The sequence below is a fragment of the Uloborus diversus genome, unplaced genomic scaffold (genome assembly GCF_026930045.1).
Source record: "Uloborus diversus isolate 005 unplaced genomic scaffold, Udiv.v.3.1 scaffold_15, whole genome shotgun sequence".
NCBI lineage: Eukaryota > Metazoa > Arthropoda > Arachnida > Araneae > Uloboridae > Uloborus > Uloborus diversus.
Window position 1 is genome coordinate 1,211,949 of NW_026558209.1, and position 72,089 is coordinate 1,284,037.

Sequence of the window (72,089 nt, forward strand, 5' to 3'; positions counted from 1 at the left end):
GTCTTGCAGACTAAAATGTTTGAGTGCTTTTTTTTTTTTTGTATTTGATGTAAAACTGAAACTCATATTTTTAACTGATATGTTCATCATTAAATTTGCTGTAAACGAATTTGATTTTTTTTTTCATTCAAAAAATTTTCGTTGTTCACTTTTAATTAACAGACATTTTTCAGCACCATTTTCATTTTTTGAAAATAAAATTATCAACAAACTAGTTTAATAACTTTTATTCTATTGTAAGTAGTTATTTTTCACCTGGCATTAATTCATATGAATGCTTATTGTAAACAGTAAATGAATAGAAAGAAAATAATTCTATTAATCCTTTTTTTTTTTTTCATTTCTAAAATACTCTTTAGAGAAGTTGACTGAATACTTTCATCAGTTGAGGTTACATGAACTTTTTTGTTCATAGGATTGATTTTACATCCTCCAAATGTAACAAATACCAATTCCCAAGAACGTTCAACGTTTGCAATTTTTTCGTCCAGTTTTAAATAACTGTTTTCATGAATCGTAGCTGTTACATATATTAAGTCTATTTCATGTAAATGCGCAATGTACTTACTCAGAAAAACGCATATGAAAAAAAACCTTTAATAATGCTACCTTATTACTCTTGTCTATTTGAATAATTTTACTATTACTAACATTTGCAGGCGATTTGAATTTCATCATGTTAAAATATTACTCAATTTGAAAATTTATTTATTCACCCATTTATTCCCAAGAGTAACCAAAAATAATGCATTCTTCCTCTCTTTCCTTTATAAGATTGCACCATCTAATGTAAAATCATGCATGTAAATGAAAAAGTATTTTTTCGTTTTTTTCCACCGTAAACAAAATTATTAGCCTTTTTAATTATTCGAATATTTACATTCTTGCTAATTATAAAGAATAAATGAATACTAAAAAAAAGAAAGAAAGAAGGAGAACCAGGGACCGATTCACTCACCTGGGTGCCCCCCCCCCCCCCACACAAAAAAAATATGAATGTAAGTGTTGGATATTATTTTGATAGAAAGAAAACTTTAAAATACCGATTTCATACGAAAAAAGTTAATAATTAAGATGTTTTGCAAAGAAATCATTTAATATAAATCTAAAATAAATTTATGGTTTTCATATTAATTTTTTTTTTTTTTTTTACAGTTGCAGATGGAAAAACTATGATACAAATGGTAAAGGTGCACGGAAAGCATAATGCGCTTTCCGCGCATCAATGATTCTTTATATATGTTCTCCTTTTTTTTCTTGCAGTAAATTCATTTATAATGTCCTCATAATCAAGTTTTAGGTCAAACTTCTTTCTATTGATAATAGAGCTAAATGACAAAATTTTTTTGTTCCCTTCAGTTAGAGGCCCCGAACACTGGTTCCTAAATTTAAAAAGATGATGACAGAAATTTGGTACCCCCTTTCCTTTGGTGCCCCGATTGCCCTGCCGTAAATCAGTCCGCGAGGAGAACCTCCATTAATAGGGCTTTTAACCTTATTTTCATAATAATTATTGATCGATACTCATACATTTGTCCACTAGATGGCAGCATGAACGATAAGAAAATCAAGTAGAAAAGCTAAGATTTTGGAATGGGATTTTTTTAGGGGGAGAAAATTTTTAGGGGTAAATTTAGGGGTTTAAATTTTAGGGTTTTATTAGGTAAAAATGTTCTTCTTTTACCTATGAAAATCTATTTTTCGATTGTTTTATGCATTTTTTTACTTACATATACTTTTTGAACCTTTGTTACCATTGGTTTTGATCAGAAATGACATAAAAATGACTTTATTCCACTCAACAACGAAAAATAGCAATGGTCACGTGATCTTTTAATCCCATGTGTGACGTCACAGTTGAAGGATCACGTGACTTTCTGACGTCATTTAGAGTTTTTTAGGGGTTTCATGAGTTGAATTTAGGGGACTATATGGAGGCTATAGGTGACTTAAAACCAGGCCCGGATTTAGGGGAGGGCAGGCGGGGCCACTGCCCCGGGGCTTCAACAACAAAGGGGCCGCCAGAATAAAACTTTTACAAAATATCCTAACTTTCACGGGTCGAAATTATCGGAGAAATACATATGTATCAAAATATTCGTATATATATCAAAGTATCGGATATTTTCGAAAATAGGATGATCCTTTCGAACCCTGCTTAGGGGCCTAACTCCTTCGTTGCCCGGGGCCCCCACACTTCCAAATCCGGCCCTGGATGGGAGCGATGCTCAAAGGGGCCCTGTTCTTGATGGGAGTCCTTGCCTTCACTTTTAATAAACGGGCAACCATGCGCTAGTTATGTTTGAAGTCGAATTGGTTTAATTGGTCTTGAAGGTCTCTCTCGTTTTTATTGAATTTTTTTTTTTTATCCCTAATTTTTTCAGTTTTTTGGTCTTCAATATAGAAATGCCCATTCCCTCCTAAAAAGAGGGAGATCGCTTGAAACACTCTCTAAAAAATTTGATGTCGCAGTCTGCGTCATTGACCCCTCCCCCCTTCAATAGACGGCTCATATGGAGGGGGGGGGGGGCTTCTGTCCAGGGGCGGCATTTCAGCATTTCATTTGGGGGGTCGAGATTCTTAAATATGTACTACCACAGTGCGGTACCAAGCACACATTAGCTAACAGGAAGTGGTCATAAAATCGGTTTAATATGAATAAAAATTAGTGTTTAGAAATAATTAAATTTTGGTTCACTTTCTAATAAGTTATACAAAAGATCTCGATACTAAAGTTTTTATACCTTTTGGAAAAGTTTTAATGCATGATTTTTGGAATTCGGAAGAGCAGGGAATCGTGTTACTAATCTATCAGTGCCCAGTGTCGTGCTGTTTTGCCAGTACAGCTAAATATAAAAGATGGTGGAAAAGCTCATGCCCTTTAGCATGTATGACTTCGTTTAAATATTTTTCCTATTTTGCTTCGAAAATAATTCTCTAACCTCCTGAGACATAAAAAATCTTTCTCTGCTAGCTGAGATAATTGAAGTAACAAAGTGATGTAAGAAAACACTTTTTATATCTTGCTCTTCAAAATCACCCAGGGCAACTTCAAAAATTGTGAGTTGCTTAATTTTTCATCAGTGAATAATCTAGTCTCGTCGGCGCTCTCAGCTTCAATGAGATGTCATCTGCCTCCAGCTCTGTTATTCACTATTCAAGACTGATGAGTCATTACAAGGACGAAACTGCAGTCTCTGGATGTGATAACCAGTCTGTCACTATATTGCTAGTAATTTTTCATGCCTCGTGCTAAAAATTTTACTCATAACTGAAACATTTTATTTTTCGTTTCAAAAATCCAATCCAGATAATACAGAGCCAACCATACAGAAAAATAATTATCACTAAATCTTGTGTTAATTTCATTCGAAACTGAATCTATTACTTCATACAAAATTTTAAAAATCAATATTTGACTTCACATCATCATGTGGATTTTTGTCTTTTTTTTTTTTTAAGTTTCACGCTTGATTGAAAAACACATCTATGTAAAATCTATTTTCTGTTTCAATTGTAAATTGAACTATGGTAGTGTGGTGCACAGATCAGTTGTAGATTGAACTGTGGCTTAAAAAGTTCGAAAATTAAGGGTAACGGATTGAAGATGTTTTTATAGAGTAAAGTATTTTTCAAAAACTTTCCTCAGTACAAAAAAAAATTGAATAAAAATTCAAACGAAGTCGCTAAAAGGCATGAGCTTTTTCATCATCGAAAGAATCGTTTTGTAATAATTCTTCCAGTCGTCAAATCACTGCTTTGAAGTTATAAAGAAATATTTTTATGGTTTTAACTCTTGAAGACCATTTTGTGTCACTCCGAGCTTGCATAATTATACGCATAACAGGTATTTGTTGATATGTTTTTTTTTAAATTCAATAATCACATGCATTTTTAAGAAGTTTTTTTGAAAGCATATAATGCATTGAGCAGCTGAAACGTGTTTCTAGCAGTAGAAAGCGGTGGACACTCATTAAATAAATATACATCAAAAAATGAGCGTAAAGTGAATGTAAAATATCAAGAAATTTTCTTGTGAAAACCATGTAGCCACACCACTTTGCACGAGCCTCTCATATTGGACATACCATCGTTACACTGGGCACACAAGTATGAAATATTTAGCCTATATGAGAAAATGTCTTCCTTAGTTAATAAAATTAACCATGGTTATCTATCAGTTTTCTATGTTCTGAAAAGGCCGGAAAATACTTCAAGAATTCCTAAGTCATTATCCAAATAACGAAAAACACTTTTTATAGTCTGGGAATGTGTCGAGTTTCATCAAATAGTTACTGAGAACCAGCGAGATTTCTTTTAATGAACAATGATTTCCAACTTACATAAATTGAATTCACCCATTTTCTATCATTCAACGCAAAAAATTTGGGAGTGCGACCGCCCCCTCTTGACCCCCCTATTTGCCGCCCCTGCTTCTGTCCTCCCACTTTTCAAAGTTAAAAATTAATGATTGATTGAAAAAAAAATTTACAGAGTAGATTAATTTTTTTAATTAAAAATTCGAAATGAAACTTCTTTTTATATCATTTCATAAGAATGGAAGTTTAAATTAAGGGGTCGGGGTGCCCCTTCCCCCAAGAGCAATAGCGCACTCCCCCTTTCCCACCCCAAATAACCTCGCCAGAAAAGAGTGAGAACCCCACAAAAAGAGAAAAATACTCCTGAGACCCCCCCCCCTGTAAAAATTTCAATGGTACAGTCTTCGGCATGTCTCACCCCCCCCCTTTGGATGGGCACCCCTGAGAGTGTCCCAGTTTTTGAGGTCAATTAATCAGTAATTTTAAAATGCAATAAAATTGCCGAATTGTTTTTAAGATTACTTCAGGGGCGCCACCCCTTAACCTCCCATGTTTCATTCGACCACCCCCCTTTCTTTTGCTCCCATCATCTTGTGACCCCCTCTGATACATACCAATGGTCAGGGGTGCACCCAGGAGGGGAATTATGGCTCAAGTTGAGCCATCAAGATTGGGAGTGGGGGATTTTAAAATTTTTTTTTATTTACATATTCTTTTAAATTTATTGATAAATTTTTAGTTTAATCTATTTTATTTTATTTTTTGTTTTATTTTAATTTTATTCATTAAATTATTTTGTGTGTGTGTGTGTATGTTATTCGTGTAGCACAGTTTTCTAACAAAATAATAATAATAATTAAAAATAAATAAATAAATTATTCAAAAACATTTTTTCAATAAATGAACAAAATATAAAATAAGGCTAAAAATAAAAAGTAAAAAATGGCAAAAGGGATGAGATTGTTTTTTTTTTTTTTTTTGAGGGGGGAGGGGGGAATTTGCGCCATTGAACTTGGGAAGGGGGGGATGGGCACCCCTGCCAATGGCAAAATTTTTAATCTTGAAAGAAATGCTTTACAAAATTATTAGTACCAATGTTTAGCATAAAATCACAAAATACGCATATATTGTATAGTACTCTTCTTTTTTTGTTGGATTTTTTTTCTCTCATCTTCTCTTTCACTTTTCAGGTCTTAAAAAAAAAAAAAGATAGATAGATGGATGGGGGTGCTCACCCCCCCCCTCCTCCACTAGAAGTAAAAGAGGTCCCTTTAAATACACTCTAACATTTTATGACTCAGTGTGTGTCATTAACCTCCCCCCCCCCCATGAGGCGCCTCGAATGGGGGGGGGGGGGTCTCCTCACTTTTCAACATTAATGATTGATTGGAAAAAAAGATTTTTTACAGCGTGTATTGATTTTTTTAAGATTAAAAATGCGAAATAAAAGATTTTTTAATATCATTTCATAAAAATGAAACTTCGCCCCCTAAAAAGAGGAAAAGAAAAACTGCTGAAAACAACCCCCTAAAGATTTTAATGGTACAGCTGCATCCTCCCCCACCCTCGGAGATGGGCAACCCTGAGAGTGTCTACGGTCAGCGTGCGTCCCCCCCTACACTTTTTTTTTACCGTACTTGTTAAATTAAATTCTCTTAGCTTACTTTTGCATTACTTTCTTTCTTTTCTTTTCTTTTTTTTTCTCAGTTTCATATTTTCAATATTTATTTTTTCCAGTATTTTGCAGACTTTTTTAAGAATAAGCCTTTTTTTTTTCCTGCCGGAAGGTCCATTCGAATTTGCCGTCCGGGGTAAGAACCCCGGCTTCCCTCCCTATAGATCCGGCTCTGATAAATGTACAAGATATTGTGAACTGATAGCGGAAAAAGAAAAACCTTGTCCCGTGAGAAGGCGCGAAACGCGCGTGATGCGGATGAGTCACACTCACCTGACTTCTGCCAGACGACACGACCTTCAGCGTCTGCTACGTCATACGATGAAATAAGGTTATGACGTGACGAAAGGAGATTGCAAAATTCACTGCGCTGATCTAGAAACAAGTTCTCGAGAAGAAACTGTTGTAGACTACGCTTAGCGCTACTAGTTGTAGCGCTAGTCCTGGGACGCACTAGGAGCGAATGTTTGACAAAAAGAAAGAATATTTCCGAAAATCATCGATTTTCCATAACATATACCAGGAAAATGATTGGAAATTTGACAAATATGTGTAGAAACAGTTTCGTAGGAAGTTTATTTAGCTTGAATTTTTATTTTGAACTCATTTTTTCTACCATTCCCGACATTTTCTCGAAAAACCCAAAATTTTCTTCCCCTTTCCTCCCTCCCACCTTTAGCTCACCCCCTAGGGCGGGGCCTTTTAGTATGTTTACTTACTAACTACCCCCTAACAGGGCCGGATTTAGCTTTTGAACCACTCCGTGCAAAAGGGAAAAATTGCACCCCTTTTGAACTGCATGTATAACGAGCCCCCCTCCCCCCCAACAAATGAAAAAAACACATGATCTTTTTTACATTTTTTGGCAAACACATAAAATGTGTCAAAGTAACTTGGCAATTAATGTAAATAGTAAATAACAATTTTCAAATCGGTTGATAGATTTGATTCTGGTGATTTCAAATTCTCCATTCATAAGACAGCGATCTGAGAGAGAGAGAGAGTAGATCTAATGTCTGTGGTTTAAGTGGGAGTAAAAAAGCCAAACCCTGCGCACGACAGTCCATGAGGGCCGAGGCCTACTGTGCCCAACTCAGTTTTCCTGACCAGGGGCTCTGGGTTGCAAGGCATACGACCCGGTTAGGTGGTCAGCCTAACGCGGAACCCCCAGTGTTTGGTTCCCAAGTGCACTTGGTACTCATTTTATCGACCCACTGAAGGGATGAACGGCTGAGTTCAACCATGCTCCACCCGGGAATAGAAATCCGGGCCTGTGGCGTGGGGGCGCGAAGCGCTAAGAGCTCACAAATCAGGGGACTTGTGTTATCTATGTGGAATCTAGAATTAGTAGAATTATGCTTATGTGTTACATGCATATTACTAATCCTTTTTCTATGTGCAAATAAATAAATAAAACAGTTTGAATTTTGAGATTTTGAAATCAGATTATGTTTTTCTGCAATCACGAATTGCGATAGGACTCTACTCCTTGGGTTCTACTAATGGTTCTTATCGCAACAAAAATTAGAATTTAAGACTTTAAAATTCAAATGAATGCCAGGGGCTGGTTGTTATGTGCTGAATGTTGTGTGCTGAATACTTTTTTCGCGAAAAAAAGATTTTTTACAATCGACGGTCGTTTCTAAATAATTCGATTCCGAGGCACGTGGACGCCTGCATTATAATAGAAAAATAAAATCAAGGGACGGGACGTCGTTCAACGGTCAAGTGAAAACAATAAGCAATTCGTGATTGCTCAAAAAAAAAGCAATGTGAACATTGCGTCATGGGTAAATTTTGCGCATAAATAGGGTGTCTAGGGGTTACACCCTGGAAAGTTTTTTGAATAGTAGCTCTGAAAACGCTATTTTAGACAATCTTTGAGGCTTTGATGATGGAAGAGAAGGAATGTTTAGGGGACCTTAGTTTGGAATTTTTCGAACTTGAGGCTCAAAACAAAATTTTAAACGATTCAAAATTTTAATTCTGTACACAAAATTTGAAAAAGAGAAGGGAAGAAGAGGTTGTCAAAGCGTCTAGAGAGGAAAATTTTCCAAAAAAAAAAGCAGTTGTTAGCAATCTTTGTCTTTTTTTTATCTATTTCTAATGAGACTGTGTTAGAGGCTTTGACTTTTGTAGACCTAGTGCGATCTCCCGATGTAGCATCCGTATCAGATGGAGGTACCTGGGCTCTTACAATGCGAAACCGAGCTGGGAATTTAATTTTCCCGAGAGTACTTCAAGCCAAACGAATAATCGAAGGATCTTTCACATGCCGCAAAATCATACGACCCGGGAGCTGTCTATTTTATTCATCTTGAAAATCCATCGATTAAAGCCAGGTTTGAACCTTTGTCTTCAGGCATAAGATGCCAACGCCTAACCATTACACCACTCGGTCGGCCGGCAACACTTGTTAAAGTAAGGGAACGGAATGGGATCTGGGATCATCTCCCATACATTTTTCGTCCAAAATACGTAATTGTAAGTAATTGTAAGAGAAGGAATGGGATTGGAGAAATCTTCATTAGTCAGAAGTTTTAATTTCCAAAATCGCAGTTTTAGACGATCTTCGGCATGTTAGGATGAGGAGAATTTAGTGCCTCTCCCCTCGGAATTTTTCGAAATTGAAATCGTTTAAACAAAAGTCGACCTTTAAAGGTGGAAAGGGAAGGTTGTAAAAACTTCCGCGAAAACTTTTCAAAATTGAAATTATAATTACGCAAATTGTAAGCAATCTTTGATGACGTTAGGGTAAGGGGTAAGATTTGCGGAGACTTCCTCGGAAATTTTTCAAAATTAAAGTTTCGAAAACAACTTTAGACAATCTTTGATGATGTTATAAGGATCAGGTTTTAGAGTTTTAGGGTTTCACCTAACCCTGGGAACTCTTTCAGAATACAGTCCTAAAACCGGAAATATTAAAACTTTTAATTTTCACCCTTACCTTACATTTTAACATGTTTGAATTCAAACGCTTACAGCCCCAGAAGTATATTTTATTGATTTGGACGGAGGTGTTTTTATTTATTTATTATTTTATTTTATTTTTGACTTTTGTGTGATAACTATGGTCATTTTTCTACTATGTTTCATTTTAAATATCGTGTCTTATTAATCTCCTGCAGAGTTCTTGTTTTAACCTTCGTTTTTTCCCTTCAACCATTTAACAACTTCTAGTGCGACTTTTCATATCAATCGTTTAAATCTCACTTCTCTCTATCTCTCTCTACTTTGATTTATCTGTTTGAACCATATTTTAACGGCATATACATTTTTCAGCATTCAGCTTTGAGATTTTCATGGAAAGAAAAAAATGAAAGTAAGAAAAACAGAAACAGAAAAACATCAGCACCCCAGACGCTATCTTGTTTATTTATAAATTTATATCTTTTTTAGTCTAAAGCGTGCCTTGAGTTTCCAAATCGCACTGAATACTGTAAGAGCATTTTTTTCGCGAGGCTTTAATTTTCGCAACCCCGTCATAATAAAAAATTTTAAACCTTAAAAAATCTTTTTACGTCGGATTTTTCAATTTTCGCTTCTGTTTGCAAAAAAAAAAACCGCGAAATTTTGTTTTCCGATGGGAAGTCACTGTAATCTTCCAAAAATTTCATAATTCGGGACATTTTGCCTGATGATTCTGAAAATTTGGAGACATAATCTTTACTAATAATAAAGCTGAAAGTCTCTCTGCCTGGATATCCGGAGGATGTCTGGATGTCTGGATCTCTGTGACGCGCAAAGCGCCTAGACCATTCGGCCGATTTTCATGAAATTAGGCACAAAGTTAGTTTGTAGCATGGAGGTGTGCACCTCAAAGCGATTTTTCGAAAATTCGATGTGGTCTTTTTCTATTCCAGTTTTAAGAACAAAAATATCATTAGACGAGTAAATTTCGAAATTATCATAACGTGGAACCGTAACATGGACACAAGCCAATTGGCGAGATACTAAATTATAACGTGGAACCGTAACATGAGTGCAAGCCAAGTGGCGAGAAAATTCACCATACATTATTTGTAAATATACAGGCGAACCAAAAGACCTTTTAATTTTTCTATTACAGGCAAAGCCGGGCGGGTACCACTAGTTGAAATAATAAAATGCCTAAATGTAATTATTTACTAAAGATGTAAGCACATGTGTGAATATCCATAATTTATCATTCTGCAAAGTTTAGAGATCCGTTCGGCAGAAAAGTTCTCTCCTCTTAAAAATTTAAGTTCTAGGCGCCCCTGCTGGTGTTGATCCTACTTATGACAAAATGATTTTAAAATCTCTGTAATTAGTATAAAAGAACTAACACCTTTTACTTCAAACTTGTGCAGACTACGGTTATAGAATAGATAAAGGGATATCGCGATGCGCCCTCTTCATTTGTAGATGGTGCCAGTATTTTTTCCAGAGAAATTAGTTTTTTTTTTTCAGCAGCTCAGTTGCAAATATTTTTCATATTTTGATTTGGCAATTTTGCGCCCCTCAAAAATCTTTACTCCGTGCCGGGGCACGGACTGACGGAGTATTAGTCCGGCCCTGCCCCTAACAATATTCTGAAGTCAAAAATTATCGCAAATTCCATGCACGCTACACCCCCGTTTTGAGCACTCATTGACTGGACTACCAGAGAAAGCTTCGTTTCGTTCAAAGAAACGGTAAGATAAAGTTAAGGGGAAAGTTTGAGGGGATTTACAAATAACCAAAATGATTAGGCATGCTTAAAATTTCGTTTATGCATAACCTTTTCTACAACGTGAAATTTCGATTCATGGGTGTCTTAGATACAGTGACCAAAATTTCTTTCCCTTAAACTTAATTTTAGGCAACATAAAAAAATAAATAAATAAACAGTTTGCGTTTATTACTAAGAACGGAAATTAAATCAAAAAGGAGAATAATCACTAAGTCAGTTTGCGATCAATGATTAAATACAATCTGAGACACTCTGTCTTTTACTTCCTTTTACAAACTAGTATGTTGTGGCCATCACGAAACTTTCTTCTATATTTTTCTTTTTTTTCTGATCCCTCCCCATGCTTGACGAGGAAGCAATATTCCCAACAAAAACAAAATTACACATGCAAAAACTTGACGACCATCCCAATGTCTGAATGACTGCAAAAGCAAAGCAAAGAGCGAAAATTGAAAGTTATTTTAAAAGCCTTGCTTGAATTAATTACAAATATTTTATTTGTTAACAAACATAAGATAGCAACAGTTAAAATTTTTAAATCGTTGAGATAATATTTCCGATAATTTCCATACAATTAAAATCACGAGAAATTATTTGCACTATTCATTGGTGTTTTTTTCCGACTCAAAATCAGCACTTGAAGCCATACGTAACGGTATGACAAGATTGACACAAGAAATAAATTTTTTTCTCCACTCACTCAAGACAACCTGCATTCTCCAGTGGATCCCAGCTCATGTCGGAATCGAGGGAAATGAGTGTGCAGATGCCCTTGTTAAGGAGGCACGTGACCAAGACCAACCACTAACAGCCACCTTCAAAGACGTTAATGCTGTAGCCAGGCGAAGGATCTATAATCAGCAAGGCAACAATCCCTAACCTCCACCGCCCAAGAAACCTCTCTTCTACAATAGCTAGGCTACGTACTGGACATTTCAACGGCATGAAGATTCTACCAAATAATATTAAATCCTATCCCATCTGCAAGCACTGTCCCTATTCACAACTAACCCCGGACCATGTCTTTAATTGCCAGGCCATTATTCGCTCCCTCCTCCAACTTGGAGCACCACCACATGAAATCCTTTACAGTCATCGGGCTCCAGAATAAGCGGATCTTGTTTTTAAGACTTTTGGAGCCATTTAAACTTTTGCACTCTGCACTGCTTTGGACACGACAACAACAACAACACGAGAAATAAGCAGGCGATAACCTATTACGATTTATCTTTCTTATTTATGCATTAATAAAGCTATTTTTATTCGCTAAAAAATAATGATAATAAAAATAAATCAGCACCTCTTAGCGCGATTGGCGCCAAAATTGAACCAAAGCCTGTTTACATATGAATTCACATATATTCCATATTTCAACCAGAACGTAGCATTACTTCTTGAGATAGGGCACTCACAATGGAAAAAAAGAACGGGCAATTGCGCTACCCCCTTTTTAGCTGTTGACACCAAAATAAAATCAGCTCTTATACCCACTAAGGACTACTTGCCGATAAATTTTTCTTTCATTTTGTTCATTATTTCTTGAGATACAGCAGTCACAATTGACGACAAAAAACGTTCTATAGCTCAACCCCCGTTTGAGTTATTGACACCAAAATTGAATCAGCACCTGTTCCTGTTACTGGCAACATGTGGACCAAATTTTGTTTGATTCCGCCAGTTACTTCCTGAGGAATAGCAATCACGCGTAACTCGAAAAACGTCCCATTGCTCCACCCCCCTTCGAGGAATTCGCGCCAAAAACCAATGTGCACAAGTTCACATCGGGGCACATATGTGTACTAAATTTCGTTCGATTTCATGCGGTAATTTTTGCTGTAGAGCGGCCACAAAAAACTGGTCACACACAGACGTGACACACATACACACAGACAGACAGAGATTTTCCAAAAATAGTCGAAATGGACTCAGCACACCTCAAAACGTTCGAATCCGTCAAAATTCGAAATTCGAAAATTTGCACGAATCCAATACTTTCTTCTAGATATTAGATATAGAAGAAAGTAAAAAAGGAAGTATTGTATTCGCGAAAAAAATTTCACTCAAAAATCGACCTTCATTTCCATTTTACTCACCCCCGAATCAATGTTGAGTTTTTTTTTTTTTCTACTCGACCACACGCGGATAAGTGCCTAAGAACGTGTAAACACCCGAAATATCCATTTTGACATTCCCCGAGTTAATTACAACTTTTCACGTGACGTCCGTATGTATGTATGTGCGTATGTATGTCGCATAACTCAAGAACGGTATGACCTAGGATATTGAAATTTGGTACGTAGGCTCTTAGTGGGGTCTCGTTGTGCACCTCCCCTTTTGGTTGCATTCGGGTGATTCTAAAGGGATCTTTTGCACCTTGTTGGGGGGAAATCATTGTTAATTTCGATATATACTTAAGTGGCATTATAATTTGGTGGACACTTGGCGATATATCGCCAATCTTTTGGTCGCCAAGTTGGCAACAGGTTGGGCGATTTTTTTTTTAAATCTTGTTTCAATTTGGCCACTGGTGGTAATATTTAGAGAGTAAACTATTGATTCACATTAAAATTGCCAATAATGGGAAAATGACATTAAAATAGGAGTAAAAGGAAGTCATGTGATGCACACATCAGCTCGTTTATTTCCACCGGGGCTGTCGGTTGAAAAGTTTTTAAACAGCCAAAACAACTTGAAATTAGCCAAAAAATAACTGGCATGGGAGAGAACTAAACCACCTTTCGATCATTTTAAAAGCTTCAGTTGTTAACATTTGAACAGTTATAACACATTCCTCGTATTTTTACCCACCAAATTTTAAAAGCGACACCCAATAATTGCTATTTTGATAGTTTATTTACGAAGTGCGCTTTATATTAAAAAAAAGCCATATTGGCTAATATTTGCCAGATATGGTAGCCAATTTCCACACATTGCTCACGTGGTCATGGTTACTTCTCTCGATTAGTAACTGTTAATTTTTACTTTCTTCTGTATCTAATATAGAGAAGAAAGTATTGGATTCGTGCAAATTTTCTAATTTCGAATTTTGACGGATTCGAACGTTTTGAGGTGTGCTGAGTCCATTTCGACTATTTTTGGAAAATGTCTGTCTGTCTGTGTGTGTATGTGTGTGTATGTGTGTCACGTCTGTGTGTGACCAGTTTTTTGTGGCCGCTCTACAGCAAAAACTACCGCATGAATCGAACGAAATTTGGTATACATATGTGCCCCGATGTGAACTTGTGCACATTGGTTTTTGGCGCGAATTCCTCGAAGGGGGGTGGAGCAATGGGACGTTTTTTGAGTTTCGCGTGCTTGCTATTCCTCAGGAAGTTACTGGCGGAATCAAACAAAATTTGGTCCATATGTTGGTATTAACAGGAACAGGTGCTGATTCAATTTTGGTGTCAATAACTCAAAGGGGGGTTGAGCTATAGAACGTTTTTTGTCGTCAATTGTGACTGCTGTATCTCAAGAAATAATGAACGGAATGAAAGAAAAATTTATCGGCAAGTAGCCCTTAAGTGGGTATAAAAGCTGATTTTATTTTGGTGTCAACAGCTAAAAAGGGGGGTAGCGCAATCGCCCGTTCTTTTTTTCCATTGTGAGTGCCCTATCTCAAGAAGTAATGCTACGTTCTGGTTGAAATTTGGAATATATGTGAATCCATATGTAAACAGGCTTTGGTTCAATTTTGGCTCCAATCGCGCCAAGAGGTGCTGATTTATTTTTATTATCATTATTTTTTTAGCGAATAAAAATAGTTTTTTTAATGCAACAATAAGAAAGATAAATCGTAATAGATTGTCGTCTGCGTATTTCTCGTGATTTTAATTGAATGGAAATGATCGGAAATATTATCTCAATGATTTAAAATTTTTAACTGTTACCACCTTATGTTTGTTAATAAATAAAATATTTGTAATTAATTCAAGCAAGGCTTTTAAAATAACTTTCAATTTTCGCTCCTTGCTTTGCTTTTACAATAATTCAGACATTGGGATGGTCGTCAAGTTTTTGCATGTGTAATTTTGTTTTTGTTGGGAATATTGCTTCCTCATCAAGCATGAGGAGGGATCAGAAAAAAAAAAGAAAAATATAGAAGAAAGTTTCGTGATGGCCACAACATACTAGTTTACTTGTGTGACTAACTTGATCGCCGCTCATATCATCTCTGCTCAAGTTTCTCACTTTTTTTTACTTCCATTTGCAAAAAAAAAGGAAGTATTGCATTCGCGAAAAAATTTTCACTCAAAAATCGACCTTAATTTCCATGCTCACCCTCGAATGAATGCTGAGTTTTCTTTTCGACTCGACCACACGTGGATAAGTGCCTAAGAACGTATAGACACGCGAAATATCCATTTTGACGATTCCCGAGTTAATTAGAACGAGTTTTCTCGTGACATCTGTATGTACGTATGTATGTGCTTATATGCGTATGTATGTCGCAAACTCAAGAACGGTATGTCCTAGAAAGTTGAAATTTGGTACGTAGACTCCTAGTGAGGTCTAGTTGTGCACTTCCCCTTTTGGTTGCATTCGGGAGATTTTAAAGGGGTCTTTTACAACTTTTTTGGGGGGAAAACATTGTTAATTTCGATAAAAACTCAAGTGGTGTTATATTTTGGCGGACACTTGGCGATATGTCGCCAGTCTTTTGGTCGCCAAGTTTTGTCACCAACTGGGCGACAAATTTTGAGATATATATTTTTTTAATCTGGTTTCAATTCGGCCACTGTTGGTGATATTTAGAGAATAAACTATTGAATCACATCAAAATTGCCAATAATTGGGAAATGACATTAAATTGGAGTAAAAGGAAGTCATGTGATGCACACATCAGCACGTTTTTTTGAGCAATCGCAAATTGTTTATTAAGCGCCCTTCACCGAGGTTGATGTTGTTCTAATTTTTCAGGTTATCATGGTGATGAAATTTTCGTCACTATGGTTACAAATCGTTTGCGTCCATTCAAGGCTTAACTTAAGCATAAAACGTTACTATGTAATCTCCACTGTAAGTATGCAACAGAAATATAAAAACAAAAAAAAAAAAAAAAAAAAAAACAAAAAAAAAAAAATTCAAACCAACATTCTTCTCCGTACTTTTACAAGAATTACATTTATTCATGAAATTCTCCTATTGTACACTCTGTCGCAAAAAAATATATGCACCCAGAAAAAATTGAGCTACACTCATGAAACTTGGCAGGCATGTAGTGTATAAGGAGATAAGGAGTTGATTAGAAATTCAAAATGAAAGATAATTTTATTAAGCAGTTACAGCATGCAAAAGGTTACAAATCAGTAAGTAGTAAAGTCACCTCTGGCAGCTATACAAGCTGAAACACGACGTGGCATCGAATCAATTAGGTCACTTATGACCCCCTGCGGTAGATCAGGCAATAATCTTTGCAACTGCGTCGTTAATTGCCCCGTATCCCGAGATGGCTGCAGTTGCCTTCCCAGATGTCGCAGACATGCTCTATTGGCGAAAGGTCTGGTGACCTGGCAGGCCATTGGAGTATGTCATATCCCTGAAGACAATGTTGAGAGATTGCGCAGTATGTGAACGAGCATTGTCCTGCTGATAAATATCACCTGGGCGACTTGATAGCATGGGCAGAACAATCGGCATTAAAATGCTGTCCACGTATTTGCTAGCTGTCAAAGTGCCTTGGAGAACAACTACAGTTGATCCCGTGTCCCAAGAAATCGCTCCTTACACTGTCACACCTTTTGAAATGACTGTATAACTCTCGGCAACAAATTCCGGATCGGAGCGCTGGCCGGTGCGGCTCCACACACGTGTACGGTGATCATCGGCACTGAGACTGAATCGGGATTCATCGCTGAAGATCACACGCCTCCAGTCTGTCACACTCCAAGCTGCCTGAGGTCAGCAAAAATCCAGTCGACATTGTCTGTGATGAGGGGTCAGTGGCAAGTGTCTTAATAGACGTCGGCTCCTTAAGCCAACTTCGGCCAGTCATCTCCTAATGGTTTCCCTTAATACCATCGGATGCTTGGAAGGAGGTAAGTCGCGTTGAATCGATGCTAGCGACGTTGTCGGTGCCGACGTGGCCGCTCTTCTGATTGCGCGATGCTCGCGTTCATTTGTGTCCCTGGGACGCCCTGACCTTTCGCGACGGTAGACTCTCCCTTCCGTGATCCACTGTTGTTAATACCGAGCAACTACCATATCACTCCGACCGAGGTGGCGGCCGATATTCCTGTTTGACCAACCTGCTCATCTGAGGCCTAATATACGGCCCCATCAAACTCCGTCAGCTGTTCGTACTGCCGTCGGTTACGTCTTAGAAGGCATCTTAAGTCACAATACAGTCTACCGAAGTCAAAAGATCCGATTGAATAGCCCTACGGCACAAGTACTCATGCTTTTAAACTCTCTCACCTGCTCATAGCGCGCTTAGCCTTGTTTCATTTTAATGATTTGCATATCGGCTACCAAACTGCATTTGTGCCGAGTTTCATGATTGTTGCTCTAATTCTTCTAGGTGCATATATTTTTTTGCGACAGAGTGTGTATGTATATATATATATATATATATATATCTATATATATATATATATATATATATATATATATATATATATATATATATATATATATATATATTTCCAAGGAGTTTAAAACAAACGCATGGTGAACGCACCAGTTGTGGCCAGTGCTTCAGCAGCGGCCACTTCAAGGTTTATATTTGAAAAAATAGGACTCCAGGTCTCCCAATGAATCCAAAAGTGCATCAAACGTGCAGGAGGAATGTTTGAATCCACTGGAAAACTTGGAATCCTATTTTTTCAAACATAAACTTCGAAGTGGCCACTACTGAAGCAATGCGTTATTGAAATTTTTAGGGGCGGTTGTTTTGAGGGGTGTTTTTCTCATTTGGGGGGGGCCATTGCTTTGGGGTGGGGGGAGTCTCCGTGATATTCAGGGGGGAGCGGTCTTGCCCTTTAAGGGGTGAGCACCCCTGCACTACTGGTGTGTTTACATTACTGTTGTTTGGAATGTGAGCGGAGGAAAATTTTCGTACTTTACCTATTAATGAAAATACTTGAAACGTCCTTCTTTTTTTCTGATGCAAAAACAGAATGTTGATTATGATGATTAATAGTTGATGATCAATTGATGAAAAGCAAAACAGAATTACTGATACAAAAAGACAGACAAAAGTGCATAGGTACAATAGAAATATAGAATTTAATTTGTTAACTGTTGAAATTACAGCAAATTTTTCACCTCTTCTGGAAGTGATTAAAGTCAAAAAATAGGGAAACTATGAATTTCAAGTTAAAGAGCGAGACTTTTCCTACTTAAGTGGGAAGAAAAGAAGAAAAATAGGAGAAGTAGGACGAAAACGAGCTCTGCGATTGTGCGTCCTTTTCTGCGTGATGAAAGTTGCCTAAAATGAGCATCTCGCCCGGTACGGCCACTTTTTCAAAATTAATGTAATTATCTTTTGGGAAGAGCAAATTTTTAATCGCGAACAACGAGACTGGAGCAAAGCTGATCTTGTCCAGATATAGCACGATTTTCGGAGGAACTTGATGCTGTAATATTTTATTAATTTTGGCTCCCTTGTCATCCTCACCACAAAGGCCCCCTCCGGATACATGGCCACTGGCAATCAGGGTCGAGTTCTTTATTTTCGAGATAAAAGTTTGGTCACGCTCAGCGCCCTCTATTACATTTTCTATGACAGCACTGACGTTCGAGAGTATCTTGGTCTGAATATCTTTCTGACTGTAAGAATGACCTGTAAACAAAGCGTAGATATCACGATATTCAATAACCTTAGTCACGTGCTCCTTCGAGGACAATAGTTTAATCTGTCCGTCACTCTGTGGCTTCATTGTCATCCCCGATAAATTCCAAGTGATCTTATTTTCCGGGAGAGAGTAGTCATAGGATACGCTGTCGGGATAACCGCCGTCAAAAAAATTCATGTAATTCAACGAGCTCAAATCAATGTCGGTAGCTGAAACGGGCGCATTGGTGAACTCCCCGTACCATTTTTTACTGTCTAGGGATTCTTTTCCTATCAAACTCCACCCTTTAGACTTATCCAAGCTCTGTGGCAGAACTTCCGAAAAGAATAAGCCACTGCGGACGAGCAGCGAAGTCTCGCTGCCTTCCGGTAACGGTTCGGGCACGTTGTTTAGGTAAGCCTGAGTCTCGTTTTTGAGAGCGCGATTTCCCGTTTGGATGAAGAGCTGCAAGATGCCCACGTTGCCTTCCGTCTTCAACAACTTAAACAGAAATCCGTTCGGCTTCATGGCGTCGGTGACGGGACTGTGAGTGAGGTCTAGCCTGTTGATGAGATACTCCACTCTGTTGTCAACGAAATAAGCCTTGATTTTTCTACTCAGCTCGACCTTCTCCTCGTCACTTATTTCGATGTCTTCCACGCTGAAAGCACCCTCGGCCATGTTTAGCTTTACGTCCAACGTGTTGTTGCCCTCCGGAGTCCTTCCCGACACCTTCGACAGTTCGACATAGGCGGTGAGCGTGTTTCCCGCTATGCTGACCTCTCGATCACACTCCTCCGGATTGTCTTCGTACCTATCGCACTTGGTCAACGTTCCCTTTTCAATCGGCATCGCCAGCTTGACAGTCTTGGCATTGTTCTCATCAAAAGTTAACAGCGGGTAACCGTATTCCAAGTGGAACTTTTTGATCGTCGTGACTCGACTCGTTTCTTTGATTTCCGTGACTGCATCGATAATGTTTCCGTACGTGGTGTTGTCCTTGAGATCGTCGTACTGGTCCCGTAATGCCCTGTTGATCGGTTCGAGTGCCATATTGAAGACGACATCCCAGCCGTTGGTCGCGTTGTTAGCGTCGTATAACGTTTTGATTAGGCTGTCCTGCGAACCTCTAATGCCAGCTTGTGCCACGGCGTTTCTGTGCAGAGTTTCGACTTTTAAGGCACGGGCGACGATTTGCGCACCATCTACGACTCTTGTCGGCGCATCGACGATTCTGGCTTTGACGGTGAACTTCAGCCGGATGTCGACGGTAACGCCGTTTTCGAAAACCAGTCCGCGATTGATCTGTGTTTTGGGCAGCGATACCGACCAGGATCCGAAAGGCGTAACGCAGTTCACCCCTTCGGACCACGAGTTTCCTTCGTCGGCGAAATTCGGCTCTCCCGTAGCCACGTCGTACTCGTAAGTGCGTTCGCGCCGTGGGGTGTGAAAGCGAATGTTTTCGCGATCGACGTTGCGGTCGACGAAGGGCTTGTTTTCGAAAGTCAACTTAACGAGGAGTTTTCCACTTTCGGTAGATTTTACGCCCACGACTTCGGCGACTGCAGATAGAACGCGAAGGTTGACGTATTCCCTAAATCGAGGATGGTTGGGATCGATCGTGATCTCGAACGCACTCCCGTTGCTGACGCTATCGGCTATCACCCCCTTGATGTCGATGCCGATGGGTTTGGTCGTCGAAGCTTGATACTGCAGCAACAGGGATTTAGCTCTTTCCGTTTCCTGGCTTTGCGTGATGCGAGAGCGCATGAGAGTCAACAGACTATAACTCGCTATCGGCGTCGGATTCTGCAGCCACGCGTACTGCAAAGCACGATCCTGAATCAGAAAAGATTTAGCCAATGTCGCGAACATCTGCTGGCGCTGGTAGTCCAAACTGCGGGTCAATCCGACGAGGTCGATGGACTCTCTGTCCAGCTCTTGAATTTTCTTTGGATGTAAGGTGCCGACTAACTTTTCCAGGCGGTCTGCTTCACGCTTACTCAATGATTTTTGGCACCGAGTGGTGTAAATGTCGCGCTGGATCTGCAGCAGATTTGACTGAGCACTGGCTAGTGCCTTGCCACGGGCAACGAGGGTCTTGAAAGCGTTAACGACTCCGTCTTTCTCGGGAATACTCGGTCCATAAGCCATTACTGTACCCAAATTTAGGAGCAATTCTTCCCAATGTAACACTGTTATATCGCCATAACCCTTGCCGTCCATGCCATCCAGCGCTTTTTGGGCGTCATCGATATTCTGTATCGAGCCAGACAGTGAACTGTAGACTTTCATCGCGGCATTAAGCACATTCAGCAGCTTCTGGACACGCTGTGCTATTGTGCACAGCTCTTTTACTCCCTCAAGCGTACTGGACGGAATTGCAATGGCAGTGCCCAAGCTAAAAATGTTGGTTACTACGTCTAAGCCGCACTTGATGGCTTCCATAGTTTCCCATTTTTCAACAGCAGCTTTGTATCTTTGCCCAGCGTTATCGACTTCAACTTGCTGCTCGAAAACACAATTCGATAAAGCTTCGATTTTGTTCTGCTGAGCCTTGGCTTCTTTCTCATTTGCAGCAACGACAGAATCGTAGTAACCAGACAAGTCTTTTGATGATTGAGCATTCGCTTTGATCAGACCAACGAGTAGTTTCCCGGACTGTACAATATTTTCGTTTAAAGTTTCGGCAGTGACGTTCGTTAATTCGGCTAGTCTGCGTTGATTAATTTGGATGGTGTTTTCATTTATTTCACGCTGGATTTCTTGGAGGAAATTCAGAATTTTCTTCACTGAAGTTTCGTACTCGGTCGCCGGTAAAATCGGCACGAATGCCCCATATCCGCAGTTGGGGGAGTAGTTGCTCAAGTCGAGCGCTCGGAAGCGCAGAGTCAGCAGGTCTCCGTCTTGGGTATCTGACGGAATGACCTTCCCGACCCATTTCAGGTAGCCGCGGGCGAGCTGTTGCGTTGGGCTATCACCTTCTGTGCCAGTTTGTACTCCGAGGACAGCCTCACCAAATGCCAGCGAAAACTCGATACTGTCTTTCAAGTCCGATAAATAGGCGGCATTCGGCGGTCGCCTGACGTCATCGGTGACAGACGGCCAGCCATTTTCATCCAAATCGTAGCGTAAACCGTCGGCTACCAGAAAATGTTTATTCCCGTCGACGGTCTGGAAACGTGCCACGCCGAGGAAATGCTCGCAACCGAGCTGCAGACCATCGAATCCTTTTCGACTCAGCGAGATGATGTTGGGTCGACCGGTTGCCCTCATGTCCAACTTGTATCCGAATAATCGGACATTTTCTCCAGGCAAATCGACAGCTTCCTTTGACGTGCCGCTGATGACATATCCGTAAGAGGTAAAAAATTTCACTTCTTCCTGCGTCCTAAACTGCATTCCATCCAGGTCTAGTCGCGCTTTGTAGACATTGATGGTCGGAGTAGCGATGGTCGAAACGACACCGGGTGTGTCTTCGAGAATCATTTTAGAAAAATCAGGGTCGGCTCGCGGTTTGAAATTAGGATTAATGGCGTCACCGAAAACTGTCGACATGGCTCTTTTAAAAATGCGACGCCACAAGGTCGCTCGCCTGTCCTCGGTAACTGTTGATAGTGGGGCGAGGGTAAGTCCGATAGGTGCCTGTCCCGTGAGATTTTCATTCAACCACGTGCGAGAGACACCGGTATCTTCGCTGAAAATCTGGAACACGCTGTCGTGTTTGGCCCAAAAGTTCTCCTTCCACAACCCTTTGCTCAAGCTATTCCGAAATGCTTTGCTATTGCTGAAGCAGAGAATATTCCCGTACTTTTTCACGTAGCCGAAATGCCCCGCATTTGCATCCGTTGTATAATACGCGAACTCGGCAGCCGCACAGCCAGCGAAATCGTTTTTTTCAAAACTTTCTTTCACTTTCTCGAAACGTGTTGCGTCGTAAGCAAACACTTGGACAACTTGGTCACCAACAGACACCGACGAAACGAAGTGGGTGCCGTATTGCGCGAACTGAGCCAAGTAGGCGTTGGCGTCCTCTCGCGTCAAAACAGGGAACGTATCCTCAGTCGCCGACGCTGGAAAATGGCGCAGGCTTGCCATGGAACGCGTGAATTCGGTCTTAACCCCGATCCGGGGGTCAGGTCGTGAAACGGGGACTGTGGTCCAAAAGTCATGCTGCTTGACCGCATGAAGCACTGTCTCGTCCTGGCGAATGAGTTTGACGAGGACATAACGGAGATTGGGATCTTCCAGAGGGACGCCTATAGTGTCCGTCAGCTCTTTCGTTGCCCTTTGCCCCGTCGGCGCAGATAGTAGCAGGGGCCCTGCCGGAAGAGAAGGGGGCGCACCGTCTATAGCTGAAGCGTCATCTATCTCGTACCCAAGCAATTCAGTCATCAGACTTTCTGCAGTTTCGTGCAAGCTTATCACAGGGTAGCCCCACTCACCTCTTTCTCCAGAGGGCGCTGGAGATTGTAGGCTTATGGGTTGCTCATTCGGCCTGTTGAGGATGTCTAGCTTCCCATTCGCGGGGTTCCAGCCGGGCGCATACCCCTTCACTAGGTTAGCGGCGACTCCCAGTTCCAACTGAAGGGAGTTGCTGTGCTTTGAATCGTCGATTTTGATTGTTTCCGTCATTTTTGCTTCCCTGATCGTTTTTCTGTTGATGTGAATTTGTATTTTTATGAAGCCCCTGGCGTCATTTCGTGTCTCTTGCTTCACTGAAAAAAAAAAAAAAAAAGACAAATCAATAGGTTTCTTTTGCCAATTGAATTTTTTAACATTCACACATTCCAGAAATCATTCCTCAAGTACGTTATTTAAGTGGAAGCATAGAACTGAATACATGAATTTTAACACCAGCGTATCGAGGTCTCCAGAATGCCAATTGGTCGGTAAACTAGAACAAGTATGACATTTTCGTCGAAGTTTTGTATCAAAAAAAAGTTTAAATTTGGAAAAGAGATGTAGGGGAGGGTGGCCCAAAGCGGGTAGGTTTTCGAAGAACTCTCGAAAATTATAGTTTAGGGATTTTTATGGCAAAAACTTTGGTTTTGTTTCCTTGCAGGGTTCTTGAACTTCAAAATAAAAAGTGATTTTTGTATTCTTTCAAATCCAATATTTATTTTTTATCAAACTTTACAAACATTTGAAAAACCCGCTTTTCCCTACTTGGGAGCCTAAAGCGGGTAAGTTTACCTAATTGTGGTTTGGTACATTTGCCAATCAAACATGAAGTTATAAACAATTAAAGTAGTTGACTGGCTACCTGGCATTATATAAAAATATATAAAACAGTTGAACTTATGCAATTTCAAGTCAGCACAATTGTTTATAAAACATAAAGAAATAGCTGATTAAATTAATAGACTAATTAATTGCCATCCTAAAAAATAACATTTTAAAGCTATACCTTTATATTGAAATAGAAAATCTAAGTCAGCACAAGAGTCAAGAAATTATAAATAAATATATGATTAAATCCGGTACCCGCTTTGCCCGAAGGCACGTTTTTAAGACACACACATTAAGTTCACAGAAACAAACGAAATGGCTACCGCAGTTTGTAGGTGGATGATGTCAGAATAACATAATATTATTGACAAGCAATAAAATAAGCTGGTCTTCGACTAATCACAAGTTACAAAACTTCCTTTTTTTTTGAGCAATCAAGATTGCTTATTGTTCTCACTTAACTGTTTTGATGTCCTATGATTTTATTTTCCCACCAGCACCCTCTGCAGTACCACCGTCGACCGGCCGCCTCACGATGCTGCTCCTATAGCGAAAACCGTCTCCAGGTTGCGTCAATATCCTACACACACACGCATACACACACACACACACACACACACACACACACGCCGACACACACATACAAACACAACACACACTCGAACACATACACACACGCATACATACACACACTCATGCCTGCACACAGACACAAACACATATCCTTACACACACATACACATTCCCTCCCCCCACACAAATACTCATACACACAACTACCCACACACTCAGACCTGCACACAGACACAAACACATATGCCTACACACACATACCCCCTACCCACAAACACACATACCCCACACACACGCCTACATGCACACACACACACACTCGTGATTTCGAAAAACATAATTTGAATTCAAAAGGTCAAAATTCAAATCAATTTTTTTTATTTTTATTTATTTTTTTTAAAGAAATGTTATGTATGTATCATTTTTTGTTTAGTTTTAAACCTGGTTGCGCCCTGCCGCTTCACTGCTGACTCGCTGGGACTGATTAAAACACGGAAGTGTTCATGTAAACACGACATACGTATGCATCGCCGCGTATATACCAGGGGGGGGGGGCATACCAAGGCCTACCCGCTTTGGGCCACCCTCCCCTATGGCAAGATATTACTCCCAAACAGTTTAAGGGGTCTAAGGACCCTTAACCTTCAAAATGTTAGATTTCTGGAAAAAATATATCGACTGGAAAAAATATATGTTATGCCTGATTTAATTCTGAACAATTTGATTCCTTATTTATTACCATACGCAAAAAACTTTTCAAGTTATCGAAAGAAAGCGTATACTTTCCCCATAGAGATTTATGTTAACAGCAGCTGTTTAAGCCTCTTTTTCTCGGGTGCCGGTTTCTCAGGTTTCTCGTTTTGAGCGCATATCTCAGAAAGTTTCTTATATATTTCCATAAAACTTTTTGTGCATGTTTGTCTGGTTTATTTTTATGATCTAAACCTAAATTTATTTATTTTTTTTAAAATTATTTATTATTTTTTTTTTGAAATTTTATAAGTTAATATCAAAATTTTCCAAAATTTTGGGGGGGAATATATATATTTTTTAATATTAACTTTTACTTTTAGTTAAAATTTAGGTTCAGATCATAAAAATAAACCAGACAAACATGCATGAAAAGTTTTATGGAAATACATAAAAAACTTTCTAAGATATCATGCGCGCAAAACGAGAAACCGGCACTTGAGAAAAAGAGGCTTAAACAGCTGCTGTAAACATAAATCTCTATGGGGAAAGTTTACGCATTTTCACGATAACTTGAAAAGTTTTTGACGTATGGTAATAAATTAGGTTTTAAATTGTTCAGGTTTAAATTATGTATAACATATATTGTTTCCAGAAAATAGAAAATTTTGAAGGTTAAGGGTCCTTAGACCCCTTAACTATTATTGCAAATCACATAATTGTTAAAGTAAATGAGTGACGTCAGACTGGTTGGTAAGAAATCTACTACAATGCATCTGCTTTACAAGAACTACTGAAGAGTAAATTGCAAGACAGTAAATATCTTTCCGGATTTTCGCATTATTCAACTGGGACTTTTTAATAATTGGCCAAGTCTGCTTGGCTATGTAACTATGAAGGATTAACATTCCTGTCTTTTCCAAATGTGAAGCAAAAACTAATTCCTTTAAATGCTCATTTCCTATCAAATATTCAACGTTTATGTTACAAATGACCGCACAATCCTTTTTACTGTATGTTGTCTGGTTTTTTGTGAATGGACGACATTTTATGAGCATCTCTACGCGCCATAAGCAAAAAACATGCAAAATAAATAGGGATTTGTGAAAACAAATGCCAATACCTTTGTGGATGCATGAGTTTAGTTTTATGAAGATACATAAAACTATACTCTGTTTGCAAAAAAAAAAAAAAAAAGTAAAACCATGAGGGAATCATCCGAATGAAATGAAATTTGCAGTAAATGGCTGTAGTGGGAAGTTGAAAACAGTGCATAATTGTTTAATGCATGCTTCAAGCAGATAATTGCAGTGGAAGTCCGTCCTTTGAAGCTGGACGTCGACTAACCAAATCCGAAATCCCACACAAGCTGAATAAGCAACATATAAGAGAAGTAAAAAGCCACGGAAGAAGTTGCAAGTGTCGTACTGAAAAGAAATCTCGAACATTTCTCGTAACTATAAGGAAGGGGCCGACTTTGGGCTCCAGCGCTATGGATGTACTCGTTACTACTCAGATTAGCCTCTACCCGTAGCTGCTGAGTTGGCCATGATACGAAATAGTCCCCCCGATCATAACTCGGCCATTATGACGTTAGATAACGCACTCTGGAAGGCAGCGTTCACCGGCACAGCGTATAACACGAATGCGGCTATCACGAACCCGCAAACTAAAGCTGGATTCGTCCGAGAACATAACGTGTTGCCAATCAGCTGGCAGGTGCAGTGCTTATGAGCCTATTGCTGAAGCAGCCCTCGATGCTTTTGTGGAGGGAGTGAACTCACCCCACCAAGATCTAATTGAAATAGCGCCCTATAGTCGCTGAGTGTAATAAGAGTCACGATGCGCACGAACGCATACTTACAGTTGATTATGGAGCATCTTGATTTATTTATCTCCATGGTGAAAATATACAAATGAGTTCCTCAACCAGCTGTTTACCGGGCGAAACTTTTAAATAGCCAGAGGCATGGCAGTCAAGATTCGGATTTCCGGATGTTAGAACGGCGGCCAATAAAATGAAAAGTCAAAAACTATGAAGTAATAATAATTATGAAGTGCTGACCACAAGACAAATTGAAATAGTAGTTGACTTGCGGACCCCCTTGTGTATTTGCAAGGTGCCTCACGTTTAGTGCGCAGAAATCGAATGCGCATAGCAAACTTTTGTTGTCACACATCAGTTTATGTTTCAGCATGAGCGGATTTCCACCTTGAATGGCTCTGTTTAGAAAGTAAGAACTGTTTTTGCCACCTTGAATGGTACTCTAATTAAGATAGAAACAAGGTTCGAACGTCCTTTCAAGCAGATGAAAACGGAGTAATTTTTTAAATCATTAAAAAAATTGCAAAATTTGACGATTTTTGTGTCCCGGACCCCCTTAAAGGATATTAAAACGGGTCCGAACGTTTTGTTCGTTGAACCGGTAATCGTTGTAACGGGATTTCACTTTTTTTCTTATTCCTCTTTCAGAGAGATGCTAACTTCAACTAAGAATAACTTCATAATCATTACTAGACATCTTTAAGAACATTAAGCGAATGCTTAAACAAGTATATTAGTGGCCCCTTTTTTACCACTAATATACTATGTTCATTACACAATTATATTAGTGGCAAAAAGGGGAGGGAAACTGCAATTCTGAGCAAGTAAATTACACTTCAAAATAGTTCTAGACAAATTTTTTTAGCACTATCTGAAGAATCTAATAGGGTTAGAGCTCCATTACTCTTTGTCAATCTAGAAATTTCAGCAATCAATAGAAAAAAAAATAGGGTAAAATTTTAGGCTGTACTTTCCTGATAGTGGTTCACTCATTTGTTTCAGAAATATAAACCTTTCCGTATTAAAACCCAAGTTACAGATAAATACAAAAAACTGCTACAGTTGTCGGAGCACTGAAATCCAGGGCTCGGCCACGTGTGAATGCAGGAGTCGGCCGTTTCATTTTCATTAGTCTTATGAGATACTAGTGGCACCCGCACGGCTTTGCCCGTAGTAGAAAATTAAAAGTCATTTGGTTCGCCTGTATATTAAAAAATAATGGATGATGAAGTTCTCGCCAATTGGCTATGTTAAATGGATCGCCCATGTTACGGTTCCACGTTATGATGATTTCGTAATTTACTATTCCACGTTGTGATCATTTGCTCGGAAATTTTTTTTCTTAAAATTGGTATAGAAAAAGAACAAAATCTAATTTTCGAAAAATCGCTTCGAGGTTCGCACCCCCATGCTACAAACTAACTTTGTGCCAAATTTCATAAAAATCGGCCGAACGGTCTAGGCGCTATGCGCGTCACAGAGATCCTGACAGACAGAGAGACTTTCAGCTTTATTATAAGTAAAGAAGAGCGAAAGGATTTCTGCCCAATCTAAGGCGAAGTTGACTGCACAGCATCATGAATTACCCCAGCAATTCCGAAAGGATTCAGCAATCCCGTTGTCCTCGCAAAGTTTATCTTTGGGTTATCTTTCCGACTGCAACCAGCTTGGACATATGCATCACATCCCAATACCTTTTTACTTCCTTTTACAAAAAAGGAAGTATTGTATTCGCGAAAAAAATTTCACTCAAAAATCGACTTTAATTTCCATTTTACTCACCCCCGAATCAATGTTGAGTTTTTTTCTTTCAACTCGACCACACGTGGATATATGCCTAGCAACGTACAGACACCCGAAAAATCCATTTTGACGATCCCCGAGTTAATTAGAACGCGTTTTCTCGTAACGTCTGTATGTACGTATGTGTGTATGTCGCATAATTCAAGAACGGAATGTCCTAGAAAGTTGAAATTTGGTACTTAGACTCCTAGTAAGGTCTAGTTGTGCTTCTCCCTTTTTGGTTGCATTCGGATGCTCCAAAGGGGTTTTTTTGCCCCTTTTTGGGGGGAAATCATTGTTAATTTCGATGTAAACTCAAGTGGTGTTATAATTTGGCGGACACTTGGCAATATATCGCCAGTCTTTTAATCGCCAACTTGGCGACAAATTTGGCGATAATTTTTTTTAAAATCAGGTTTCAATTTGGCTACTGTTTATCATCATACAATTTTGATACGGCATCAGCCGTAATATGGAAAATGCTACAAGTTTAGAAACATTTAATTTCCCCTGCTGTTTTTACTTCCTTTTACAAAAAAGGAAGTATTGTATTCGCAAAAAAATTTTCACTCAAAAATCGACCTTAATTTCCATTTTCCCCGAATCAATGTTGATTTTTTTTTTTTTTTTTTTCGACTCGACCACACGTGGATAAGTGTCTAAGAACGTATAGACAAGCAAAATATCCATTTTGACGATTCTCGAGTTAATTACAACGAATTTTCTCGTGACGTCTGTATGTACGTATGTATGTCGCATACTCAAGAATGGTATGTCCTAGAAAGTTTAAATTTGGTACGTAGACTCCTAGTGGGGTCTCGTTGTGCACATCCTTGTTTAGTTGCATCAGGGAGTTTCTAAAGGGATCTTTTGCACCTTTTTAGGGGAAATTCATTGTTAATTTCGATGCAAACTCAAGTGGTATTATAATTTGGCGGGCACTTGGCGATATATCGCCCGTTTTTTGTTCGCCAAGTTTTATCGCCACCTTGGCGACAAATTTGGCGGATTTTTTTAATTTTAAATCTGGTTTCACTTTGGCCATTGTTTGTGATATTTAAAGAGTTAACTATTGAATCACATTAAAATTGCCGATAATGGGGAAATAACATTAAATTGGAGTAAAAGGAACTCATGTGATGCACACATCAGCTCGTTTCACGTCCATCACAAAGAACGATCACACACACAGTATACAATAAATCATCAATTTTGAGAGGAAAATCACATTTCACTACCTCAGTTAACCTGTAGGGTGGTTCGAAAAAAATCGATCTTTTCAATTTTGGAATCGCGTTACCTCTCAAACGTGGCAGTTTGGTACCCTCCATCGGGGAAAAATAATAAAACAATTCTAAGTTGACATCTTCAGTTCGCGCATAATTTGAAAAAATATGCTAAAAATTGAATTTTTCAAAAATTAATTAAATCAGTTTTTTGTAATTTTTCACAACGCAACAACCATAAATTGTCATTATATCGCTTAGTTTAAGCCTAAAAAATATTTCACAGCTTTTACATAAGATCTTTCAGTTCGCGCATACGCTTTAGATTGGGCACAATTTAAGGCATATGCGCAAACGAAACAACAAATGTAAAAGCTATAAAAAAAATTTTTTAGCTTCAAACTGCACCATATACTGACAATTTATGGCTATTGCGTTATAAAAATATAAAAAAACTAATTTTATTATTTTTTGAAAAATTCAATTTTGAACATATTTTTTCAAACATTCAACCTTATGCGCCATGCGCGAACTGAAGATGTCAACTTAGAATTTTTTCATTTTTTTCCCCCATGGAGGATACCAAACTGCCACTTTTGAGAGGGACGCAACTCCGAAATAAAACAGCTGATGTGTGCATCACATGACTTCCTTTTACTCCAACTTAATGTCACTTTCTCATTATTGGCAGTTTTAATGGGATTCAATAGTTTACTCTCTAAATATCACCAACAGTGGCCTAATTAAAACCAAATTAAAAAAAAATAATAATAATTAAAAAAAAAATTGCCAAATTTATCGCCAAGTTGGCGAAAAAACTTGGCGATCAAAAGACTGGCGATATATCGCCTAGTGTCCGCCAAATTATAACACCACTTGAGTTTACATCGAAATTAACTATGATTTCCCCCCAAAAAGGGGCAAAAGACCCCCTTTGGAGTATCCGAATGCAACTAAAAAGGGAGGTGCACAACTCGACTTCACTAGGAGTCTAAGTACCAAATTTCAACTTTTTTTAGGACATTCCATTCATGAGTTATGCGACATACATACACACATACATACGTACATACAGACGTCATGAGAAAACTCGTTGTAATTACCTCGGGGATCGTAAAAATGCATATTTCGGATGTCTGTACGTTCCTAGGCAAATATCCACGTATGGTCGGGTTGAAAAATAAACTCAACATTCATTCGGGGGTAAGCAAAATGGAAATTAAGGCCGATTTTTGAGTGAAAATTTTTTCGCGAATACAATATTTCCTTTTTTGTAAAAGGAAGTAATAAGTCTATTTTTTTTCGAACCACCCTTGTATCTAGTCGACTAGTTTTCTTTCTTCTGATGCAGCATCTGATAATAATCTATCATTATGAATTTTAGACAGTGCATTTATCATAGCCCTCTTGGGACACTGACTCTTTTTTTTTTTTTTTTGATACTTTAGATACCTAAAAAAATGGACTTTCTTTGAAAAGCTGCGCCACAAACAAAGTAAATTTCTGAGTAACATTCAAAAATAACGTCTATTTAAAAAGGAAAACAATTCGAAGCATCAGCAGAAGCCTCCCAGAGGGGTGTCCAGAAAAGACGAAACACTTTTTTTCCAACATAATTGGCCCACCCCTTTGTCACAAAGTTTCGCACTTCACCTTACCCTCTCCCCTCCCTTGTCATACGTGAACCAAAAAGCAATTCCCCTCCCTCCCACTTGCCACAAACGATCATAATTTTGCTAACCGCTCCCCCCTCCCCCCAACATTTAATCGTGACATTATTTGAGGTCGATCCTTTAGAAATTAAACGATTTCCTTCATGTTGAGGAAATAAATGATATTTTCAAAACTATCGAAAATATCCGATATTTTGAGATAGATCGCATATTTGATAAGCAGGGTGTAACAAAAGTCCTTGATACATTAAAAAAATTCATAGAAAACCAACAAATTGTCGTATCAGCATACACTAAAGTCTTCAAAACAGTAAATGCATCCTCAAATCACTCTTTATTATTGCAATATGTAGACTTAAAATCAATGTTTCCTTCATTATTTGTAGCTAATATTTCATTTTACATTTTAATCAATTTTCATGGAATTAATTTAGCATTAGCTGTTTTACTTATTTTTCTTCTGTTAGCTATTTTTTCAGTTCTTTTATTCAGAAAAAAAAAAAATATGCATTGGTTGGTGCACAGTCATTAGACATTTTCTTTTTTTATGACCATTGTTTAATATTTAATTAGGCACTTTTAATATGAATTAAAACTGTTGCATTAATACTAATAATTTTATGAATATAAACTAAAAAGGAATGTCATATTACTTTGCTGCATTAATGATGTAATACATAATAAAAACATAGCACATAACTTTTTGGTTATTTTTAATATTAAATGAACAATATTAGTATGATTAATACAATTTTTATACTGAAAGTACCGTAGTTATTAAAAATAAATATCAGAAATATATTGTATATCACGATCTGTATTGACTGATATATATATCGGAAAACCCTGATTTGCCTAAATAGAACTCAGGGTTCTGGAACCTTTGGTAAAGCAGAAAGTCTAGCATAATCGCAAAACATTCATGGATAATTATAAAGTATTCTATCTAAGTTTAGAAAATATTTAAAATTCAATGATCAGTAGGTAAAACATCATCAGGTGAAATATACACAAGAAATTCAACAAATGAAATTATAAGCCTAAATATTTATTGCTTCTTTTTTATTTTTAGTTGTGGCCTTTTGAAACAATCTTTAACTGTGCAAGAAATTGTTTTCTCGGAGAGCAATGTTGTTTCACTCATTCCTTCAGACTAAAAATTTGGACTTTTTCCCGATCCGTAGCAAAGAAAATTAATTATAAAAAATTTAAACGACAAATTTACCAGCAGTAAGCAAAGCAATGTTGGTTGTAAAAATTGCGCCACTTCTACAGATCCATCCTAGTGACACGAAACGGGCAGAAATAACGAATCAAATTTGCAAACAGTTCCAACAATTTCAGCTTCATGGAGTACAAACGAACCAGAAAAAAAATTTCTTATTCCTTTGAGCAAGAAATAATTAAAATCCTACCTTTGGAACTCTGAATCAGTACTCGATTGCTTTAGAGGGACGATGTTCTCAGTGAGATGTTCTACGTCGGTGAACGATACATCACCATCGGCTGAAGGATCGAAGGAAGTGCCGTAACGAGCTTTCCACCAGAGAAGTATCCGGAAGTATCCCTACGCGAGCGGGAAGTCGGGCTGTCTCAATGAATGTATTAAAAATGGATGATAATGTTCAATGTTGGGAGAAATTGTTTCTCAAATGCGAATCTCCTTATTTTGGATATGTTTCATCTTATGACACTGCTAAAAAACTAATTCACACATTTGAGATCGCTACAAACACCAAATATGTTTTTCAATTTAAGAGGTCGACCGTGAAAGATGATACAGGTATGTACAAGTTTATTGTTTATATTAAACGTAAACATTTGTAAAATTCGAATTATAAATATGAAAGTATTATCTAGATAAATATAACTTTCCTTTGGACAGATTAAAAATAGATCTTTTAATTTGAATTTGAATATTTCTTATATACGAAGTAATTAGACATATACAATTTTGTTGGATGTTATAAGAAAACTATTGGAAAAGTGCGAACCGTAAACTACTGCCTTTTCGTGCTTTAATAGTTTGCTTGTAGTACACTCTCATCAGCTGCTCAGTTGCTAAAGCAATTGTAAATGCACGCTACAATCTACATAGTTTTTTAATACTGCTCTTAAATTGATGAGTGCTGTAAGTTTTTTTTAACTATAAAGTTGAATTTTAGAACTAAACATGTTAGTTTTCAATGCCCGAAGAAAATATTTTGATGCGTGAAATAATTGTTTATTTAATGATCAAATTTTACAAACATAAACTTCCTTTTTGTGAAATAGATAGCATTGATGCATCAGGCCATTACATCAGGTATGAAGATGGGAAACTCCAGATGAACCTGCCTAAACTGATTGAATATGATGGTGTTCCTTTCATTTGCAAGAATTCTGAGCTATTTCAGTGTCATCGGAGTGGAGTTTACAATCCAAAAGTATCCAGTAGTGAAACTGTAAGCATACATTTCTATTTCTAAATTTTTGTGTTTGAAAGATATATATTTTCAGTAAAATCCCTCCTGACGTACACTCCTTTTATGCAGACAATTTTAATTCCCGTATTCAAAGGCAAATAACATTATTAAAAGCCTGTCCTGCAGACACCCCCTCATTTTCAGACAAAAAAAGTTGTCCCGTTAGTATCCGCATTAGAGGAGTTTTAGTTTCATGTATATTTTTCATTTTAATAATAATTTTTTCTTCATTAAAAGAAGGAGGGGGTGTATAATTAGAAATGGAACAAAGCTTCCGCCAATACAAATTTGTTGCCTATCTTCTTTTTAGGATTATTATTGTATAAAATATTGTGTCTTTAAAGTTATGCTCTATTGTGTACCTTATAATAAAGCATAGCTGGGATTTATATTTATTTTAAAAGTTGGGTGTATTGGATCAAACAGCTCAGTAACTAATAACATAATCTATTTGATGTGGAAATTAATAAAAAAATAAATAGGCTATAGTAAATTTTATTTAGTAAGAAAGTATGTAAATAACTTCAGTTGTTTCAAAATGAAGCTTTTATTTTATAAGTTTTTTTTTCTTTTTTTTTATACATCAATCTGTTGACAAAATGTTACGAATTTCATAGTCATTAATTATAGTTATTAACAATCACCCATGAATGTAAACATGCAAAGAATTATCAAAAATTAATTAAAAGCTGATTTTATATTTATTAATTTTAAACCAAAATATGATATAGGTGCCCATTGCTTATGCATTCTATTTAAAGTTATAAAAAGTGTTTCAGATTAGTTGTCGTCGCATGATAAAATGTCTTCTATGTTAACTATCATCCTCTTATGTACAATTGGATCATTTATAACACAATTTTAAAATGTGATACTATGTTCACACATCAGATTTTTCAGTACAAACTCTATTTTGTCCTCATCTTTACTAATAATAAAGCTGAATGTCTCTCTGTCCGGAGGATGTCTGGATGTCTGGATATCTGTAGGATGTCTGTGACGCGCATAGCGCCTAGACCGTTCGGCCGATTTTCATGAAATTTGGTACAAAGTTAGTATAGCATGGGGGTGTGCACCTCGAAGCGATTTTTCAAAAATTCGATGTGGTTCTTTTTTTATTCCAATTTTAAGAAAAAAAACTATCATAAATTACGAAATTATCATAACGTGTAACCGTAACATGGGCACAAGCCAATGGGCGAGATACGAAATTATCATAACGTGGAACCGTAACATGAGTACAAGCCAATTGACGAGAAAATTCACAATACATTATTTGTAAATGCAGGCGAACCAAAAGACCTTTTAATTTTTCTATTACGGGCGAAGCCGTGCGGGTACCACTAGTGCTAAATAAATATCCTAATTAGTAAAATAAGATAAAACATTATACAGTACAATTTCAAATGTTCAAGGTTCTACTTAGTTCAAATGCTTCATTTACATTTTAAGTGAAATTTTGTAAAAAAATTCCATTAAAATCTGAAAATTGAAATTTTCTGTAAAACCAACTGCATACAGTAAATAATAAGAATTTATTGAGAGGTTGGTTTCAACAGTACTCCTTAAGTACACAAAACATCGACTACAATACATAGAATATGAGATGCCTTGAAGATACTAATTTGATATGTTAAATTGACCTTGATTTGCCATGAAGAACGTATTAATATCCCTTTTGGAATATCCGATTATAATCAAAAAAGGAGACGCACAACTTTGAGCTGCATCTACAAAATTTAAACCTTCCTACAACTAACAGTTTTTGTTGTAATTCAAGCTATATCCGTACTCACGCACGCACATTAATACATTCGTAAAGGCAAGACTTGTCGATTTACCCAGGCCTCGGGTAAATATGCAAAAATTATTTAACTACCCACTGGGCATTTAGTTAATCCTCTTCACTAGATATGGTTACAATCAAACACTTCAAAATCAGATGTTTGTCATGATTTACAATATGTATACGACCATTTCATTGAGAATGGCTACCAAAGAATTGAGTCCCAGTCGCCAAAAGAGTCTCAATCATGTGCCTCTTTTTTGTTAAAATACCTAATATTGTACAATGAAAACAAGCTTCTAATCCTTATATGAGTCCTCCTCTTGAGTCTCTAGACAGCATTACCTTGATCTTGTACAAATAGCTTTTTTCCCGCTGTTCATTTCAGATCAAATATTTTCAATTAAAGTAACAAAATCAATGATTCCTGGCATTGCATGTATTTATATTTTTAAATATAGTCGGGGACCACATTTAACATTTGACTCTGCGCCAAATGCGATAAAATCGTAACTTCGGCAGAAAAAATTCTCATTTGGCAAATTTATTGACAAACAAGAAATTCTCCAACATTTCCACAGAAATAAAATCTTCCTCATCCTCAAAAGATAATCAAAATTGAGTTATTACTTCGTTCTCTGATAAAAGACTTCTACAGAAAAAATGCACTAAAATCAGTTGAAGTTATTCTTTGGCCGAGACTTTTGAAATTCAACTAATACTTTTAAAATTTGGCTAATTTACTGGCTAACCATTTGAATAGTGCAGCCCCCAATAGCTAATTTTAGGATCGTGATTTTTTATTTATTTATATTTTGGTAAAATATCCATTTTTGTGTTTATGGCCTTTTACAATTCCAAACTCCGTAAAAAAAAAAAAAAATTGCATCAGGTGACAGAAATTTTCGGAGTAATAAATAAACCAAACCATGTATCAATTCGCACATTTGCGTTCAGTTAGTTTTAATTGTCTGCATTTGTATTATACAGTAATACCTGTTTACAACGATACAGTTGGGACCTAAAAAAAATATCGTAATAGACAGGTTATCGTTATAGACAGTTTGATTATTCATGCCGACATTTTGCTGGGACCAAAAAAAAAAAAAATATTGTTATAGACAGGTTATCGTTATACACAGGTTTCACTGTATTTAAACATTTGTAAAATATTTTCTTTTCTTGTATGTTTATACCTTTAGATTAAAAAGATATATCCAGTAAAACTTTGTTGTTTTTGTAGCGTATCATAATTTTTTAATTTATTGTTAATATTACTAATTACAAATATAATATTTATTTTGTGCTGCATGAATAGGTTTTTTAAAAATGGCTACCCAACGTGCAAAAGTGGCTAGCATTTTTTTCGCCTTTGGTTGACAGTGACTACCCTTCAGAATTCCTGGTCTAGAGCTGTAATATCAGCAAAACCTACTAATAAGAGTACCATTTCATTGTAAATGAAAGTCTGTCTTAAATTGCAAATAAATGTTTTCCAATAGAAAAACAAAAAAAATTTCATGTAAACATGGTATTGGTGAAGTAAACCATTAAGTTTTATTTCTTTTTAACTTTCAGGTTGATCATGAATACTTAAAGAGTAGCTGCAGGAACATTCCTCAGACAAGCAAGAAGAAAGACTGCAAAGCACGAATTCTTGTGAGAGAGATAATTAGGTTTCCAGGATATAAAATTGAGAGAAACACAGAAGCTTTTAGAAAGAAAGGCTCACGCACTCTTAGGGCCGATTTAAAATTAAACCCACAAAACGTTGAATCTGAAACACGCTACTATATGTATCTTCCACAGTTGTCGGAACATAATCATGGAAATACTGATTCTGAGAACTATGTTTTGCTTATGGATAAGCGTTTAAAGGAGAAAATTCATCAACTAGTAGGTGAGGGTATCGATTCCACATACGAAGTAAAACGATACCTTACTCAATTTGTGAACTCTAACAAAAGCATTTGGTTTCCAGATGGAGTATATCCATCTAATTCAAACAAAAGATTCTTCCCTTCAAATGATGCAATACGCAGTAAGGTTAATGTTGCAATAAAAAGACATCAATATTCAAAGATAGATCAAGAAAACTTACAATTAATGTTTCAAAACTGGAACTCTCAAGACAGGCATTTATTCCAGCCTTACATAAAAGAAACTTCCCAACAATTCCTTTTTGTGTTTCAGTCTGCATCTCAAACACATCTTATGCAGCGATATGGGAATGAGGCATGTCTATTAGATGCCACGTACAAAACATCAAACTATGCCTTACCAGTTTTTTTTGTTGCAGTTAAAACAAATGTTGATTATCAACCCGTTGCTCTTTTCGTCACCATGAGTGAAACATCAGAAGCAATCAAAGCAGCATTGCAAACGCTAAAGAATTGGAATCCTCAGTGGGAACCCAAATATTTTATGACCGACTACTCTGAGGCGGAAATGAATGCAATATGTAATGTATTTCCTAATACAGATTCATTTCTTTGTGATTTCTACAAAGAACAAAGTTGGGAAAGATGGTTGAGGGCAAAAGACAATGGAGTTACTGCTTATAAAGCTTCAATTTTAAGTATGTTAAGGGCAATCTCTCATTCGGAATCTGAAGCAGAGTTTCTTTCACACGTCGAAACTTTCAAAAATAGTGAAGAATGGAAAGACAGCATTAAACTACAAAATTATTACCTCAATACATGGGAACCAGTAGTTGAAAAATGGGTTTGGTGCTTTAGAAGTGCAGACTTCTTAATTAATATAAAAACAAATAATGGATTGGAAAGTATGAATAGTGATTTAAAAAATGGCTATTTATCTAGACACAAAAATAAATCAAAAAGTAATGTCATTAAAGTTATATGCTCAAGTTTTTTTGTTGATAAATTTCAAAGGTACTTAGATAAAAATATTAAAAGCCACAATTCTGTTAAATGTTATTCAAATAAAATTCCAAAGTTTCTCCAAAATCGTCCTCACAACTTCATTGTACACTGTCTACAAAGGATGGAAAGAAGTGAAACTATTACCAATGTTTGTCCCGGGGAGGAAAAGGACCATCTTGCAAAAAGTGAAACGACAGATCAATTTTACAAGATATCATTTCCAAGGAATGGTGACGGTGTACCAGCATGCGAATGTTTTGACTGGAAGAAGTATAGGTGGCCGTGCAAACACATGTTTGCTGTTTTAAAAGCAATAGGCAAAACATGGGAGGAAGTTGCTCCTTCCTATTTTAATTCGGCGTTCAACACTTTGGATGACTTCGCTTTAGAATTCGTACAAAGCAATGAAACAAATGTCATGTCTGTGTGCCTCCCGGATGAAACAAATGTTGAGTCTGTGTGTCCCCTGGAGCAGGCTAATGCAGGGAAAATTATCATGCCTGGAGAAAGTAATGTTGAAAATTCTTCAGAGCTAAAAAAAGAAGCATCCGAATGTCGTGTGTTGCTTAAAGAAATTTCGAGCCTCACATACAATTTAAATAGCAGAAGTGTTGCTGAAGAATTTAAAAGAAAACTGGAGGGGGTTTTGGCTTGGGCTATTCCTGCTAGCAACCAAGTAGAAGAGCTCACAACAAATGTAACCACAATTAGTTCTGATGAAAATGAATTCATTTGTAGTGAACTTCCTCGTAACAAGAGAAGGAAAACTCAAAAAAAAGTAATTTTTATCTGTCATAAACTCTGTAGCTCAGAGCCAGACTGATACAAATCCAAAAATTGTGATTTTCTGTTTATTAGTTCATTGTATGTAGATTCCTATTCCGCATTGAGCCATGTGAAGGCAATTCTAAAAGGAAAAATTCTCTGTAATTATTTACAGTGTTAAAGAGTGCGGGTCCCTTTTTTTCCATACATTTGAGATAAATGCTTTTCTTCTCTCCTGTAAAGTAGTGATTATGTGAATTTCGCTATTCTGGCTCTGAAGTACAGAACTCATGGTGGTAACGCAACCTGGAAATCGAGGAACCCTCAGGGAAATTTTGAAAAAGTCAGAGTATTTTAAAATTTTCTCAAAGTATCATCTATGAAAGTTGTAATTTTCAATCACAAAGCCGCCAAACCTTTAACATTTTCCTCCCTTACTTTTTTAATTAACTTTTTGGACACCAAAGAATTTTGTTTTTGACTTTGCCAAACAAAACTTCATAAATATTCTAAAATTATTTTTAATTGCTTCTATTGAAAAAGCTTTGAAATTAAACCCAACAAGAAAAATAAAAAATTGCGAAAAGTATCCCACAAATCGTTTCTTTCTGATGATCGCAATATTTTTGCATGCATGTTTGGAATTGATTTTTTTTTAAATAATTTTTCTTTATTGTAACATGTTAAGCTTTGTTAAAGGCTTGTAAATAAAATTTGTTTATTAATCATTAAAACCTTTATTCAGAAATGCTTAATAGAAATTCTGTGATCCTTTTACGTTTGAGTTTGCAAATGTCACCAGTGTCAAATTTTAAACCAAAAAATTTCAACTAAAGTCTTGAAGTATTTTGAATGTTAATCTGTTTTCATATAAAAATTTGTTTTTCCTCATATTTTTCGAACTATTATCTACTGCCTATGTTTCTTGCAAAAACGGCAGGTATGCTATATTAAGGTGGTTCTATCTTTTTCCAATATTATGTCGTTCTATCTAGCTATTTTTGGAGCTAAATTGGAAGGGGGAATATCAGGGAACTTTTTCTCCAGCATTTTGTTACCACCATAGAACTTATACTGACAGAATTAGCATTGTCTAGAAAAAATGATGGATGATTTATATTATATACCTATGCATTTGAATGTCTGCTTATTTTGCTTCCATTTTGATACCGTATTTTTAAATTCACATTTTATTTTTAATTAGATGTATATTGTATTTCTATGATATATTTTGTCTTGCATAATAAAATTCATATTTTAAGATTGTAACTTTTTTTTCCTCCATGCTTACATTTGTATGCTAAGCTCACCGTACTACAAATTTTAATTCATTTTATATTGCACTCATATACAACATTTTGAAAATGCACTTTTTGCAGTAAAGTCCTTGTATTTCCATATAGTGAGAAAAAGTGATGCATAAACACCAGTTTCTTATAAAGTACTCCTTAATATACTGAGTGGACACTTGGCACTGACCAAATTTTGACTGTGTTCTCGGCTATAATTAAATAGTAGTGAAAATGAAATATTTATGAGTATGATCGAAGACAAAGAATTTTTGATAGATACCAAAATTATGATCTAAATTTATAGCATACAATCAGTGGTGTAGCCAACGGGGGATCTGGACCTTCTCCAAAATGACTAAGTGTAAATATATAATTGCAGAAAAAATGCATTGTGTTGAAAACAAGAATTCTACTCAAGTAAGAAATAGGAACAAGAAAAAATATGTTTTTTATATTTCTCCTGTGCAATATATGATTTTTTTTTTTTTTTTTGAAGGAGAATTAGAACAGTAAACCGAACTAAATGGGGAGTGGGGCACGAAATTAGGGGGCGACGTAAGGCATAGAGCCTTTGAAGTACTCGTAGATAAAAATTCTGAGAACATATACCTGTTTATAATCTAACAAAAGGCACTTCTCCTTTGTTTAGTTCCCTCTTGAGGAATCTAGCATTAACTTTTGCTGCTTGTTTTAAATTCAAATGTATTCAAAATTATTACTTGTCACTAATTACAGTTAAATAAATTTTTTGTCTCTAAATTCTATTTTGCTTATTTTTTGAAGATCTGCATATTAATTTATCAAATTTCCTTAGACCCCCCCCCCCCCCGAAATGAAAATCTCGCTGCGCCACTGAATGGACCACCTCCGAAATAAAATCCTGGCTACGCCACTGCATACAATCCTTTACTGCTGCTTGACTCATAATAAATGACATTATGGAATACGAAGGGTAAGAAAAGCTCCATGTGTAAAGAGAGTGCAGGGAGAAATTTATTACTATGCATTTATTTCTGAATACTTAGTTGCGAGTTTTAAAGATAGTAAAATGTAACATCTATTATTATGCTGTACACATTGAGGGGAGTGAGTCTTGACAAGCCTATGCATTTTTTTAAAAACAATAGTTAAACTTTTCAATTGCAAGTTGAATTTTTTTTTTTTTTTTTACATTATGCAATGAATTTTTGAAATAAACAAAAATCATCTTTTGCTATGGTTGGGACAAACCTAACCTCGTTAGTTCTTAATGGTGTGATCTGCTTGATAGCTCTGCAATGCCAATCTCTTCTTCAGAACATAGGAAAATGTAAATTTACCTTGTCACTTTGCCTAATAATTGCATAAATTCTAAATTTGAAGTAAAGCACAATGTTTTACTGTTTAGGTGTAAACTTGCTATGAAAATGTAGCAGGCATCGGAACACCCTTGTCAATCAATGCCAGGAAATAAAAACTACCCGAAAATAAAATATTTTGGAGTTAAATGCAATGCCTTCATGCAAAGAAATTTACTCACCAGAAATGGCTATTTTGTCCGATTAAATGAAACTAATTAAATGATCCCATAAAAAAAAAGAAGTGATAAATTTCCACTTTTCTTATGGAGATACACAAATTTACTATAAAAAAGAAATTTCAATGCAAGTCATATATTTTTCTTTCTTTATGAACCTTAATTTTCAGAACAAATTTTAAACTTGTTCATTTTTTAAAAAGTAAGTTATATTAACTATTTCACTTTGCCCAACATTCCCCCATATAGCGAAATAACACTTCCTCGTTCTTCAGGAGTTAATACTTTAAAAAATAAAATATTGTTTTTTTTTTAAATTCCAAATAAAAACTAATGAAAACACATTTAAAAATTAAGAACGGTAATTTTTATTATTATTTTATTTATTTATTTTTTGTACATTACAACTGAAAATACTTTTGTAAAATACAGAACAGTAAATATATTTTTTATACTTGTATGTTAATCACACTCGTCATTTCTAATACTCCCATAAATTTTCTCGGATCGGGCTGGGGGGGGGGGGGAATAATAAAATAGCTCAATAATCATGCCCTTTTCCGTTTGTTATACTCCTGTTTTAAGGTAGCGAAATACGGAACTACTTCTGGTACAAACAAGAGAAAAAAGAAGGCGGAGCTAAAATGACGTCACTTCCTTCGATCCTTCAGCCGATGGTGATGTATCGTCCACCTTCTACGTCGAAACAAGGATGAAAGTATTCGTTACAGTTCATTAGGTGGTGCGGTGAAAGAAGATGGAAAAGAGACTTATACAGAGGGTTTCTCCTTTTCAATTTTTCTGAAACAAGGCATTCATCGGAGATGATTCCTTTGAGGTTGGGTTCGATGACAAACCGGTAGCTCGTCGGTTAAAATAATGACGTCAATTCCAATGCTTTAGCATTAGCTGATTTTACTAGCAGTTACGTGATCAGTCATTACCGGTTGAGCTCATCAAACCTAAGCTAATAATTATTGCTTACGTTCGACGAGAGCTACTGGTTAATTATTCACGTGACAGCAATGACGTCACTGGTTACTAACCGGGTGTTCACGAATCAATGCTTAAACTTAAGCCGATGCGTCGACCTATCTATATAGCGGCTCTACATAAAACGACATCGGAAGCAACCAGTTATTAACCGGTAGCTCTAAAGAACGTTGCAGTTAGCACCGGTTACTCACCGATCGACCGGTGGGGTTCGTCGAATGCAAGCATTGGGTATTCAGTTTGGTTTTAGTTTGGGTTAAAAAAATGGAATGGTATCATCATGTAAAAAATCACACGCACATACGCAAAAAGAAAAAAAAAAAAAGAGGAAATAACGCACGCTATAGTTTATTTATTTAGAATCTACAGCATTACATACATAGAGGACTGCTTGCCAAGAGCCTTTCCTCCGCACACAGACAGAAAAGATTTACTCACAAGAGAAGGAAATAGCACTTAAGGCACCTGCGGGGAATCGAACCCACGATCTCTGGCTTAGAAGACGAAGCTTCCACCACAGAGCTACGGAGGAACAACTGTTCATTAAACAATGATACTCAAGGCAAAAAAGGGGGGAAACTGAAATTCTACGCAAGTAACTAATATTTCCATGAATTTAAAATCCGCTTTTAAATTTTCATTTGAAAGCAGAAAATATAAAAAAGAAAACCCTCAAGTAACAAAAACATAAGGCAAACTTTTCGTAAACCAAATGAGCCGATTCCGTATCATGAGAAAACTTTCAAAACGAAGATCTACAGGGGAGAACATTTTTTTTTTTTTAATTTGGATTTATATTAAATGATTAGTTGAATCTCGAACAATGTAAAGTTATTGGAGGCTTTTCTCCTTCCAAAAATTAATTTTCAAAACTCAGGATGAAAAAACCACGTAACTACCTGGAAGCGCCTTAACAGATATGTAAAAAACCTCAAAATAATGATAAAAAATAATAATTTTAATTTTATATAACAATAAAAATATAAAACCGTTTAAACAGGTTACATTACAGCAGTTAAAACAATCACTCGTTAAAAACATTCGTTATTTGAGGAGAGGGGAAATTAGGAATAATCTGTGTGAGAAATTTATGGCCTTCTCAAATTTAGCAGCATTAGATTAGGGAAAGTTAAGGTCCAAAAAAAAAAAAAAAAATAGCACCACACACTTCTACAGAACGGGACACGAAAGCAGGGTCGTCGAGTGCTACGATGGGCCCCATGTCAGTTTGGTCCCCCTTCTGCCATTTAAATTTATAAAATTTATACTATTCCGATCCCAGATCGCCCCCCCCCCCTCAACAGCCGGGTCCCTAGTTTCCGATTAGGCTGACATAACCTCTCCTCGGCCCTTCAAGAAAGGAACGGAAATAATGAATGAACTTTGTTCCAAAAATTTCAGCTTCATGGAATACAACCGAAACAAAAAATAGAGTAATTTGAGAACATTAAAAAAATTGTACCTCCTTTGGAACTCCGAATTCGTACTTCTTTGCTTTCAAGAGACTACGTTTTTTCTACTTCGATGCAACGCTCGAATTTAGTCCAGACTTCGAAATTTATCGTTCGTGCTGCCATCTAGCGAACAACTATACGAGTAATCAACAAAAAAAATTCTTCTGACACAATTTGGAGATTTCTTTTTTTTTTTTTAACGCTTTATTCCTTAAAACAATATCAATGTTTTTTAAAAATACTAATAGGTTAAAACTATTGTTTACGCTGAAAAAAAGGAAAATATAATTTTTATCTTATATACATGATTATTTACATTAGATAGGGCTACTTAATAAAGGAAAGAGAGGAAGAATTTTATTATTTTTGGTTACATTTAGTAAAAATGGATGAATTTATATTTTATTATTTTTTTAAGGACAACAAATTGCGTTGATGATTGCTACTATTCTTAAATTGAATAATGCATAAATGTGATAAAATTCTAATCGCCACAAGTTGTTAGAAATAATAAAGTTATTCAAGAGAAAAAAAAAAAAGCCATTATACATTATTTTTCATTTGGTATATATTGAATAACTACATTGAGCATTCACATGAAATAAACTTTACATATGTAAGAGCTATAATTCAAGAGAAAAAATAATTTAAAATAGGACAAAATGAATAGAAAATAGTCAACATTCTTTAATGAATTTCATTAAAGGCTGAAAAGTAGTAATTATGTTAAGCTTATTTTTAAATGAATAATTAAATAGCTTAACTCCAAACATAAATATCCAATCCTATTTATTATGCTTAGTTTCATAGCATCTTGTTTCATATATCCTTTGCCAGTTCTTTTTTTTTTTATTTCATTGCTATAATATTTTTTCTTATTTTTGTTCAGTTTCAATTCACTTCATTTAACAACAATATGAATCATTCTTTCTTCTTTTCATGAAATTGTTAAAAAATTAACATTTTTTTGTTGATGATTTTTTCTGATAAAAATACTCCTGACTTTCCAATTAATTCTTTTGAACTTAAAAAAAAATTAAATTTAAAACATCATGATTTAAATTAATGATTGAACAAAAATCAGCTGGTTTAAATCATGATTTAAATCACGATTTAAATCGCTCAACCCTCCTGCAACAGGCAAAGTTTGACGAAATCTTAAATTATAATGTTTGATTATAGCACATACTGCAGTAAACTCTGGATTATCCATGGAATTGGGCAGCACAAGTGCCGCAAGTAATAAAAATGGCGGATAAACCGCAAAAAAGAAGCACCAATAGTTCTCCTTCCTCAAAAACTTAGCGGCATTGATACTTCCTCCAAACACTTAAAATATATACGGTGCAGTAAAAATGGTTTGTTTTTTTTGCACAACAGAACTTATAACATCAATAAGGAACAAGTGTATGTACGGCGAAGAAAGCACAATCTTTACTAATAATAAAGCTGAATGTCCCTCTGTCAGGATCTCTGTGACGCGCATTGCGCCTAGACCGTTAGGCCGATTTTCATGAAATTTGGCACAAAGTTAGTTTGTAACATGGGGGTTTGTAATGCTTAAAATGACATAAAAACGAACTTCAAACTCAATGCAAAAGTTATTTTATTAGTACAAGTTAAAGGTAAACGACGACATATAAAAAACATTTTCGTAAAATATTATAAATATACTAAGGAGCCCAGTTTTTAGTGCAAAAATATAAATTAATTGATGTGAAGAAAATTTGAGAGATACCAAGAGGTTCCTCAACTGATTTTTCCTTGTAACCCTGAAACCCATGTATACCATTATCTGCAAAATTATGCTTTTTTAATATTGATTATAATTACTCTTGAGCCAAAACATTTGTGAGTTCTTGATGTTTAAAGTTTTATTTTCACAAAGATAGGGTTTATGGAATGCTTTTTTCCCCCTCTAAATGTTTTGAATCACGTTTTCTATATTTTGAGTGGAAAAACTTTTACAACCAGTTATGAACCAAACAATCCGAAGTTACACATAAAATCTCTTGAGATTAGGATTACTGTCAAACACACGTAAAAGCAGGTGCACTTGCCCATAGTTGATGTTCTTTTGCTTTTTTGCCCCAACTTTTATTGTGGAAAAGATATTTGGCCTTGACATGCCGATTCTAAATACATGAGCTATAATACAGATAAAAAATTAAAAAGTAAATTGAAATGCTCAGTTAGGAGGGTTCCCTCACAAATAATGTCACTGTTTGAGGGTGAGGATAACAAAAAATGTGACATCAGTTTTCTGACGTTATTTATCTGGACAGTCCGTAACTTTCAAAAACAGTGCACACCTTGCTACACTTGTTTTAGATTTTTTTTTAACCATCTGAAACGAAAAAAAAAAAAAAAAAAAAAATTGAAAAATCGCAACTCACCATTAATTTCTTTTGTAGAGAACTCTATAGTCTATTTTTAGAAGGCTTTATTCTTGGATTTCCACCATTCTCAACCGACTTTATTTTTAACAGGATGACAGAAACAATTTATGCTTTCGATATCTTTCCGCAACCATGAGATGATACGGAAACTGTTTGACCAGAAAACTCATGGGGAAGAGAGTTGGTTGCACAATGCCCCCATTTACTATACTATAATCAAGGCCAGATCAAGGCATGGGCCATGGGCCCAGGGCACCAATATTGGGGGGGGGGGGCAACAAATCTGAAGCCCAAGTTTTTAAAAATGGAACGAATTCAAATTGCACCATAGCCAGGGTTGGCAAGTTTCTGCCGAGGCGGTTAAAACTAGTGATGTTCCGGATATCCGTGGATACGGAGCGAAATAAAGATCTGTATCCGTTACTTTTTTGACGGATCTTAAACGGATCTTTTCTATTCTAAATATTCTTAAATATTTGAATAAAAGACTTAAATTCCATTTAAATTAGGTTTTATTCTTTACATAAATTATAAGATATCGTAAGACCTATTATAATCTTGTTAAGTAAATGTTAACTGCAATTCTGAGCCTTTATACGCACGATTGGTAGCGATTTCATAGTCGGAAAATAAGGAGAAAAAGCTCAATGATTTAAAATTTCTATCTGCTGTCAGTTCATATTTGTTAAAAATGTGTGTTCTGACCCACGAAATTGATCTTCATATGAGGTTCTTTTTTTATAATATTTAATTTAATATTAGTTTTTGTTATTGATTTGGGGTTTCTGTTATTCTTCATTTTGGTTTTTCTCAGCATCCTTCAAAAAAAGTGAAACTAAATACTCTATTTGCTGTTTGTAAAAGTGTTACCGGCATCGTTATTTCGTCGGTCGGAGTAAGTTGGGTGGAATGGGTCAGCACTGCATTAATGCTGAAATAAAATGCAAAAAATTATTTCTAACCTATCTAGTAGCAGCTTTACCACCCTTGCTCCTGTATCCTACATCATCCGAGCAAGCTAGGAATAATTTTTCACATTCTATTTAAGCATTCATGCATCGCTGACCCATTCCTTCCAGCTCTCCCTCAATTTTTACGGAGATTACTTTAAAGAGTAAATTATAGTCTTGACTATATTTTCGTCGCAGATGACATTTTTCGAAGAAACTGCCATTATTCTGACGGGAATACCTTCCGTAACAAATTTTACACTTGGATAGTTGAATTGGGCAAAAACATTTTGAGATCCGTATCCATATCCGTGGATCTTGACACTAATGATCCGGTTCCGTATCCGCGGATCTACTTTTTTAACGATCCGGCACATCACTAGTTAAAACCACTGGTAGAAACCGGTTAAAACCGGCATGGCAAAAAAACACTTCTGCCACATTTGTGGCAGAAACTGGCAAAAACTCACAAAATACCAAAAAAAAAAAGTTGGTTATTGACACTCAATAGAAAATGCATGAAAAAGATAATGAATTTGTTACCAAAGCACAATTTAATTACAATATTCACACAATGCAAAATCAAATGTTACATTGTTTGGCCCCTGCATTTGCCTCTTAGAAAAGATAGTTTCTAAAATCTAAACACTTTCTCGATTTAATATCCGTAATTAAGAAACTTTAGCATATTCTTGCAACAGAAGAACTAGCAGGCAATGCATCAAGGAACAAGCAATGTTCGAGAAACTTTCATCTAATTGTAGTGGAAAAATAAGTTTGGAGAAATAGGGCCAATTTGTTCTGCAAAGTTTTGACACTAGGTACAAAATCTATGCTAATATGGGCAAGTAAAACTCTGGTACTTTTTTCTTGAAACTCATGATAATTTCAACCACAAAGCAATTCAGATGAAACATATAAGCGAGCAAATTACAATCAGTAATGCCTGTTTAATTCTGTATTGCGCTCTTCTTTCCTTATGATTTTTCGTCCTTTGTTAGATTAATTCAAATATTACGAGCATCTACAATAGAAAAGTTCCCTTTCCAAACTAAATCACGGATACTAGCACAGTATTTTATTTTTTTAAATTATGAAATGAAGTTCAATTCTTTAGTTTACGTAAACAGATATCTTTCAGTAATTACTTGAGTTATTAAAGATGTTTTTAAGTTTCTGCCAGTTTTTACCGGTTATAACCAGTTTTTGCCACAGTCTTATGGATTAAGGACAATTATTTTTTTTCAGAATGAAAACAACTCTTTCTTATTTAAAGCGACCAAGCCATAATCAAAGCTATGAGAGGACAGCTCCACTAGCTTCAAAAGCCCTCCGATCAGGCACATCACAGTTAAAAGCTGCGAGGACGTTCTGCATATCTCGTTCACTCAAATAGGCTAATATGTCGTACAGGATCGTTCCCGGCAAAGGAGGGAGACTCCCGAACAACGTTACAAAGCATTTCAGGCAGGGAGCCCTCAAGATTCTCCTCCTTTCAGCCTTCTTCACTTTGAAGTCGATGAAGTCTGCATAATTGGGGAAGTCCCGGGCAAAACCACCCCCGAGCAACGCATCCCGGAACTCCCGGCTCTCCAGATAGTCGGCCACCTTCCCCACATGCCTCGCCGCAACATCGTAATAGGTGATATTGCGACTGAGCACTTTCGTCTCTTTCATTCGTCGGATCTCCGAAAAACATTCTTCCATTCGTTTCTTGCAGATCTCGACTGCAGGGGCCTTCCAACCCTTCCAATCCACCGAAATGTCCTTCAAGGCAATAAAAGAAATGATCATCTCAGCCACGCTATTGTCACCTTTGTCTACGAAAGCCAACTGCAGAGGAGAACTTCCTACGGTATCCGTCGTGTGAGGATGCTCGCCGTTAAACAGCAGGTTTCTCACAGTACCTTTGTATTTTCTACTTGCAGCGTAATGCAAGGCGGTCCTTCCGTTTTGATCCTGCAGGTGGTTTCCATTTTCAACACCACATAAGAGTTCCGCAATGTCCTCCCAGTGCAAATCGAAAGCGACGTGGAGGGCCGTTTTGCCTTCTTTAGTCTGAAGAAGGGGATCTGTCCCTGCTGCAAGCAGCAGTTCAACAATCTTTGTGAAGCCACGTTGTGCAGCCATGTGTAGCGCAGTCATTCCGTATCTGTCCCGTACGTCGACCAGGTCCTTCTTGCTCGCCGAGAGAGCAATTCCTTCCCCTTCCGCCGCATTCGAAGTCGATTCCTTTCCCGAACGATGAGTTTTCCGAAGAGGTCCCGAAGACAGAAGTTTTCTCGCAATAGTTTGCATTCCAAATTTCGCAGCAAAATGCAACACGGTGTGCCCATCGTTATTCCGAAGAATATTTCTATCGTCGGCATCGCAGATGACTTCTGCAATCTCCTCCTTGCTTGATCTGATGGCGATGTGAAGCGCAGTGTAGCCCCACTTGTCCTGAAGATGCGTATTAGCCCCTGCAGCCAGCAGCATTGCCACCATCTCTGTTAAATACCCATGTTCCGCATGATACCCAAATGCCGCCTTGTGCAAGGCCGTTCTCCCGTTTTTGTTCTGTATGTCTACGAGGGGCTTTCGTCCATTGGCGTCTCTTGGATTAACGTCAGTGCGAGCTGCGAGCAACATTTCGACCACTTCGAGGTGCCCATGCTTCACAGCCACATGTAAGGCGGTGTCCCCTGTAATGTCCTGTAGCTCAAGAAGAGGGTGTGTGGCTCCGAGGTGGCTGCTGGACCAAGCTGCCAGCATCATTTTCACAACTTCTGTAGATCTCCAAACGACGGCCACATGCAAGGCGGTCCGCCCTGCCTTATCTTGCATGCGAAGGTCTTTCGGTCCAGCCATTGAGATTGCGAGAGTTGCGCACCGGTTACTGCATCGGACGGCGCGATGGAGTTTCATTTCACCAGATGCATCGTGACAAGCTTCCACTCTTTTCCTAAAGACAAAATGATAGACATCGGTAAACGATATTTATCCGCGTTCTCATTCCTAATGTAATGTAATATAAAATTAACTTCATTCAAATTAGAATAACTTCTCAACTCTTTCGGCACGTGTAAAGTTTCAGTTTTAGGTTGGCATCCTTCGATGCCCAATCATATGCAAATGAGGCAAGTATAAATAGTGAACGATTCCAATCGTTCTCTCTCTCTTCTTTTGTGTTCGTCAGCCTCTTGTGAGTTAGGTCCGATAGGTGTTGGGGAGTTGCGAACTCCGCCTCCACTTATGGCCGGGTTTTATTCTTAAGAACTTATTTTTGTTAGTTATATTTATTTTAGTTACTATTGACCAATAAATCCTTGGTAAGATTTTAACAAGTTTCCAATGTTCATTTCTTCACATTAATATTTGATTCTGCACCTTCCACTGTGTGATATTATCTCTGCTTGTATAAGCATGTAACATTGTTGACTGACTTACGAAATTTAGCCCTTCGGCTTTTCGTTTAAACATCGTAAGTTATCATAAGGGTTATGGGCCCAGCCCTACCCAATTGTATCAGAATAATTACGTGTTCAGTATCATGATGTATTAAGATGTTTTCGAATTGTCAGCAGAGTAGAGTATTAGACTTCGTGTTTTTGTGATGAAATGGAATGTTGTAACTGACTTGTCTTTTTGCTGAATCGGTAGATGACAAGTGTTTGGAAATCTTTTCAAATTGTTTTCCTAGCATCGGCGTTGAATGAAAACTGTGAAAATAGAAGCTTTTCTTTTGCTTTTTGGAAATTTGTATCGCATCTTTAAGCCATGTGTAGTGCAAACTTTTCTCAGACGTTTCGTTTGCATTTTATGGGGGGATATAGTTGGTTTGATGTTAGGCAGAATAGTGGCTGCTAAATTCAGCGGAAGACCTGGACTTGTTCCAGGGGGGAAGCTGTAACAGTTGCACTATTTAGGTTTTTTTTCGGGGATATTTTGAGATTTTGTTGGTTGTTTTTTTTTGCAATTAGGTTTTTTTTATTTTTTTGGCGTTTTTCATATTCTTATCAATCATGGCATCCCAGAGTGTTCCTATCGAAAAATTAAGGTCTGACAACTATGTGAGTTGGTCATCTGATATCAAATTTGTCCTAATGGAACGAGGTTTATGGAAGATAGTTAATGGAATTGAAAAAGAACCTTTTTCTAATGATGAAAAAAAGGCTACTGAGCAAGAGATTCGTAATTTTCAAAATCGACAAGATGTGGCCCTATCCATAATTTATTTAAATTTGGAGAAAAATTTCAAAAAGATAATCGAAAATCAGGTCAACGCGGCTGATGCCTGGAAGGCTTTGAAAGATCACTTCTTTCCTGACAATCGTTGTCAGCACATGACATTGTTTTCAGAGTTATCCCAATGTCGTATAAAAGAGGAAGAGTCGATAAATCTTTTCGCTGCCCGTACTCGGCAAATTTTCGAAAGAATTAAGGCTATAGACGCGAATTTCTCTGAAAATTATTTGATTTTTCAAATTTTGCGTCATTTGCCCTCAGAATTTGACAATATTTGTCAAGTTATTCTTAGAACTACTGCACAGGAATTCACATTTAATAAAGTAGTCAGCGAACTTATTGCCGAGGAATCGCGAATTCGACTAAAAGATGAGGACGATAAAATTATCGGCAGAGCTAACTTTATAAAGAAACCGGGTAATTTTGACAAGAAAGGAGTAAAAGGGAAACTAATTTGTTTTAACTGTAATAAACCCGGCCATAAAAGAAATATGTGTCAACATAGAGTTGACAAGGACCTCGAACAACGTAACAGAAAGTCAAGATCACCATTCCGGAACAAGAGGAAGGCGAACAAGAAAACTGCGAGGTGCAGTTCCCCATCAGTGGAAAAGGAAGCATGTGAGTACCAGAACTTTTTCATTTCCCAAGTACATCTAAATGAAGTATCAGAAGACCCTGATGAATTTATTTTCGACACTGGTTCCACCCATCATTTCGTCAACATTCGTAGTGCGTTTGAGGACTTTAAACCATTACGAAACAAAGAAATGGCTGTAGCCGTTAGAAATGAAACTTTCCCCATTTTGGGGATGGGAACTGTGAAATTAAAGTTTGATGATACTATCATTGTTTTAAAAGATGTAATGTACTCTCCTAATCTACGTCAAAATTTGTTATCGGGTACTAAATTCGATAAGGGGGGTGCTAAGTTTGAAGGGGGAAACGGCTCCGTGACGATATCTGGTCGAAATGGGTTTATATTTAGAGCAATTTTAAGAAATGGCATTTATTTTGTAAAACCTCAAATTTTGTATAATAAATCGTATCAAGAAAGTATAAAACCAAATAAAAGTAATGATCATTTCGAAAATGAGAAAATTGAATGCTCTAATGTAGAAAAATTAGAATTGTGGCATAGAAGGCTGGCACATATTAACACCGATAGTATCAGAAAGAGCGGTGAATTTGAGTGTGTCCATGGCCTGCCTAAATTCAAAAATGTAAAAATAGATTGTGAAAATTGTAAAATTGGTAAATTTAAACGTGTTTCATTTAAACCAATAGGTAAAATACGGTCTAAATGTCCCCTTGAATTACTTCATGCTGATGTGTGGGGTCCATGTAACATTAAGGGAAATAAGGGGGAACGTTTTTATTTATCAATCATTGATGATTTTTCACGTAAATCTGCTTTGTATCCAATTAGTGAAAAGAGCAAAGTACCAGAAATTTTCATAAGGCACATAAAGCGTGCTGAAAGATTTTTAAATCTTAAAGTAAAAGCTGTTAGAACTGACAACGGGGGAGAATTCGTAAATAAAGTCTTTGACAATTATTGTTTGGATAACGGTATAAAACATGAGTTAACCAATATTTTTAGTCCAGAGATGAACGGTTTGGCCGAAGTGTACAATCGCTCAGCCGCTAATGCTGCAACAGTATTATTGGAAGAAAGCGGGCTAAGTAAAAGATTTTGGCCGGATGCTATGCTTTATTTCAATTATACTTGGAATAGGATTTGTCACTCAGGACAAACTAAAACACCTTTTGAGTTATATGGTGGACGTAAGCCAAGTGCTAGGCACGTCAAACCTTTCGGTGTTTTGTGTTATCTTGGAACACCCCGTCAGCAAAGACATAAACTTGATGTTAAAGCCAAAAAAGGTATATTTTTGGGCTATGCATTTAACACTAAGGGTTTTCGTATCTGGATTCCCGAAAGCGGAAAAATTTTTGAAAGTATAAATGTAAATTTTAATGAAAATGTGTATTACAAAGAAGCTTTTAAAAATATATCAGAGAGTGACTCTAGTGGAGCTGTGCTGGGTCCCTGTCTCAAATGGTCAAATATTCAATCAGATTCTGAAAATTCAGAAAATGAACCGAATTCCGAATCGGATAACGGAAGTGAAAGCCCGAGTACGCCGTCTAAATTCTTATCTTCTGATGAGAGTGAAAGCGAGACGAGCGGGGATGAATCAGATTCGAATTCTGACTTGAGTGAAAATGGGGAAAACCCACCACGCGCCCAGCTGCGTGAAACAGAATGGGTGAGGAAAGCAATCCCAAGGTCAGATAAATCTCGTACTGATATTTATTTTTATGAGAAACATTCTTCTAAACGATTGCGTTCTTTAAATGATGTTGAAAAATATTGTTCTGAAAATGCTATTTTGTTTAAGCCACATTTATTTGATTTTAATGGTAAAAATCTATATCAAGGTGAAATTTCTGATCAAACTGTTCATTTAAATTTATGTAACTTATGACTAGATGATGAAATTGTAATTCCTAAGAATTACAAACAGGTTCTTAAATCTAAGCAAAAGGACCAGTGGTTAGATTCAATGAGGGATGAATTAGAGGTTATGCATTCTAGAAAAGTGTGGGATTTAACACCTTTGCCTGCAAAAGAAAAACCAATCGGATCAAGATGGGTTTTCAATGTTAAAAGAGATGAATCGGGGAAAATTGTTAGGTATCGTGGGAGACTTGTTGCTCAGGGATATGCACAATCCCCTGAATCGTACGATCAGACTTTTAGTCCGACGATTCATTTTTCATTGGTTCGATTTTTCTTTTCCTTGAAAATATCAGAAGGTTGGTTCGATTTGCAGTGCGATGTGAAGAATGCTTATTTATATGCACCTCTAAAAGAATGCATCTTTATGAGACAACCACCGGGTTTTGCAATAGAAGGGAAAGAAAATCTAGTTTGTAAGCTTAATAAAGCAATTTACGGTCTGCACCAGAGTGGCCGTATGTGGTTTTTTGAGATAAACAGTGTTTTATTGAAAATTGGTTTTCAGAAATTTGAAGAATGTAATTGTGTTTATATTTATAATTCATGTGTCATTTTATTGTTGTATGTTGACGATATTGTTTTGCTCGCACGGAAAGAAAAGAATTTAAATCATGTTTTGAATTTACTTAGGAAAAATTTTGACTTAAAAGTTCTCGGAAAAACGAAAAAACTGTTAGGTGTTGAATTTGAAAGAACTGAGAATGGTTTGAATTTGTTTCAAACGAAATATATCATTGAAGTTTTTGAAAAGTTCAAACATTTTAATTTTCCGGTTTCATCATTGCCGATTTGTAAAGGTACTGTTTTTTCGAAATCGAATTGTCCTAATACAGAAAATGAAAAATTTGAAATGTCAAAGATTCCTTATTGTAATTTGTTGGGTTGTCTTTCTTTCATTGCGAGCAGAACGAGACCGGACATTTGTTATGCGGTCAATATCTTCAGTCAATTTCAAAGCAACCCTGGTGTCATTCATTGGAACGGTCTTTTAAAACTTCTGGGTTATGTTTTTCAAACAAAAGATTTAAAACTTAAATTAAATTGTAATAGAACCCAATTAATAGCTTTTTCTGACGCCGATTATGCAGCTAATCGAGATGATCGAACTTCACTCGGGGGGCAGTTAATTTTGTTGGATAATGCGCCGATTGAATGGCGAACCTTCAAGGAACGTTGTATTAGCCTTTCCACTATGGAAAGTGAGTTTGTGGCCCTTTGTGAAGTGTCTAAAGAGCTTATGTGGTTTGACCGTGTATTAAACGAATGTTTACGCTGGGGAATTGTTAGAAAAAGTAAAATTAAATCTGTAATGTGCGTTGATAATCAATCGGCCATTGACTTTGTTAAATCTCCGATTGAAAATCACCGTACAAAACATATTGATGTAAAATTATTTTTTGTTCGTGATTTGATTCAACGGGACATTTTTACCGTAAAACATGTAGGCAGTAAATCCAATTGGGCCGATATTTTTACGAAGCCGCAGACCCGTTTTGAACTGAATCGTTTTTGTGAACAAATATTTTGTTAATTTTTAATGGTATGAAATTGTTTAGTATAATAAATATAATGGGGTATTAAAGTATAAATATTTTTGTAACAACTGAAATTCTTTTCAAATTTCTCGTTGGTTTCATCTTTGAGATGGAGGAATTTGATTCAATGACAAGAGTTTATTTTTGGAAACTAAGCGTTTTAAATAATTTTGTCATTGTGAAAAAAAAAAAAATTTTTTTTTGTAAAATCATTGTGCCTATCTCTTTCAACGATACTGTTTCGAGTATTTTTGTCAATTACAGTTTGACAAGATAGTTAGAAGTGGAAATGTTAATCTTGGACTTGCTACTATTTCCTTGGACTGTGGATCTTCAATAGGCAAGAAGGACTTTTTTGAGAAAGGACTTCAATCAAATAAGTGGTGATGTATTGAGCTGCAGCTGCTGATGGATGATGTATTATGATGGATATAAATCCATATTTGTTTATTGTTGAATTGTTAAATTTTTGTAAAAGATTAAGCCTGGCCCTTTGTGGATTTTTTTTGGGTTATTTTTAAATCTATTAAAATTGTATAAAAATTTAAAGTTTAATAACATTACTGAATGAGAAGGGGGGATATGATAGACATCGGTAAACGATATTTATCCGCGTTCTCATTCCTAATGTAATGTAATATAAAATTAACTTCATTCAAATTAGAATAACTTCTCAACTCTTTCGGGACGTGTAAAGTTTCAGTTTTAGGTTGGCATCCTTCGATGCCCAATCATATGCAAATGAGGCAAGTATAAATAGTGAACGATTCCAATCGTTCTCTCTCTCTTCTTTTGTGTTCGTCAGCCTCTTGTGAGTTAGGTCCGATAGGTGTTGGGGAGTTGCGAACTCCGCCTCCACTTATGGCCGGGTTTTATTCTTAAGAACTTATTTTTGTTAGTTATATTTATTTTAGTTACTATTGACCAATAAATCCTTGGTAAGATTTTAACAAGTTTCCAATGTTCATTTCTTCACATTAATATTTGATTCTGCACCTTCCACTGTGTGATATTATCTCTGCTTGTATAAGCATGTAACATTGTTGACTGACTTACGAAATTTAGCCCTTCGGCTTTTCGTTTAAACATCGTAAGTTATCACAAAATGGTTGTTTTTAGAAAGGATTGAATTCAGCTCTCTCGTTTTCTTTTTTGATATAAAAGCAAATTTTTGAAGTTGTATCGTTGAGAAAATTAGAAAATTCCAAAAAAAAAGAGGCCCCGAGGTAAAACAGAAAGGTTTCGTTCAAACCTTTGACACTAGAAAGACGACGGAGGCCCGTTGACCTTGTGCACAGATTGTTATTCAATAAATCGAATAATAATTAACTGAAAGGAAAGGAACTTTCTATAATATGACCGTATATGATTGCTTATTTAATCATTCAGTCTTAGCCAATTGGCGCAGCCAGAAATATTTTTGGAGGGGGATTTTTTGATCAAAAATACCTTCTGGAGGGTTTTTTTTAAAAATAAAAAATACCTTCTGGAAAGGGTTTTTTGATCAAAAATACCTTTTGAAAGGATTTTCTTCGCTCAAAACAACCCTTTCATATTCATAAACAACTGCACAAGAATTTGCATTTATGTTAAAAGCAATAGGTGGGGGTGTTTTCACCCCAAACCTCCGCCCTCCCCCGCTTTGCTGCGCCACTCACTAGCCTCATAGAAGTGTAAATATTGAACCTTGTATCTAGAAGGACGAAAGGGGACATATTGGCCCCTGACGTATTTTGCATTACGAAGAGAGAAAAGTTTCCTCACTCCTGCTTACCAGTAGCATGAAAAATTGTTTTATTCCTTTTAGTTTCATTTATATCTTCTTATTACTGTGGTTGCATGGAATCCAAAATGCGAAATCATGGCGACTGCCCGCACGCCAAAAGGTAGGAATCTCTTTTCCAAAGAGATACAGTCGAACCTCCATATAACAAACTACCACACATCTAAATTTTCTATATATCGAAATGTCAGCAAATTTCTACGTTCATTACATAGAATTCTCTATATATCGAAAAAAATTTCGAGACATTCGTAGATTTTGATTCAATTTCAGGCTGTTTGTTTCGTGAAAAATGAAAATTGGGGGAGAAAATGATGTCCACTAAAGGTTGCTGCAAAATTCATAAGGAATAGGGGGTTGAGGGCTGTGTAAATAGGTCGTTGTTCTGTTCTGGAGTTCTTAAGTTCCCTCAAGTTTATTTCAAATCTAAGTTGTGACCAGTAATACTGTAAAACCAGTTTCAAGTTATTCCTTTTGTCTGTTGATTATCATTCCCAGTCTTTTTAGCTTCAGTAAAAATCATTCAAGTTAAGATTTTTTTTAAAAACTTTTCTCTCGATTACATTGTCAAAACGAAACAACCCTAATGTTGCGAATCGAGTTAATTGCCAAAGAATGACGATGTATGAAGGCGCAAAAATGTAATTTTTGTTAATATTTAAATTATTAACTTTCATTTATTCCGATGCTCGTATAAATTAGAAAATTGGGTTTCATAACATGAAAATTAGCTTTAATCTTAGTGTTTTAGGAGATTTGTACGATAAAATAAGGTTGTTTCTATAAATCGTTATTTCTATATATCGATTTTTTTTCGGCAATTTGCTACTTCGATATATGGAGGTCCGACTGTACTTACATTTTTAATTTTGGCATGTACAGTGGACGCCGGTTAGTTGAATAACCAGTTAATTGAATCAACCGCTTTAATCAGGGTGGAAACCCAAAAATTGTTTTTTAAACTTCCCTCACTTTTCCAGGTTTTCCATGCCCCAAACAAAATTCTTCCATGTGATATTTTAAAGGTTAGTTAACCTATTTTCGCTATTTTTTTAAGGGTTGACTGCGCTTACGTCACATTTTATACACCTTACGTTTATATCACTGTTTAATGTAAATTTCAATTACATCCATCCATCCTTAAAACAGACTTTGTTTCTCGGGAAACTTTTAAGCTTTCGTTTTCGGAGAAACTTTTGAGATTTTTAAAGAAATTGCTCCATTAAATTGTTAAGCATCAAATACATCTCATTATATGTATATTTTTTAGTTATTTCAAGTTGCATGATTTTCTGAATAAATTAATTTTACTAAACTTAAAAAAAGAAAACAAATCTTTTGGAACTGGTAATAATTTTTTTAAAAAATTCCAGGTTTTCTGCATACAAAAGTGAATTTCCCTGACTTTTCCCTGACATTTCCAGTACAAAAAAATTCCCTGACGTTTCCATGTTTTCGTAGTGGATAGACACCTTGTGTAATGAATCAAATCGTCAAAAACAGCACAAAATCCAGCTTTATCGAATCGGCCGCTTTATGCAATCAAAACTGTTTGGAGCAAACGGGATTCATGTACGCGGCGGCCACTGTAGAGACAACATCCAGGGGCAAATCCAGGATTTTTTTCTCACTACCTATTCTTGTGAAAGTACTGTATCAATCATCTATTTTTGTGAAAATTTTTTTTTTATTAGCATTGTGTTTCAGATCTTTCAAAGGCACATTCTACTTTTTGTTAAGAAAATTAGAGCAATTTAAATGGTTGTTAGAAAGGTTCAACAGTCGTTTACTATTATTTCAAACTTTTTTTTTTTTGGGGGGGGGGGGCAGGGCTAAGAGGTAGGGAAAATACCATTGTATCTCAGCTCAATAGGCTTTGTACTGTGTACAATTCAGGAAATTATCATCCCCCAAAGCTGATGCTACACTGCGTAAATGCTATTTGGCGAAAAACAGCTAAAAATGAGTTTAGTACTATGAAAAATTTGTGACCTAAAAATGGACCACTAAATGACCAAGTTATCATAATGTGAACCGTAACGTGGGCAAGCTGATTGGCGAGAAGTTCATCGTGCATTATTTGTAAACATACAGGGGAACCAAAACACCTTTGAATTTTCTACTACGGGCAAAGCCATGTGGGTGCCACTAGTCATAAATACAAGCGCCTGACCAAAGTATAAGAAATAGCCAAATGTTTTTTTTTCTACTTGCATTTACTACTCTGCTTCTGTATGTACATTTAAACTATGATTTTTGTATATATTTATCCAAGAACATTCTTCATCACACTTATTTTTGCCTGTTTCACTTATCAACTAATAACTCACGCAAAACTATTAATGCAAATTCCGTAGCATACTATTCCACTTAATACGAAATGCTAACTCCATAAAGTTGAGCAAAGCTAAACCAACATTGTTTGATACAAACAATGTAACTACCAGATGTCAAGACGCAAATTTAATCACAATTATTTTTTTCCCGAGGTTTACCCCCCCCCCCCCCCCCCCCAGGTTTTCGTCAAGAAAAAAATTTTCCCCAAAAAATTCCCCTCAAAACCCATTTTCCCAAAATTTCTCCAGAGAGCACCAGATTTCCCCAAAATGGGGAAATTACCCCCAATCTGGCAACACTGCTTTCTTGGTTAAATGTGAATTTCTGAAGAAAAAAAAAGAAAGAAAGAAAACGCTCAGCTGAAGGGTTGATTTCCAGCCCCTCGCAGGGGGCTATGGCAAACGAGTAATGTGAGATCAGAGCCAAGATTCTGTTTCAGAGGAGGAGGGGGGGGGGGAGTCCTTACACTAAAAAGACTGTCACGTTTGTCAGTTTTCATTAAATCGCAAATAAAGTCGACTTCATTGAAGATTATGCTGATTTTTGAGAACTGTGATTAGTGATCATAAAATACCGATACATGGGTATTTTTTAAAGGGACAAACAACCTCAAAATTTATGCTTCATAGTAATACAAATAAAATGTGTGTGCTTAATTAGAACACAGAAATACTGATGCGTTTCTACAAACAATAGTGCTAATAATCCCTTAAAATTCAAGCAGAAAAAAAGAACAACATTGAACTAGTTACTTTCACAAGGGTGCCGATCTTCCCGAAGTTTAACGGCAGAAATCCCCCCCCCCCCCAAAAAAAAATCTCAACGCTCTTTCCTTCTTTCATTTTTAGCTATCGTTTTAATTTAATTATTTTTTTTAAAACAGATTGCTTTCTTGAGTATTTATTTATTTTTAATTACTTTATTATTATCTTTATTTTATTAGAAAATTTATGAGCTATGTCAATAACATACACACACAGCCTAAATAAATCAATGAAATAAAATATAAACAGATAAAAAAAATAAATAAATAACTTCAAAATCAATCAATAAATAAATTTAATAAAATCAATAAATAAAAATAAAATTTAAAATCCCAATGTGTGGGACTTGACTAAGATCAGGGTTCGTAAATATGATATTTTTTGAAAATATCCGACAGTTTGATATTTATCGGATATTTTGATATATATCCGATATTTTCAACCAAAACAAACTCAAGTCTTCAAAATAGTAAATGCATGGTCAAATCACTTGTTAGTTTCTTATATTATTATTACAATATGTAGACTTAAAATTAAGGTTTCTTTCATTATTTATGTCTAATATTTCATTTTACATTTCCATCCATTTTAATGGAGTTCATTTAACATCTTCTATTAGCTACTTTTACAGTTGTATATGATTCAGAAATAATAATATGCATTAGTCGGTGCACATTGATTAGACATTTTCTTTTTTTTCTGAGCAATGTAATGTAAAGTAATGTAAATAATGTAATGTAAGTAATATTTAATTAGGCAATTTTACTATGAATTAAAATTATTACTAATAATTTTTTGAATATAAAATACAAGTAAAAAAGGAATATTATATTACTTTGCTATATTTATGATGTATAAATACATCATAAAATATAGGACATAACTTTTTGGTTATTTTTAAGAAAAATGAACAATATTAATATGATTTATGTACTTTTTTTTATTGAAAATGTTGTATTTGGAAAAATATAGAAAATGTCAAAATATCATTATATTTTCAAAATAAATATCGGATATACAGTAGAGAACCAATTATCCGGGAAGTTTGGGACCATCGCTATCCTCGATATATCTGAATTTCCAAGTTTTCTGGATCGCTAAAAAGCGCTATTGGCCGATTGTTTATGAAACTTAAATTACTGTAATAAATAGTAATGCAGATTAAAATAAGAAGAAAACAGTTCAGAAATGCTGTTAAATATCGAAATATTAAAAACTATTGGGTGAGTGCAAAAGTTCGTGCGGAGTTGCAATAGATGGCGTTAGAACGGGCGTAACGTGTTGTCATTAAAACCACTATCTACGTAAGTCAGATCGTTGGAAAGGTGACATGTGCAGCTTTCATTCCAATCAAAATAATTTGTGCAGGTACAAACTGCTTCGAGAAAGATTACTTTTAAAATGAGTGTTGATAAAGTGCATTTACGGCATGTCATGCTTTACGAGTTTCGGAAGGGAATGAACGTTGCAGCAGCCGTAAAAAACATTCGAGACGTTTACCAAGATCAAGCACCAGCTAAACGAACTGTGTAAAAATGGTTCGCAAAAATTCGTTGCGGAGATTTTAAGCTGGAAGACGAGCCACGCTCAGGTCGACCTTCCGACATTGATGATGACGTTTTGTGTTCTTTAGTTTAGAATACTCCGCGAATTTCAACAAAGGAAGTTGTTACAGCACTTAACGTTGACCAATCAACCGCTTTTCGGCGTTTAAAAAAAATCGGATTTGATTTAAAGCTCGATGTATGGGTGTCCTATTTGTTGACCCAGAGCGACAAAATCCACCGAATTTCTGCAGCCGTATCTTTACTCGGGCGGCTCAAAAAGGAGTCGTTTTTGGATCGATTAGTGACGGGCGATGAAAAATGGGACCTGTACAACAACGTTCAGCAAAAACGCACATGGAAACAGGCAGGTGAACATGGTGACGCAATGGCAAAGGCCAGTTTGCAACCGATGAAGGTGATGCTCTGTGTTTGGTGGGATTGCAAGGGTATAATTTATTTTGAGTTTCTCCCCGCCGGCCAAACGATTGATTCGGACAAGTACTGTCGTCAATTAACTAATCTGAACCGAGAAATCAAACAGAAACGTCCGAGTTTGTCAAATCGCAAAGGCGTAGTCTTTCAACAAGATAACGCTAGACCACACGTTTCAAGACAGACGCTACGCAAACTGAACAGCCTGAAATGGGATGTCCTAACTCATCCACCGTATTCTCCTGATATCGCACCATCGGATTATCACTTATTCCGGTCGTTGCAAAATCATTTAAATGGAAAAAAACTTGACTCTTTGAATGCCTTACAAAACGTCGTGTCTTCGTTCTTCCAATCTAAACCACGCAGTTTTTAGGATCGAGGCCTACGTATGCTGCCAGAACGTTGGAAGAAGATTATAGACTACGATGGAGAATATATCATCGATTGAATAAAGAGTTTTACTTGCCTAATCACTGTATGACTTTCGTTCACAAACTCCGCACGAACTTTTGCACTCACCCGATACTTTCTGAGGATTCATCGGCAGATATTTACCTGGGAGGTTCTTTCTCCGAATCTTCGGATTGCCGTTTCGACGCTGACGGCAGCTCGCGATTCGCTCCACAGCCATCTCCCTGGAAAAAAGAGAGCTCTTAGGACAGACAACGTGGCTCACAAATCAAACCCTAGTCGTAGAGGTAGTCGGAAAAGGACAGTTCCTTTCGCGGTAATAGAGAGTTGCCCTTTCTTGAGCGGAGGATGTGTCAGTGTTGCCAGATTGGGGGAATTTTCCCCATTTTGGGGAAATCTGGTGCTCTCTGGGGAAATTCTGGGGAAATGGGTTTTTTGAGGGGAATTCTTTGGGGAAATTTTTTTTCTCTTGGGGAATCCTGGGGAAAAAAGATTTGTTTTTCATGTTTAAATTCCCGTCAAGAAGTAGTTACATTGTTTGTATCAAACAGCGTTGGTTTTGCTCTGGTCAACTTTATGGAATTCACATTATGTGGAATATTATGCTACGGAAATCGCATTAATGTTCTGCGTGAGTAACTAGTTGATACGGTAAAAATAAGTGTGATTCTTGGATAAATATATACAAAAATCATAGTTTAAATGTACATACAGAAGCAGTCGCAAATGGAGCCCACAAAAACTTCTACGTGTTCTGCACGAAATCTGTCTTCTTGTATAGCCAATTATAGTAGGTATCTGCAGGGGCACAACCAGGGGGGGAGCACAGGGCCTGTGCCCTCCCCCCCCCCAGAACGCAAATTTGAACATTTATCAAAAATAATATTTTTTTTTTTATTCGAACGAAGATCGACGCGCTTTGAGAAAACGAAGTGGTTCTGAAGTAAGCAGGGATTGTAGACAATAAGACAATTTTATAAGTGTACATATGCAATGTGGGTATATAGGACTCATCAAGTGCAAGTGATTTTATTGACTATTTTGTTGTATTTTTAAGTGATTTCATGCCATTTTAATGTGTTCCTTTTTTTTCTTTCCTAGAATGATCTTAAAAATGTGAATAGTTTAGAGCTTTTGGTGATAAAAATTCGTGTGCATTTTGATTTATTTCATTAATATAATAAATGAAGTAATAACAAGTATTGATTTCCATTTATTAATTTGAACATCTTACCGCCGTACTGTTGTTTCAAGTACTTTAAAGTTTATTCTTAACGTGATTTCAATTCTGGCATAAGAACAATTCATGTTTTTGCAGCAGTTTTTGAATAAATTGCAAAACTTACACAATTTTAAGGAATTTTACTAAATAATATTAATACAAATACAAAAGTGACGACCAGCAACAGGCTCTCGGCCCAGCTAGACTGGTCCTAGTCAGTTTACAATATCCAGTGAAGATCAATGGCGCTCTTAAAACTATCTACTCCCTCGCTCATGACCACCTCTTCCGGTAAGCTGTTCCCAGGTTCCACTACCCTGCTAAAATGATAATTTTTCCTAACGTAGATGTTAACCTGAGATTTAAATAGCTTAAAACAGTGACCCCTCGTCCTGTTTTCAGTGCTGAACTTCGGCCCTGTAACATCTTTCATTTTAGTAAATTTAAACAACTGAATCACGTCCCCGCGATCTCTTCTTTGCTCGAGACTGTACATTTTAAGCCTTCTAAGCCTGGAATCGTAGTCCAAATGAGAAAGTCCATTTATTAGTCTTGTAGCCCCCCTTTGAGCCCTTTCCAATACATTCATATCTTTGTTAAGATAAGGAGACCAAAACTGAACAGCCTACTCCAAATGAGGTCTTACCAAACTTCTATATAACGGCAGAAGAACTTCTTTAGATTCATTTGAAATAGATCTATTGATAAACCCAAGCATCTTATTATTGGCTTTGTTACTAGCAAAGCTGCACTGTTGGCTAAACTTTAAATCCTGACTTATTAAGACCCCCAGATCAGTAACTTTGTCTGCCTGACTAATGACTGAACCTTGCAAATAATAATAACTTGTACACATATATAATAATAATAATAAATATGTATTGATGTAAAGAGAGAGAGAGAGTGCTGATAGAGTGCTGTGAAAAAAAAATTGTCCCCCCCCCCCCTCCCCTAAAAATATTTTCTGGTTGCGCCCCTGGGTATCTGTCGATCCTTGTACCGTAAAAATGAAGCTGTGAGTAATGAACGAGGAAAATTGTCGCTAAAAAAGAATTCAACCAAATGTGTATCTTGATGGTGGGTAGCGAATCATGTGCTGGTTCACAAAATACCTCACTGTCAGTCTTAGAATGGAAAATTACTGACTTTATACATTACTAGCAGTACCTGCACAGCGATGCCCGTGCTGAAAATGTAATGGAAGTCCGTTGAATAAAAAAAAAATTGACGCTCCCCTCCCCCTCTGATGAAAAACGATCATTTTTCTTTGTATAAAATGCGTACACACCTTTTCAAAGGAAAAAAAAACTATTAAAGCTTCTTTGGAATTTAAAACTTTTCGTCAAATCATTAAATTAGATTTACAGTTGTTTTAAAACTCTATTTAGCCAGTGAAGTGGTTTTTATTTCAATTTAAAATATTTCGCCAAATAAACAAAAAAGACATCAAATAATATCTTTCAAATGTAAAAATAGTTCCGCAACTCCTATTGTTTATCGCCAAACTCGCCCAGCAACCACGCTCTCATAATCCATCTGTCTAACGAAAAAAACAAAAAAAAAAAAAATCCAGTGGAACATTTAAAAATTGTCAGAAAATAAGAAGAAAATGCTGTACATTGCACTTGGATAAAAACAAAAAAAAAATATCAAAACTCGGAAAAATATCAAAAGTTTCTTTTCTTCCAAAACAAATTGCCAATACAATGAACTGATTTTATACATTATTGATATCGTTGCTACAGTATTTACTTAGAATCAAATATTTTTAGTAGGTTTTCACTTCAAAGAAACTGAAATGCTTTGGCATTTAAAAATGTACGGGTTTTTAGTCATTATCTTTGACAGTAAAATTTTTTTTTAGAATGGAATGGATTATGTTAGAGGACCAGGGGCTTCTAATAGGGCAAGAGGATCTGTAATAAGTTATAGTGCATCGAATAACAAGAATAAAGTATTAATAATGAACATTAAAGGATAAATTGATTACAGAATTTTTTTTTAATACCTTTAAATAATTTAGAGATTCATTTTTATTTTAAATCTCATAATAGTTTTTATTTAAACAAGCAGTTCTTGTGGGTGGTTGTGTGTATACATATTGTAACAAATTCTGTAAATAGTAATTATTTTTGTGATTAATGTGTTGTAATCTAGCTAAATTTGGCTTTTATTTCATTATTTTTATCTAAAATTATCTTAATAACGTAACCCATAAATAGCTTTTTGTGATGTACATACCACCCCCAACATTCGGCTGAAGTATACGGCCCCCTCATTTCTGAATGATAAAATTTGTGAATGGAATAAAAAGAAAATATGAGATGGTCGTAGAACGGTCTACGATTTTCCGGAATATTCGAGAGCTCTCTTCGGGGTTTTATAAATACTCAAGCGGCAAGTTCGAAGTCAGTCTCGTTTTAGTTTTTGCTTGTGAATCGTGTCAGAGGCGCGCTGGAGAGCAAGTATTAGCTCTGTTTTGTGAAGCCTTTCAGCTGTATTTTTGCGTATTTTGATGTAAATACGTGGTTGACCGTTGAGTGTACGGTGTTAATCGATATTTGCCTAATCGTTATGGTTAATTTAGCAGTTGTTAACGATATTTCTTGTACATAGTTGTAAATAAATCTCCTGTGTTTTCTCAAGAACTGTGTCGTCATTTCAAGAAAGTTTGAAGCTGCACGAACTCTTAACAATATATATACATACAGGGTTTGAAATAGGGTTCAATTTCGGGGGGGGGGGGAATGTTCCCCTTTACTTCAGATTGCAGGGGGGATTTTTTGAATTTGGGGGAGAATTTTTTTAGGTTCTGAAAATTTGTTTAGAATTTTTTCATAATTCATTTTTATTTCATTTTTATATTTGTTCATTTTTAAATTATAATTTTTTTAGTGTAATATCAACCACACACACACACACATTTTCAAATAATTATTCAGTAATTTTGCAATTTTATTTTATTATTTCATTTTTAATAAAATATTTCACAACTAAGTAACCTACACATGCACTCAATCATTTTTTTAAATAGACCATTTTCTGGATCTAATTATCCGAATGGGGTTCGGTCCCCATTGTTTAGAACAATATTTCTACTGCACAAAGACTTTTTCTGGCGATTAAAAAGTTCAAGTAAAAAATTGCCCATACTTTTTGAAAACGGACTGTCGTTTTCAGCAGCTTTCGAATCGCATTTCGGCCGGCGGATCGGAATTCTTCGATGTAACTTCAATCGCTTTGAATTGACGGACGCTTTATTAAATTTTTTCCATCTTTCCAAAATGAAAATGGACTTTAAACTTTATTTTTATCTTCTCCGCTTTCCCGTTATGGGGTTCCTTATCGAGTTTAAGAATTTACGGGGTGAAGGGGGAAATCCCGCACAGACCTTTGGATCGCGCGGGATTTACCGATTTTGTGCGCGTCTATTTCAAACCCTGTACATAACACTTTTGAATTTAATTGTAGTTTTGCATTCTCGCTCATCTACATCGGTGTTTTTTCTGTAAAAATGCAAATTTAAAAAAATCATTTTATAATGCAGACTTTGCTTAAGTTAAGCCCTGAAAGAAACTAGCATAGCACAGACACTTTGCAACCCTTGCGATGAAAATGAATGTCCCTATAAAATTTTAAACTTGTGTTAGCATTACCATATATTTCAGGTTCTTGGAGCAATTTCGTAAAAAGATAGAATGTATTTTAATTGTTTAAAACTCACCAGTAAATTCAAACGTGTCTGTGAAATTGATTCCCAGTTTTAAATGATATAATTACCCGGTGTGCGTAAAACCCTGAGCGTGAGAAATCCCCAAGTGACTAAACACCCGACAAGTCAATCACGTGTTTCGCCCGTCGGCGGGCGTGACGTCAGGGCTCATGAGTTGAGGATCTTTCTGCTGGTAGCAGTCAAGAATATAAATTTAAGAAATAGCAACAGTTAAAGGATTAACTGTGAGTTGCTTTCAGATGCAACAGATGTAAATTTTGACGACGTCACGTCATTGCTGGGGGGTAACTGAGATGGTTTAAATAGAAAGTCAATCAATCAATCGATCTCTCATGATTTGCTTCCGTTCTGCAGACGGTGTGTCTTGATTTGAGCATGTGTGCTCGAATGGATTGATTTATCCACGCAGAGGACGTGGAGGTTTTCAGATATGTAGTAACAAGATTCGATAGCCAGCTAACAGTGCAGGATGTTCTAAAACAGTGCCCTACAAGTAACGAAGGTGTTTTTTTAAGGAATATAAATTTTAAGAGTTGATGTTTTTTTTAAGTATTAGGCCTAACAGGGACGGAAGGTTCGTCTGGCACATACTCGATTACGGAGCCGGTCGGACTGGATTGAATCCTCTATATGGTGAGGTAGCCTCTGCTAGTGGATGCTTCCTGTTTTGCTTTACGCTGGGCAAATAATTTCCTTTGCTGCCTGTTTCTGTGGCATGGATGTGCCTGGGATTGATTGACCATGGATTCTGGTCTGCTGTCCACGAGTGGACATTTTCAACTCGTCTGAACATCCGGCAGATGGATGTCGCCTTCGTTGTTATGTGTGCCAAGTTTAAAGTATGGACTTCCAGTGGTATGATTATTTAAATAGTTTTCTGGACAGCTATCATCATTGTGGCACAGGGTTTCCGCTATGGTCGCATTTTTCGCATAATGCGAAAACACTATCTGAATTGCGAAAATAAAGCAATGCATTTTCGCTTTTTTGCTCAAATAAAAAATAAATTAGTTTTTTAAGTAAAGAAGAATTGTATGATCCTAGAGAGGAAGCGTGCATGGCGATAATCAACTTAATCTTTTTAAAATCTTAGCTGAGATGTTTAAACTACAATTAAGTTCAATAACTATTAGTCTTATCCAGCATTATGTCCCCCCCCCCCAAAAAAAACTGCTTTATTAGGAGGAGGGAACTGCAACGTTCTAAACACCAATCATGTTTTCTTTTTTCATTTTATGTTTTAAAAGAACTGCTGTTGTACTTATTTCTTCAAGAATGTCACAAATGAAATATGAATTTTATTTTCAACTGGAGATGAAACACACTGAGGCATATATAAATATATGAGAATGTGTAACATTTTAGCATTTTGCTAACATTTTTCCATCAATTTTAGCTTTTATGCTAAAGAACTTTTGAACCCAGCTTAAACCCTGTTGTGGCATGGCGTAGGGTAAATTTTTAAAAAATATTAGGAACGTTTTAGAACTGTTGATAATTTTTCAGTAATTGAATCCTGTGATTTTTTTCTCTGTGATATTTGTTTGTTGGGGGGTAGTATTATAATTGAATTGTTAATAGGGGATGTGCTCTTTTTTATAAATGTTTGATTGTTTTTGCCTATTTACATTTTACACATGTTTTTGAATAAAATGTTATTTAAATTGAAATTCAGTTTCCATTGCTTCATTTCTCCCGAACTTACCATTCCACATCCGTTGGTCTACATTTAAAGGCCAACAACTTGCTCAGGGTTGCCAGGCTTGGTTGTTATTAGCCTTTTTTCGGCTAATTTCACCCACACGTGACTGAGGGGGAAAAATTCAAAAGCAGATATTTGGCTTTTTTTTTTTTTAAGCGAAACCATTATTTGACTGTTGCACTTTATTCTATTTATTTATTTTCTTTTTTTATATTTTAAAGTTTTTCTTACTTTTAAAATCCCACATCTGCAAGACACAATATACAAACTATATCTAATACTCTATACAAATGTCTTGACACGGCAAGAAAAAAAAACGATTGAATTAAAGTCTCAAGTTTTCGGTTGTTTTTAACTATTTGCCTCCCTTAAGCAACACCTCACATTTCGCTTTTTGGAAAGTAGAGTAGCTCGTATGATTATAATTATTGTGAAAAACTTCCGGTGAATTCTGATAACTTACGATGTTTAAACGAAAAGCCGAAAAGGCTAAATTCCGTAAGTCAGACAACAATGTTACATGCTTATACAAGCAGAGATAATAAAACACAGTGGAAGATGCAGAATCAAATGTTAATGTGAAGAAATGAACATTGGAAACGTGTTTAAAATCTTACCAAAAATTTATTGGTCCATAGAAACTAAAATAAATAAACTAAAAAATAAGTTCAACTTGGGACCATGAAAAGCTGTCGTTAAATAGAGCAAGTTGTTAAATAGAGCAAGTTGTTAAATAGAGCGCCGTTATATAGAGAGTCAATTGTATCATGGTACATATCAATCGATACATAATTGTGAACCCGGGTTTGCATACAAAAATGTTGAATGTGACGTAGAAAAGAAATCAAACAGTTTGTGTTCAAACTGAAAATGTAAGGGAGGGAAAACAAAGGTTGATTAACTGGAATTTAATTTTCAGCAAGTGTCGTTTCAGCGAGTCCCCACACACAAAACTTAGGGTTCATTTCAAAATACTTTCTAACACCATTTTCTTTCCTGCTCTGAAGAAGCCCATGATCCATTCAAGATAATATCTGCACCCCAGAGCCAGACTGACCTAAGTCGAAAAATTGCGACTTTCCGCACATTAGTGCATTGTATGTGGAAGCCTATTTGATATCGAGCCACGTGAATGTCATTCTTTTCAAAAAACTCCTTTTCAATTTATTACCAGGGTTAAAAGAGGGCACGCCCCATCCTTTGTATGAGCCAGAAAAAGTTTTTCCTCTTTCCCGTAAAATGACCATAACGTGACTCACGTCCTTCTAAGGTACTGACATTCCAAAACATTGGGTTACCTTGGCGTCAGTTCTGTTTTTAAAAGAAAAAATTCAAACAAAAATAGTTTCACTTACGGAGTTCATCTTTCCTTGATTTTTTTCCTCTCACTCTTTCCCAGAAGTAATTAAATATCTTCTTTTGTTTTTACTTCCCAGTGCCTGCAATTGCAGTTCCTGTAATTAGAATCAAAAGATACAGCATAGATTATGGATTCAAACAGATTTTAAACAATATACATTATCCTATTCGCAAACATTTCAAAAAAATAAATTCCTCCCAATTCGAACATTTTAACTAAACAGCACACAAAAGTTTCATATCGGGGAGTCCGAGATTTAAATCGTAAACAAATTGCGCAAATGGCACCGACCGCTGCAGAAGGGCAAAGATGGAGGTGAGATAAGTTAAAAAACAAAGGAAAATATGAAGATTACAAAAATTAAAACAAAGTAAAAGCTAAAAAGAGCAGAGGCTGAAAAACAAATTAATTCATTCATAAAAACCTAGCTAAATTACCAAAGTTAGTTCAGAATAAAGCTAGAAAGAGAAAAATAGAGAGCATGAGAAGTGTCAGGTTTCAAATAACAGCTGCATTATCCCCCTTAAAAATAAAACCT

At 36.3% G+C, this 72,089-nt stretch overlaps 2 protein-coding genes and 1 long non-coding RNA gene across 4 annotated transcripts in view; all 3 read right to left on the minus strand.

Annotated features, from left to right (window-relative positions):
• Nucleotides 1–17,895: 17,895 nt before the first annotated feature.
• On the minus strand, nt 17,896–44,794 carry LOC129233010 (uncharacterized). Of its 2 annotated transcripts, none has more exons than XM_054867091.1 (2): nt 44,628–44,794; nt 17,896–23,180 (listed from the first exon to the last, which is right to left on the minus strand). In XM_054867091.1, the coding sequence occupies exon 2, from the start codon at nt 23,095–23,097 to the stop codon at nt 18,028–18,030; it is 5,070 nt and encodes a 1,689-aa protein (XP_054723066.1). In that variant the 5' UTR covers nt 23,098–23,180; nt 44,628–44,794; the 3' UTR covers nt 17,896–18,027. The 2 variants fall into 2 exon arrangements, with proteins under 2 accessions (XP_054723066.1, XP_054723065.1); XM_054867090.1 differs by lacking the exon at nt 44,628–44,794 and adding an exon at nt 32,879–32,935.
• A 2,666-nt stretch (nt 44,795–47,460) lies between these two features.
• Nucleotides 47,461–50,774, minus strand: LOC129233012 (ankyrin-3-like). The gene has a single exon (XM_054867092.1). The coding sequence runs from the start codon at nt 50,723–50,725 to the stop codon at nt 49,265–49,267; it is 1,461 nt and encodes a 486-aa protein (XP_054723067.1). The 5' UTR covers nt 50,726–50,774; the 3' UTR covers nt 47,461–49,264.
• A 12,935-nt stretch (nt 50,775–63,709) lies between these two features.
• LOC129233013 (uncharacterized) overlaps nt 63,710–72,089 on the minus strand; it is a 13,150-nt gene continuing 4,770 nt past the window's right edge. Inside the window, exons 2-3 of the long non-coding RNA XR_008581420.1 lie at nt 71,547–71,645; nt 63,710–63,758 (exon numbers count right to left, since the gene is read on the minus strand). This is a non-coding gene — a long non-coding RNA (uncharacterized LOC129233013). The remainder of the gene's footprint in view (nt 63,759–71,546; nt 71,646–72,089) is intronic.

Coding starts and splice junctions, on each gene's coding strand:
- LOC129233012 (XM_054867092.1), bottom strand. CDS start 50,725: ATGATGCTGGCAGCTTGGTCCAGCAGCCACCTCGGAGCCACACACCCT.
- LOC129233010 (XM_054867091.1), bottom strand. CDS start 23,097: ATGACGGAAACAATCAAAATCGACGATTCAAAGCACAGCAACTCCCTT.